General features: G+C 42.0%; 2 protein-coding genes across 2 annotated transcripts in view; one reads left to right on the top strand and one right to left on the bottom strand.

Moving 5' to 3' along the window:
• Positions 1-11,049, bottom strand: part of STMN3 (stathmin 3) — an 11,914-nt gene extending 865 nt beyond the window's left edge. The window contains exons 1-4 of the mRNA XM_074157028.1: positions 11,031-11,049; positions 1,607-1,702; positions 964-1,139; positions 70-261 (exon numbers count right to left, since the gene is read on the bottom strand). Coding sequence (XP_074013129.1) covers positions 70-261; positions 964-1,139; positions 1,607-1,702; positions 11,031-11,049 — 483 coding nt within the window. The remainder of the gene's footprint in view (positions 1-69; positions 262-963; positions 1,140-1,606; positions 1,703-11,030) is intronic.
• Positions 11,050-17,918: 6,869 nt separating this feature from the next.
• RTEL1 (regulator of telomere elongation helicase 1) lies at positions 17,919-69,056 on the top strand. Its single transcript, XM_074156810.1, has 35 exons — positions 17,919-18,020; positions 19,152-19,350; positions 19,727-19,820; positions 20,779-20,860; positions 22,171-22,231; positions 22,469-22,544; positions 23,257-23,341; positions 24,518-24,583; positions 26,432-26,585; positions 26,895-26,933; positions 27,598-27,676; positions 28,246-28,343; positions 30,227-30,282; positions 32,580-32,654; positions 33,518-33,599; positions 37,722-37,854; positions 38,014-38,127; positions 40,610-40,650; positions 41,768-41,853; positions 42,629-42,706; positions 43,445-43,522; positions 45,300-45,443; positions 46,269-46,384; positions 47,185-47,308; positions 48,408-48,561; positions 50,331-50,485; positions 52,954-53,049; positions 54,638-54,848; positions 56,141-56,278; positions 57,645-57,761; positions 59,612-59,854; positions 61,479-61,655; positions 62,093-62,278; positions 62,779-62,882; positions 68,225-69,056. Exons 1-35 carry the CDS (start codon positions 17,919-17,921, stop codon positions 68,297-68,299), a joined length of 3,918 nt encoding a protein of 1,305 aa, XP_074012911.1. The 3' UTR covers positions 68,300-69,056.
• The last annotated feature ends 2,139 nt before the right edge of the window (positions 69,057-71,195 follow it).

Raw genomic sequence — 71,195 nt, 5'->3', positions numbered from 1 at the left:
GCAGGGACCAGACCCCAAACCCCTCCATGGGCATCAGCACCCAGCCCTCTCCAGGGGCATCGCACTTGCCTTCTCACGGAGCCGCTCCCTCAAGGCAGCGAGATGTGCTTCGCGGATCTCCCTGCTCAGCTCCATCTTGTAGTTGAGCTTCTCCTCGGCCAGGCGGCTGAAGTTGTTGTTCTCCTCCAGCGCCTTGTGCAGCACCTCCCGCTCATGTTCCCGCTTCTCTGCCAGCTGCTTCAGCACCTGGGCCTCCTGGGTCTGCCGAGGCAAGGCGTCGGGAGAGGTGTAAGGCAACCAAAGAAGCTCTTCTAGCCTAAAGCTCCCCAGAGAGGCTTTCTGACCAACTCCTCTGCTCAAAACCACTATGCTACCCCCTCCATCCCATAACACTCTTGCTTGGAGGACACTTTGACACCTTTTTCCTGCTATGGGGCAATGTCTGCTGGGTCCGGCGCTCTGGGTGGGCCGGCGATGCAACATCCACTGGCTCAGCAAAACCAAGGTGACATTCATCTGGGTACAAAGTCGCCTCCCTGGGTGTCACCTCTTTCTTTGAATTATTTCAGCTTGCTTTCCTCTTACCCACGAACATTCATAACATTTATACCTTGTGTTACTCTGCCAATTTTCTCCTTTTCAATAGTTTTCACAGGAAGACATTTTATACAGCACTTACAATAAAACATGGCACAGACAGCTGTCAGAAACCCAAGTCCATGTTTAAGTTTGAAGTTTAAGTTGGGTTGTGACCAACTGCTACATCTCCTGCAGCATTAGCTGGCAAGAACCATCCCCCCAAGCCAGGTCACACACAGAGGACGGAGAGGACCCCATACCGTGTGGTTTTAAGTACAAGAGGATGATGATGATGGAGATTGCTCCTGCTAAACCAGTTTTAGCGTTTGGTGCAATTAGTACCCATGACAGAAAAGTCACTGCTTCTACAGGACATCTCATTACCTTCCTCCTCTCTTCTGCAGCCTCCAGCCTCCTCTGCAGCTCCTCCAGGGACAGGTCCTTCTTCTTGGGAGGGGAGGAAAGGATTGGGCTCTCGGGAGATAAATCTGAAGGGGACTTCAGGATCACTTCGAAGCTCTGGCCTGATGCTCTCTTATCCAGCTGCTTCACCTCCATATCTGTGGGGGGGAAAAAACAGGGACTCTGGGGACCTGTAACACTCGGAAGAGCATTCACCTGAGGGCATCGAACTCTTCACATAGGAGTTAACATGTTCCCCTGTCCTGATATGGGTGATTTTGTTCTGTTTCCAAAATTTCCCAATTAGTGATCAGCTTTACCCCACTGCAAGTCAATGCAATTCATTTAAATCCACAGCGTAATTACAGAAAGGCCATATTGCTGTTAACATCTTTGTGTCACTCCAGTACGAGGCAGACAGCATTTGCAAGCGCTTTCTTTCTGGGAAAATGTGGGTTACGTTAATAAAATAAACTGTGAACAGAGACTAAACAGAAAGACCCCAGGCTGAGACATGGATTGCTGCTCCGGGATGGGACAGCCCAGCGGGCTGACAAGCTCCCAGGTTGCCTGCAGGAGCATCATGAAAACGATGCTGTAGCTCCTGCAGGAGCAGGTTACGTACCTCCATACTGGTAGATGGTATTAGGATGGGGCTGGGTGTGGAAACAGGAGCAGATGAGGGAGAGCAGAGACAGCTCCTTCATTTTCTCCTTGTAGGCTGAAAAATACAAAATAGCAATGAGAAGAGAGTCTAATGGCAATGGCAGCTCTTTTTCACGGAGAAATTAAGCAAGCAGACACAAGGAAACCCATTTGCAGCTACTGGACTCTGTGGGGGCTTTTCCAGGCTGCCATAGCTTGCCAAAAGGTCCCCAGGGAGCGTCTGTTCTAGACCAGACTAAATTCTGTCACCACCTTGGCCCACACAGGCAGAGGTTGATACTGGTCTGCAATTACAGTGAATGCTGTCCCCTGCAAAGGACAGGGAAATACACAATCCCTTCGAGTTCTGCCGCTGTGAGCCCTCCAGTTTGCTCAACCTTCCTGCGACTGGAAGACACCCTGCAGCATCCTCTGCGATCACAAGTGCACAAGGTGCCGCCCTAATGGCAGCAGCACCTACAGCTTGCAGCGGGTCTGTTTCTGGGGCAATCCTCACCTGTATTTTTGTAGTTTAGCACATTTAAGACAGCGAACTGTTAGCACACACTTGACAAAGAACCTCAGAATAGAAGAAGGACTTGAAAACAGAGAGGTGCTCTGTCAGGCTGCCAAGTTCTTTATCACATCAGTGTAACCCGCAGAGCATCACTGCTATGTCACAGCTCAGCAGCTGACGGCTCAGCGGTGGGTGCTGCTGTCTCACAGATGCTGCGAGGCTCTGCCCTGGACTGGCTGCTCAGGGGACACCCAGGCATATGGGGACAAAGTCTTCATGGCTGTGTGTCCTGCCAAACCTGCCCTGACCCTCCACATGCCACCCTGCCTCCTGCCTCCAGCACAGGGCACAGGCATTCTGGTCTCCTGCCTTGGCTCTGCCTCTGGATTTCCCATATGTTCTTACGCTTCTGGTCTTGGTTTGTCCCTTCCTTGATGAGCTCCTGTCTTGGCTTTCAGCAAGAGGTGAATCTGCAAACTGGCTGCCAGTGCCACCTTCATAGCAAGAGCCTTCACCGGGCCAGGAAAGGGAAATCCCCAAAACTTTGTGATATGAAAAGGCACTAGGAGCAGAATAACTTGGAAAAAAAATATCAACCTGTGTACCATATGCCCTCAGGAACACCTCTGAGATCTTCTCCTCTGCCTTCCCACAGCTACTTGGGTAGGAAAACAGTGTTTTCATGTGCCCACTTCATACTTGCAGCTATTTTTCCTCCTAGGTACAGAACTTCATCCTGATTAACACCCTCCTTTTGCTAACTGACAGTCCCTGAAGCTCAGATCCTTATTGAACATTTTCCAGTTTGCTCCACATTCTGATTTTAATACCCTGCCCAGCCCCGCTGTTAAATGTAAACCAAATAGGAACAGTTTACAACAGCAGCGCCCGCCACAGAGCAGGATATCTTTGATTTTGTTCTTAATGAAAAAAGTCTTTGGAAGGCCTCTGAGAGTGCTGTATTGTGCTAGAAGTCATGGCAGCAGTAAGCTAATGTATCTCATAATGTGCTGCCAGGAGCCCAGAGGAATGTTCCCTGGACTAAATGAGAGACATTATAATTTAATAGAAGCCAACCACGCGCCGAGGTCGTTGCTCTACCATTATGTCCAGTCCTGAGTGAAACCAAGATATTAAGCAGATGTGCCACATCCCTGACCCACTAGTTTAACTGTCTCCTAGCACTAGTTACAGAGCACAATGCTTTCTATTTCATTACTTGAACTTCAGTAGATCTCCCCAGTACTGGTTTCACGGTCCTCTGTGTAGATGAGTGGATGCTGCAGTCCCTGCCTTTCAGGAGGTCTCTTGTAGTGATTTCACAGCTGCCTCCGTTCCATCGGGATCTTCCCTGTCCTGTTTTCCCTTCTGTAGAGCAAACTGACCGTCCCTCTCCATCAATTAAAATGAAAAGGAGCGAGAGGACAAAAGGACACCGCTTCACTGAGCTGCGGCAGTGTTTTAATGAGCTATGGAAGTGCTGTGAGCCCTTCTCCCGGCGCCGGAGCCTGCAGCTGCACCCCGGCGCCAGCCATCAGATGCAATTAGCAGCATGCGAGCACACGGGGCGGGGAAGCGGGGCTGGGTGCTGCCGGGGCCTCGGAGACCGGGGAGGAGGGCAGAAAGATCCCGAAGACCCCCGACCGGCCCTCACTGCCGGGCAAACCCGCTCCCGCCTCTCCCTGCTCGGGGCGGGACGGGGAAAGCAGCGGGAACGGCGGCAGCGAACCGAGACCCCCCGACCGGTACCGGGGAGGGTCCGCTCCCCCCCGGTCCCCTCCCCGCCCCGGGAGCTGTCCGTTCAGCACCATCGACCCCGGGACCCACCCCCGGGCCGAGAGCTGTCCGTTCAGCACCACGGCCGGTGTGCGTCGCCAAGGCCCAGGGGCTTCGGCGTGAAGAGGGGGGAGGACCGACCCCCGAAGGAGTCACCCCTGATCCACGCCCCGAGAAATAAACGGCCGCCTGAACCCAACCCCACTCTCTCCCCCGCCTCTGCTCCAGAGCCAGTGGTTACATCCGTGGGACACAGAAGGATCCACAGTGATGGCCCTGTCTTCACGCACTTTTGATCTATCACATTCAGTGATGAACAATAGGTGGTGTGTGTGTCCAACTGTCAAGAGGATAACATCATAGAATCACAGGATCATAGAATGGTTAGAGTTGGAAAGGACCTTAAAGATCATCTCGTTCCAACCTTCCTGCCTTGGGCAGGGACACTTTCCACCAGACCAGGTTGCTCAAAGCCCCATCCAGCCTGGCCTTGAACACCTCCAAGGATGGGACATGCACAGCTTCTCTGAGGAATCTGTTCCAGTGTCTCACCACCCTCAGAATAAATAATTTCTTCTTAATATCTAACCTAAATCTACCAGAAATGGCATCCTGTGAGGAGAGGTAGATCCTGTCATTCAGTAAATAAAAGTAGGAAACATAAGAAACATAACCTCTGGGTCACTATTTAGGAGACCGTGTCAATGAAGATCAAACCCAAGAGCTCCTGAAGCAAGACTACGTCTCAATCACAGCTGCATCAGAAAGGGCATGCTTAAAACTCTCAGGGGTAAAAGATCAGCATTGCAAACCTCAGCACTAAAATTTATTACAGAAGTATCTGCACTCACATTTGCTAATAGATATAAGGTTTTGAGGACATGTTTATGCCAGTGGACAAAATCCTTGAACCTAGATAAGATAGCCGGCTACCCAGAATATGACATGGCCAACAGGTCCCTTCCAGGAACAACCGTATGTCTTCCGGTGCACAAATGTACATATTTTAAGAACAATTAGACAGGAAAAGCCGAACTTTTAATTTAAGCATCTAATTACATTTTTTTACTTCTGCTAAATTACTAAAAATAAATTCAGCTTACAGTGAGCAAATATTGCGTGTGTGTATAAATTAGTAAGGCTGTCTGACTCGGTCCCTAAGGCACTTTATACCAAAGCATCGCTTTGGTCTCAGAGGTGCAACAAGAGCTTTGTTTCATTGACAGGCAGAGGATTAGGACAGGCTGCCTCACTCAAGTCTGAATTGCTGACATTTTACGTTTCTTTTTAGGCAAATACCGCGATAGAAGGATCAGCAGCAACTTGATTCACTCTGCTATAGTCATACCACCTCCCTGCTTTCGTATCAGAGCGGGGGTGAAACATCGCAAATAACTGAATTGTGTAAATTAGGAAGTGAATAAACTGTAGAATTTATAGGACATATATAAGAGTGCCACCCTGTAAAGCGGGGTAAACTTGTGTTTGGTTGGCTTCATAGGACCCTGGGTAGTGATTAAGCTACAATTCTATCTAAAAAGGTGCAGTAAGTTCCTCAACATTTCTGAATATTTATGCCCCGTAATCAGCACAGTCTGATCCTGCTCTCTTTATATTGTGTTGCACACCCCATGCAACAATTAACCTTTATTAAAACGTTTCATCTAACTTTTCTCTGCACTGTATATATCGCATAGGTAAAATTACTTTCTCCCTGTTGCAAGGAGAAGAAGGGAGATTACCCGGGCCTTCACCAAGCCACCGAGAGGGTGAGGGTGCTCTCAGCTTGCTTTCTCTCTAGCGACTCGTTTCCTCTGCTCCCTCTAGTGCTGCACAGCACAAACTGCATTTCCATATCCCTGCTGCTTCCCATCAGCGCTGTACACGGCATTTATCCTTCTGAAGTGTTTTGTCTCCAAGTTACCCCCCGGAGACACTACCCAGCTGCTCCCCAGCAGCTGCGGTGCAGGAGATGGAGGAATGGCTGGGGACGGGTGCTGTGCGTGAGCAACGGGAACCATCTTCCCACCGGTGATGTGCCTGGACAGTGGGGCTCACCATCTATTATTCATTTCAAAGTTTCGTTCTCTTCTTCCTAACCAAATAAAATTAAGCTGTCGACTGTTTGAGCAGCCTGTCTCTTTGTTCGTTGTTTAATGACATCCAGTGAAACGGTGAGGCCATTTAGGCACAACACCGACACAGTCATTTATAAAGAACCAGAGGCATAGGAAGATTATTTTATGTGAATTCAGGCAAATTAAATGGATGAGACTGGATGCGCTGCGTCTGATAGCAAGGTCAAAGGAAGGTTATTACAAAGAAATAATTTGGTTTGCAAAGATAACTTCGGAGAAATAAAAATTGCTTCCATAAGTAATATTATATCATGAAAAAAAGAGAATAGTCCAATTATAGGTGGGGCCAAAGCACAAACGGAAGGTAGAGAAGCTAGAGAGACAGGGAACCGAGTCCTTCAGCACAAAGACTGCAATACCACATACATAACAAAAGCAACCATAGTCCTCGATAAGCCTTGAGAGTACAACAGACTCTAAATATTCTCACCCGCTATGAATCCTATCATAAAAAAAATGGCCAGACCTTCACCTCAGTCTAACTCACTTCCATCTTATTGCTCCCCAACTTCCAAAAACAGCTCAGCAGGAGAGCTCACACAACCAGAAAATACTAGCATTTTTTTTTATATTTTTTTTTTTTCAGATCAGTGGTTGTACCCCACACTGATGCCACACACCATCTCAGCTGCTCACCATGAGATTTGAGGCCCAGGAGCTACCGTAGGCTCGTGTGGAATCATCCATGAGAACAGGCAGATGCAAAGATTACTCTGCCTTCTGTCAGACATCTGCTAAACTATCACCCAGGAATGGTTTCCAATCACCCAGCTCCTTCCCCACTAGGTTTCATTTGCAGTTCGTGAACACCACATCAACCCCTGTCACGCACAGCCAGTGGATTAGGAAATCACTCAAGCTGTAGCACTGGAACATGTGGACTGCCCTCAGAAAAATAACCAGGGAAATCTCCTCTTCTATGGGCTCAGCAAGAGAGAAGGGACCAGGCTGTGCAGCAGAGACCCGGCAGCCTGGGCGAGGTGGGTGATTGATTGCCAGAAAGGAGAGAAGCATGGCCTGGGTTGCTTGATAAAGCAGAGGAAGAAGCCAAATGGAGGCAGTTGTCCCAGAGTGTTTGTGGATTTGGGGCAAACACAGGTTTGGACAGTCAGGTTTGGATGAGACGAAGTGCTACAAGGAGCTGAGGACTGGATAAGACAGCAGTTCACGAGGCAAAGACAGGAGCCCAATGCCATGATGTGTCAGGTAGAGACATGCTGTGTGACCACAGACAGTCATTTGGTCCCTTTGGATCTTGGTTCCCTTTGCATTAACTGAGGATTATTGTACTTGCCCATTATACAGAGCCATTATTTGTATAAACACATTCAGAGAATGTAAGATTCGCTAGTACAGCCCTAAACATGTAGAGGTACCTTGAAAGAATAAACGGATTGTTTGGAAATATGCTGAGCAGCCCTTCAGCAGTTGGGATGTGCCAACGTGCTACAGCACATCCACGTGGTCTTTGGTTGCTCTCTAGCTCTTTTGCATTTCTAAATCACAGGCAAAGATGTGACCATTGATTTAACTCCCCTGTGGAAAGGAGACTTTTTTTCTTAAAATGTAAGTTTACATCCAGAAGAATAAAGCCCATAGAATCCTAGAATGGTTCAGGTTGGAAGGGACCATAAAGATCATCGAGTTCCAACCCCATGGAATGGTTTTTTCCAACCCCAGGCATGTTTTTTTCCAGCTAATTTAGAGATATAGAAGTTTTAGTGAACTTCAGGTCCTTCCAAGTATTATCATCAAGAATCATCAGCACCATCCACCCCAAGAAAGCTTGAAGTTGCAATCCATCCTGCTGCCCATGCTGCTGTCACAAAGGTCTTATCTGCAGCCTTCCAGTTGCCACATCAGACCACTAAATCTCAGCTCTTCCTTTGCAGAAGGAGAATGTGTTCATCTGATAAAACAATGCATTCACCAGATCTGAACCAACATTGAGAGGCTCCAAGACAGGACTCTTTTGAGATATCTAAGGGATCTTCACAGAGTCTATATGGTGCCATTAAAGATATGATTTATATTTTAGAAAGAACAAATATTTTCCAAGGATTTAGATCCTTTGTTTGGATACAGTGGTAAAAAATAATAATAATTAAACAATTGCCTACAATAGATTCTTTTAGCTTGTAAAACTGAAGTCCCAATAAAAGTACCATAAATTTCTAAGGCCGTATAGACTCCAATAGCACCTGAAGAAAAAGAAAATAATGATTTCTTGAGAACACAGAGAAATGGAGAGCTTGTTAGAAAGGACTCTGACCCTTCAGCATGGGCAGTAGAAGTGTCAGGACAGGGCAATACCATATGGTGTCCACCAATACCATCCAGGAAAGGAATTAAGGGGATAACCCACACATACAATAAAGCCACACAACTCTCACATTTCAGTGTAGGAGGGGAAAACCTCAGGATCTGTCAAGGCACATTTATCATGCCCAGTCGTGAGGCCAGGAGTGGCAAACTGGTGTTTCCTCTTGGCTCCACCTTCTCAGAGACGCTAATGTCAGAGAAAAGCCCATGAGGCTGTCACCCTACTGCATCATTTCATAATCTTGTGTCTCCTATTCAACCCACACACCTACAAATGGTGGAAAGAGTCATACGGTCCCGTAGAATCCAGCCAGACACTCCTTCTGTGGTGTACAAAAGCCCAAAGCATGGTGCAGATGCTGTGGGGAGGAGGATTGAGAGCTCTGCCCCTGCAAGGTCTGCCCGGTGGTGGCAGGGCCAGCACCGCAGCTGAGCCTGCACTGAGCATGTGCCACCGCGTCCTCTGCTCCAGCACCGAAAACAACCACCACGGCCAGGAGAAAACGCCTGAGGTGGCAGGGAGAAGAGACAGAAGACTGCTGGGCTGGGGGAAGCAAACCCCGTTTCTTTTCATCCCAGGGATTTATTTGTTTGTTTAAACAAACCCAAGAAAATTTTCCCAAGGGGGACCAGCCCCCAGGCATCAGCTGCAGACAATCACAGCTGCTCTCCCTTCAGCACGGGTTTGCTTTTACTGCGGATAAAGGAGAAAATAATGAAGAAAGCAAACAAGACTCTTTCCTTAATTTAAGGGTTTGCTTGCCCTTCTTTCCTGCCATTCCAGGCTATTCTTCATTCCTGCTATAAGTGCTACAGGCAATGGGGAGCTGCTCCCTGCACAGGCAGCTGGGCGAGGCTCAGCCCCACTCCCTTCTTTGGCGAACATTTCCCTATTCTCTTTCCTCCTGCCACAGCACTGGTTTCCCATGGCTTTCTGCTCCTTGAAATTGTTTCTCTACTTAATCTGAGCCACAGGGAAGCAGAGCTTCTCTGAAGCACACGCTTCTTCATGATCCTAAGTCTCCTTTGACAGCAAAACTGCATCTTTGGGAAGATGAAATGTGCCATTGGCATGTGGTGGATTGGGAGGGTGAGAATGTACCACACGGAAAATATACATGTTTCATCCGCCACCTCGTCCATCTCAAGTTCGATGCAACCTTGGTCTAGATGGCTGGAAAGCCGGAGCCGTCCCTCCCACCCCCACTCTGCAAAGGAGGCCCAATCCTGCTCTGTAGGAGAGGACGGCAGATGGGTGGGACCTGCCAAGCGTGCACTGCTGCACACGTTCATTGAGACAGGGATACTCACAGAAATATATACAATAGCTGGAGATTTTCGATCATAGAGACACATTTTTACAATGCTGCTTTACTGTCTTTAATTGCACACAAAGCCCGCTCGGGATCAGCTGCATCCTTACACTCCCTCCACACCCCCCACCTCTCTGTCCTTTCTCTCCCCTGCATCTAATGGTCTTTTAAAAGGAGAAAGGAACAGAAAACGCCCAGCAGGAGACAGGGAAAGGCCAGCAAAAGAAGCTAGAAGTGTTGTCTGGTCTCCTTCTGGCTGGTTCCCTGCCTGGGGCGGAGGCGGGGGGGCACAAAGCACTGCCTGCTTTTCCTTTTTGTCTGCTGTTCCTGCTCAGCCCCACATCCTCTAGGATTTACCTTCCCCCACCCAAGCCCCTCTTTAAGCACTGCAGAATTCAAAGCCATTGCAAGAGAAAACTTGGGGGTTTTATTAAAGAAAAAGACCCTCTAAACCCACCCACTGTTCATTGTACCATTTCAGGCTTTTCTTCTCCTTCAGCCACGTTCCCAGTTTCAGCCATTTGAATCCCTCCTCCCCAGTTAAAACAGGCAAGACACATCTTTAGGATGCTGGACCAAAGCAGCAGAGCATCCTCAGGGCAGGCTGCCATCCTGCAGCCAAACCGACCCCAGCAGCAGGCTCCTGGGCTGCCATTCCCGTTACTGCTGCAGGAGGGAGGAAGGGCTCCCCTTGCAGCATTTGCTTTCACCCAACGCCATCAGAGGACCGCTCCCCAGTAGCATCTTCTAATGAAGAAATATGAGCTGTGGAAGAAATCTAGGGATGGGAAGCCCTAAGAATACAGAGAAACGCATCCAGGTTACTCTGGTTGGGCGTGGGGGATTTTCTAGGGCATTACTGTCAGTCTCTCGCCTGTGTCTTTCTTTCCATTACCTGTCTGGCAATACATGATCTTCACAAATAAAAAAATGTTGTTGCTGATTTCTCTGCATCCAGCTACAAAGCATGCAAATTTTTCTTAGAAAAAAAAAAAAAAGCTGTATCATGTTACAAAAATCATAATTAGTTGGCATGCAGCAGCATCTTCTTATGGCACATCCTAACAGCAGCAATATTTTAAACTGGCAAGTTTATCACATGTGTATTCATATTAAAATAAAAAGCCCACCTGCTATCTTCCCTCAGAGGGGTGTGTGTGTATGGGGGAGGAAGGGGAACAATGCTGCCATACCGTCTGCCTCCTCAGCAGAGAACTCCCCCGAAAAGCAGAGGAAAAAAAAAACCCAAACCCTCAGAATAAAGATAAAAAAAATAAAATTTGCTAGTTCCGTAAGCGGGTTGATGCCAAGTCTCCCCCTAAAAGATGCCTGTCCTACCTGAGACGGTGCTGGCCATGCTGCTGCGGCGGAGGGAGCGGAGCGGGTGCTGCAGGAGCAGGAGCGGGTGCTGCGGAGGTGCTGCAATGCTGCGGGGAGGGAGGACTGACTCAGCTGGAGGGGGCTGCAGCCATCCACGACAGGGAGAGGCTGGGGAGCCCAGAGAAAGGGAAGGGCTGGAAAGAAAAAAGAAAGGGTCACTAGTTCAGAATATTAATTAGCGTATCAGGCCTCCTTTCCTGGGTGGCTTTGACGGCAGATCCCTCCCAGGCAAGACTGACTGCCAGAAACACAGAGCCACCGCGGGGGGGGGCGAGGAGACACACCCAGCCGGGCTCTGGCAAAAGATGGTTTTTCCTCCTCTTCCTCCCTTTCTTGTCTGCTCTAGATGGGCTAGACTCACTTTTTCCCTTGCTGAAAGCACAAATAAGCAAATTCATTGATTTTTATGTTTGTTGCTTTTTTTTAAACCAAGGCGGTGCCCACCCGCAGGGCCAGGGATGGGGTCTGGCTTAGCTTAGGTTGGGGTGTAAAACCCAAACCCCAAAACTTGCAGCAGCTTTAGGCAAACAGCGAAGGGAGGAGGGGTCCCAGAAAGGCTCAGCATTTTTAGGTGTGTTTTTTTGCACCAGCACTGGGGCACAAAAGGGGCTGCAGTTTGGGGGTGGGGGCAGAAACTGCTGTAAAAGTAGAGGAGGACGAGCAGAATGGAGCCTTCTGAATCCAGTGGGATATCTCTGGGTTTCTCCCCCACTCCCTGGGCAGCAGGACCTCTCTTATTTTCCTTTTCTGTTCCGTTTGCTGTCTTTTCTATCATTTCCATTTGTGGCTGTTACTAGGGGCCAATGCATCTCTGCTTTTAGACTATCACACAGACATGACGGACCAAGGAACCATCCCCGGTCCCCATTGCCAGCGGCACCCATCCGACCGTGGCTGCACAAACCCCACCTCGGCGCCTGCAGTTGCGATCCCATGGGATCCTCCCAGCCTCCGGCCCTCTCATGCCAGACGCTATCCTGCCGACTGCACATCCCCGCTGGCTGAAAACACCCCAAATCTCCCACCATGCTGCAATGCAGACACTCCCAAACAATTCCAGCAGCTGCAGGGAACCACAGGTTGCTCCAGGAGCTGTCGGTGCTCCGGCTTGGCCAGGGGCAGAGGCCACAGGCACTTAAAAAGACAGAGATTTCCCTTTTTTCCTAATTTTTTTAACCAATCTCCAAGAGTCCTATTCCTTCTACACCACATGTAAAAAGGAAAAAAAAAAAAAAAAGAAATAAGTCTAATTCAGAATAATGTTAACACTACCCACAAATTTTCAATGTGTGTTTGGAACAGGAGCCTTTTTTATTACCATTAACTGCTCCCTGCTCTGTCCGAGGCTTGTTGTATAGTTGCAACTCCTTCTACTTTCTCCTTGAGTTGAATCTCTAAGACTTTATAGGTTACCTTGAAAGCAGCAGGCTGAATTGTATCTGTTTCAAAAATACGCTCCCCATTAACAGATGAAAGCAGCTATCCCAGGCACCTGAAAACTGGAATGATTTCCCCCTTTTATTTAGGATAAGCTCTGGTTTTGACTTACCGACCAGACCTGAGAGGCTCTGTCTACCTCTTGCAAAATTCTGGAGCGTCATGGTATAAATCCGGTACGCGTCCTATTTGTTTTATTTAGAAAAAGGTGGAGAATGCTTCCAAGGTGTCACGGCACGTGTCCCAGTGGAATACACTGTATGAGAAATGGTGAGAAAACTGGATCATACACTGCAGCTCTGATATTGTTCACACTTTCCAGATAACCTGTCATATAGATAACATTAATACAATTAATTCTGGATCCATCTGTAACACTGGGAGATATTTCTTCCCTATTTTACATGTAACTATCTTTTCAAGTTCTCCCTGATTTTCACTAGGGAGCATCTGAAGGCACTAGGTGTTTCTTTCAAGATGGGGATTAGGGAAAACTGGTGAGTATTTGGCTCACGTGCTCTGTGCCTTCATCACACATGACATCTAACCAGGCAGACTATCAGGAAACAACATATTTTCATGGAGAATCGGCAAAGAAGATGGTTTTGTAGCATGCACTTCTTTCACTATCTAAATATTTTCAACATTTTTAACAATTAAATATTCTTAGATGTCTTTCAACATAGGAAAGGCTTCTTCCAAGGACTTGTGCTTTCAACAACGCTGAAAACAAAAGAAAAATTCCCAAACAGACAGAAAAGATTCTCTCTTCAACTCATGCCAAACCAGGGACCCGTAACAATCCTCATGTTTCATTCCAGGGAACGTTCGCCTGGGGCACTTCACAGAGAAAGAGTTGAAAGTTGTGGTTGTTACCAAAAGGGTCACAAGCCCCACACACTTTGTGTTGCTGTTTGTGGCTGCAGGGCTGGCAGAAGCACAGCTTGCAACAAGAAATATGTAGGGAACAGTTTTCTCTAGTGACTAATGAAATAACATTGAAAGGTGAAAATCATCCGGTCTAAAAGGAAGAGCACGGACTGCGATACGGGAGGCTCTAACTCCTGGTACCCGGGCAATAGCATTGGCGTGAGACCTCCCGGTATCATTTGCAGTCTCAAGCTGGGAGAAGCTGCCTTAGTTGGCATGAAATAATAAAAATAATAATTAAAAGTCCACATAGGGCAGCGATCAAGCCCCTGAAATTGTAAAATAATACAAAAGAAAGGAGAATCACAGAATGATATGGGGTTGGAAGGGACCTCTGGAGATCATCTCCTCCAACCCCCCTGCCAAAGGAGGTCCACCCAGAGCAGGTTGCACAGGAACATCTCCAGGCGGGTTTTGAATGTCTCCAGAGACGGACACTCCACCACCTCTCTGGGCAGCCTGTTCCAGGGCTCTGCCACCCTCAAAGGAAAGAAGTTCCTCCTCATGTTTAGATGGAACTTCTTCTGTTTAAGTTTGTGCCCATTTCCTCTTGTCCTGTCACAGGGCACCACTGAAAAAAGACTGGCCCCACCCTCTTGACATCCACCCTTTAAGTATTTAATCAGAATAATCACAGAAGGATACGGGGTTGGAAGGGACCACTGGAGATCATCTAATCCAACCGCCAATTTGTAAGCATTGGTCAGATCCCCCCTCAGCCTTCTCTTCTCCAGACTAAAAAGACCCAAGTCCCTCAGCCTTTCCTTGTAAGAGAGATGTTTTAGGTCCCTAATCATCTTTGTGGCCCTCTGCTCTACCCTCTCCAGCAGTTCCCTGTCTTTGAACTGCGGAGCCCAGAACTGCACCTCCCTCAAAAAAGAACTCTGGGAGAGAAACCAGTGACAGCAACATCAGCAGTAATTCAGGAAAACGTTTCCCTGAAGGCAAGAGAAACAAGAGGGTTATTCTGATGTTTGCTCTTCAGCATCTGCTGTGTGTACTTGAGAAACGAGGCCACGTTGTACAAAGGATCTGGAAGAAGAGGAAGAGTTGCACTCATTCAGTCACATAAAGGTGTGAATTCAGGTCACTCCAGGGTACATTCTGCTCAGGTACAACATGAGGCTGTGACCTCAACTCTAGTGATTCCCTTCTGCCTCCACCAAAGCACTAATCCCACCTGCCTCCGTTTCTTCATCTGTAAAATGGATGTTTAATCACCTTCCTAATAACAGGACAACTGTGATTAAAATCAGAGTGTCAAAGAGGAAAGCAGTTTTATTTCCCAACTGTAAAGAGACAGAAAGGCTCTGGATTATCTGGATTCAAAGGAATCAAATAATTTTGTAGTCAAACAAAAGTTTTAGGCTGTTGCTATGGGAACCATCACATCTCCTCAGAAAGACAACGAATGGCAACTTAATCTGCTCCCATCTGAAAGGAGAAAAATAACCTTCATGCGAACTGCGGGACCTTCACAGCTGGTCATTGTGGTTCTTCCAAATCTTTTGTCCCATTCCTCAAGATTCTTGCTTGTCTGGGAAGAGAATCCTGCCTGGGTGGCCTCGGAACAAAAATTACCATTACCCACTTTGCATTTCTGCACTGGGCAAGCATTCTCCTTGCTGGGTTCTCTGCAGTTCGGTTCAGCCACTCACACGCCCACTTCCTCACAGAGTTTAAAGATCATCTCTTCCAAGGTTTTGCTTCTGTACATTTTTTTTTTCAACTTGAAGGCACCATTTCCCATGAAAAACAGTTCATCCAAGATCTTCACCATCCACTAACAAGCGAGCAGTGGAGACGCCCTGGTTCCTGCTATCTGGGTAGCCTATAGAAGCCATTATGGCTGCAGGGACTGGCCTTTCATACAACCCTCTCTGCTGCTCTGATGAATTTTTTTAAATCTCTTCCCTTCTCCCTCATCCTCCCTCTCCAAACTCAGGGTTTATCCTGGACCCAAACACCAGAATGACAATCCAGGACAAACACTCTTATTTACCATGTCTGCATCCCAACATAAATGAAGTTCTAGCTTCAGTAAACCTTCACAATTCTTTCGCAGTCTTAGTAAGAAATAATTTTTTCTCTTCAAACTTAAAGAATTTTGGTTTGCCTGGTCTCAGTTTTTAGAAGAAACTGGCATAGCACTGCTGGAGACAGACTCACCAGTGCTGGAACTGCAGCCTTGGTCACGTAAGGTAAATGGCGCAGAGAAACAATCCTCCAGAAGGATAAGGAGCGCTCAGCCGGTGCTGACTCATGTCGGCCGCTGGACACCGGCACGTCTGCTGACTCACACTCCTTTTTGGGTTTGGTAACCTTCCAGCTCCTCTCTCTCAGGAGGTAACGCTGCTGCAACCAACATCACTTAAATAAGTTTAAATAATCTGATATGATACCCTATTTATTTACTCTTCAATGTAGGAAAGATGTATTTACAGGAAAGCATAATGATGACACAATATTCCACAATGAGTTTTAAACCTTTGTTCTCCATTATAAATACCTTAGCGCACACTCTTGTTTTACAATCTTTACAAAGTCATTGCTTTTGCAGCTTAATCTTGCATGACTGGTATCAAGTTAAAGAATTCAGTCAGGAACAGGAAAATCCACATTCTGCGTGAAACGCCATGAAGATCTGAAGGAATAACTCAATGCTCTCTAGCCCACTGGCTACAAGTAAAGACAATTTACAGTCCAGGCAAGTTCAGCTCAAGGAGTTTAAAGGCTGGCAACCAAATCAGCAACACCCGTAAGCTCACCTAACCGAAGAACATACCAGAAGTTTGAGAAGAGATTACATAATATACTCAAGATTTGTTCCTTTCAATAGTTATTTTTCTTTAAATATCAGAACACTTGCACATACAAACAAGCTGTGCAGTCTACTAGGAATAAAGGTTTTAAAGTTACAATAAAATAAACCACATCCTATCCTACACCTACGCAGTAACCACCTAACAGCCTGAGATGCAGCAATAAAGTACAGAGAGATGTGTGTAAAACATTTTCTTCCTACCTTCTTCCTCCTATAACTGCATCAAATACAGTTTTGCAGAATTTGGGGATCCAGGTAAACCATGCCTATCCGTGTATTAAAACACTTGAGTCTTATAAACCAAGTAATCCATCAATCCAGTGCAGTTCAGAATTCACTACAATCACACACGTGGAACCAACCCTCTGTCTGAGCAACTGAAGTGCCGACGCAGCCATTCCTGGCCACGTGCACAGATACAGAGAACTGAAGGCTTAAAGAATCATGCCAAAGCAGAGCAGGGAACAAAGGAGCTGCATGTTCACCCCTAACAAAAGACACCCGTCTTTTCATCAGTGTTCTCAGTGCAGAAGCCACAAGGCTCGACATAACAACACAGAAACCCTTATACCTTAAATACTGTTTCAACAAAGAATCCTGTAATATTCTGCCTTCTCCTATATGCAGTACCATTGAATAGTAGTAGATGTGCAGCACAAAGCAGAAGAGTGTGCTGGAGAGAAATTCTGGTCAAGGACATCACTTACTACACAGCTCCCCTGTGTCGTTAATGGAAGGGGAGAAATGCCAGTCTTGGGGGGCCCTCACCCTGGAGCACTCACACACTCCAGGGGAACCAAGTAGGGCTAAGAGGCTTTAGAAAAGCAGCTGCTTTGCCACTTTCAGCAACCAAACAGCTGAACTTCTGCTCCTTCGGGGCCAGACCTCAGCCTCTGACCCGGGCACAGTGGGGGAAACAGCTCGGGGGACTCTCCACCTAAACCACTCGGGCTCTGAGGCCTCTCCCCAGGCCCGAATCCCTCTTGCTCCAGGTCCGGCAGAGCCCAAACCCCACCGGACTTGGTCCCTCCTGCCCGCGGCCCCTCGGGCCTCCACAGGGGCACCAGCCCCCCAGCCCCGCTCGCCCCCCGCCACCCAGGCGGACAGAGTCCTCCAGGGCCAGGCCCCGCCGCCAAGTCCAGGCCCCGCCGCCAAGTCCAGGCCCACCGCCAGCCCGCGGTGCCCCCCCCCCCCCGTTTCCCCGGCAACGCCGCAACTCTCGCGAGAGCGTCCGACGGAAGTGACGCACGGCGCGTGAGTGGCGGGGAGGGGCACGTGATACAGGCGCGGGGATTCCGAACGGCAGGTGAGATGTTGTCGCCGCCGCGCCGCCCGCGTTCCCATGGCAACGGCCGCCATGGGCCGGGGGTGGCGGGAAGGCGGGCCGGAGCGGGCCAGGCCGCACGGGAGCGGGCGGGAGGTGCTGGGCCATGGAGTTGGGCCCTGAGTGCCCATGAACCTCCTGCCCAGGTTCCGTTACGCCCCGTCCCGAAACATGCGGCAAAACCCGGGCCTTTCGGTATTTCGCCGTGCAAACAAACCTGCCCCCGTTCCGGTTGGTGGCTCTCCCTGACGCCGGCGGTGCAGCCCCTTCCCGACGCGGCGGCAGGGTAAACCGCGGGCCTGCGCTTCCTTGCAGGTAGGTGAGGGGAAACATGCCCAGGATAACGCTGAACGGCATCACGGTGGATTTCCCCTTCCAGCCTTACGCGTGCCAGGAAGCCTACATGGCCAAGGTGCTCGAGTGCCTGCAGAAGGTAAGTTTGGGTTCATTTACTGCCTTTTATTTCCAACTGTAATAAGGGGCTTCTCTAAAAAGAGGTTGTCGCAGTTAAAGCTTACTTTTTGTTGTCCGTATGCTGCCTTTTCTAAATCTTCTCTGACCTTGTTCTCCTCGTACTTTCATTTACTATATAGTTATTAAAAACCCAGTAACGTGCCTGTGGCAGTCAGTAGAAATGTAGATACGACGTTTCTGCTGACCTTGAGAAAAGGAAGAAAAGCTGAACAATTGATCCTTGTGTTCTCCAGTTTGTCCTTAAACATCTGAAGTTTGGTTTTGTGTGGTTACTCCTTGGACTGTTACTGTAATTCAACGTTTTATCTATGATCAGATAATCCCATGGAATGAATGTCAAATAAGAAAATGTTTTTTACGGTAGCTATCTTTGTTCTGGAGTTGGGTAACAGATTTCCGTGGTCCCTGTTCTTTTAAGAGATCAAACAAGCTTAGTGTGGAAGCTTTGGCTTTCCACGTGGCTCAGCGTTCCTCCACATCACGGGCAATGGCTTGGTTCCTGCTTTGTACCTCCTCGTTTTAAAGTGTTGTTAGCCTATTATACTTAAAAATCCTTTTCATGCACTTGAATGCAAATTGTCACAGGAGTGCTAATTTTCCTGCAACTTTTAGTATTGTTATGTGTTTTAAAACTGTAATATTCAGCAGGACTAGGTGTTTAAAAGTGCTTGCAAAAGTTTCTGCCTAAACTGTGACGTGGGATATAGTCTTAATTCTAAAGGAAACTGGCAGTCTGTAATTTAAGGGTCACTTTCTGGGTTTTTTTGCAATAACTTCTAATATTTTCAGGTATTTTATACTGAAATGTGATGCATTCTAGTTGCTCCAAGAGTAGAGAATTCCTAATTAAAGGATAATCGCTGGCTCTGGGTTTTAGATTGAGCCTCGCTAAGTTGGTTAGAGGGTTCTACAGGTTGTGCATTTATAACAACTTTATGTGAGGGGGTGTGCGTTTCCGTTGTATGGTAGAGTTTACCAGGTAGTGATTGTTTTTTTACAGAGGAAATGCAGTACTGCACAAAGACCTGTTCTAACTGAATCTCCAAATTGCTCATTTTTTCCCTTTTTATTTAACTTCTCTTCAATAAAGAAGGTAAATGGCATTTTGGAGAGCCCTACGGGCACAGGAAAGACCCTCTGCCTGCTGTGTTCCACTCTGGCTTGGCGGGAACACTTTAAAGATACTATCTCAGCTCGCAAAATTGCACAGCGTATGAACGGAGTGGAACTCTTTCCTGAGAGACCCATATCATCCTGGGGCAATGCTGCCACAGACGCTGATATCCCCAGTAAGTACCGCCATCTTCACGCTTAGTAGGGGCGATAGAGGCTCTGTTAACCAACACTTGCTTTTATTTATCTTTGGTAATAAGTATGTAATGATAAAAGTCATAGAGCTGTTGTTTTGCAGCTGCAGCACAGTTTCACCATGTTATAGATTTTAAAGGTGTTTTAGATATTTTTAATTTTTCTTAGAACATTAGAAACTTGTCTAGCTCATTTTGTGTGTGTCAATGCTTAGATGACAACATTTCTTGCTGTCTCTACGAGACAAACTGTTGCCATAGTACCAGCTGGGAAAGGAGGCTAATAATATCTCTAGTTCTTCTTTCCATGCTAATAATATTTTTCTGCTTTTTTTTTTTTTCCTCCTCTGTTTGGCAGCTTATTACACTGACATTCCTAAGATAATTTATGCCTCCAGAACTCACTCACAACTTACCCAGGTCATTAACGAATTAAAGAACACAGTCTACAGGTAAATATGATTTAGGATAAACGTTCCTATTCAAACAAAAGGTGGAGAAACCTGTCTGATTTAGTTATTGTTTGAGTTTATGTGGATGAAAGTATAAAAAAAAAAAAGATTTCCAGTGAAAGGTAGTTCTCTTAAAGTGCATGTATGGAACTTGGATTTCTTTGTTGTTGGGTTTTGGGTTTTTTCATGCTTCACAGCTTGTCTTAGCTCTTTTGACCATAGAATTTCTTGAATTTGGTCTGGTTTTGGTTCTGTACTTAACACACTTCTTTCTAAAATGATGTTATTTCTGTTCGGTTCTGTTCTTCCCTGGGGCATTTCGTTAAGGCAGTGGGAAGCCATTACAAATTTGAATTCCTTGGGCTGATGTAAACCTATGAAGAACTTTGAGGTTTTGCTATACCAATGTCTGTCACAGTTTTTGGCTGTTGACTTGCCAGTGGACGGACTGAGCTCTTTGGACAGGCAGTAATTATTTATTTGTATGTTTCTCAGGAAGATACAGCCTTGTAATAAGCAAAAAAAAAAAAAAAAAAAATTATGAAGTTTGTAGTGCATTGGTTCTTGTCACAGCCTCGCTCTAAATATCACAGCCAGCTTGGAATAGCTTGTCATAGATGACAGGCCCCATCTTATTTGGCTGAACTGTCAGAACGCAGGTTTATAGTGGGTGATTTAAGTGGATTTATAGTGGGTGATACTTCCTGCTGTAAACTGCTGCTTATTACCACCCACTGCTACCTGGAGAAATACAGTACCATAAAGTCAAATAACATATACAGCTGTTACAAACAGAATAAATTACTTACTCTTTCTGATGTTGACCCTTATTTTGTGGTCATCTGTTTCTCCTGAACCTTTTGCTTTTGATATATTATACCCAACCCAGGCATATACAACTGTGTACTTCTTTCTTGCCTTGTTTTTAACATTGGTTTTGTTTATTCTGTTTGAACAGGCCGAAGATATGTGTTTTGGGTTCCAGAGAGCAGCTTTGCATCAATCCTGAAGTGAAGCGACAGGAGAGCAACCACATGCAGGTGAGAACAAAGCCTTGAAAGCACAGGGAGAACATGGAAGTTTCTTGCTTTGGTGCATTGGTGTGTAATGCTTAACTCTGATATTTAACTGCTGGAGGCTGTAGGGAAAGGTAGTAGTTCTAAATAAGTTTCGAGGAACTTTAACGTTCTAGTTTTAAGAGTGCAAAATTTAATTCTGAGTCTCTGGTAGCATTTTCCATCCGGAGAAGGATGTCATTGTGTAGAACGTGAGGGTTAATAGTTTGTGATTTGCTTTCTGATCTCCCACTGAAATGTTTTTCAAGAGCAGCAATAATTTCAAATTAGCGCTTCAGTGATTGATTTATCTGTTATTATCACAAATAATATCAAATATTAGCGTTTTGAGAAGTATTAGTGACAAAATGTAACAAAAATTTCCTCAGAGCATCTGAGTGTTCTGTGCTGCGTGAAAGAAAGTTTAACTTTTCAGGTGGACAGAAGGACACGTGATTTTAAAACTGAAGAACTGTGGTTAGCGTTTATTCATTAGCTGGTGTTACAGAAAACTAATAGCTCTTCACCACTTAACAGGCTTTTCAGTGCTTGACAAGCTATGTGACTCTTGGCTAAAATCACAGAATCACAGAATCACAGAGGTTGGAAGGGACCTTTTAAGATCATCTAGTCCAACCAATGAAAAAAAAAAAACCACAACACAAAAAACCAAAAACAAAACCACCACACACGCAACCCACACACACACCACCACACCACCCAACACTAATCCATATTCCCAAGCACTATGTCAACTCCTCTCTTGAATACCTCCAGGGATGGTGCCTCAACCACCTCCCTGGGCAGCCCATTCCAATGCCTGACAACCCTTTCAGTAAAGAAATATTTCCTAATATCTAACCTGAACTTCCCCTGGCGTAACTTGAGGCCATTGCCTCTTGTCTATCATCTGTAACTTGGGAGAAGAGACCGACCCCCGCCTCTCTACAGCCTCCTTTCAGGTAGTTGTAGAGAGCAATAAGGTCTCCCCTCAGCCTCCTCTTCCCCAGGCTGAACAGCCCCAGCTCCCTCAGCCTCTCTTCGTAAGACTTGTGCTCCAGACCCCTCACCAGCTTCGTTGCCCTTCTCTGGACCTGCTCCAGCACCTCAATGTCTTTCCTGTGGTAGGGGGCCCAAAACTGGACGCAGTACTCGAGGTGGGGTCTCACCAGTGCCGAGTACAGGGGGACGATCACCTCTCGGGTCCTACTCACTACACTGTTCTTAAATATACCATATTCTGTTCTTAAAATATACCATATACAACTGTTCTTAAAATATACCATATTTTGCAGATTTACATGTGCCGAATGAAAGTGATGGCTCGTGCTTGTCATTTCTATAACAACGTGGAAGGTGAGTTTGGCTGTGGAAGTAAAGCCCTGTCTTTTGGAGAAGGAGATAGTTGCGGGGCAGGTTAGAGAAGTTTGGAAGAGTTGGCAGGATCTGCCTGTGCATGAGTGTTTTGCTCTGTGTTAGAGTCTTTCAAGAATGCGATGTTAGGGAGCGGAGGAGCGCGATGATCGGGGTAACGACAGATCTTTGTGTGATACCCTTTACCTAAGCTTGTGGTTGTAATGTAATTTTTCACAGAAAAGAGTACAGAGAAAGAACTGATTGAATCGATCATGGATATCGAAGACTTGGTGAAAAATGGAAACAAGCACAGGTAAACGGTCCCCTCTGACCTTCCTCCCCCCTATTTGTGAAAATAGTGAAACTATTTCTCTGCTCATTTTTATCAATACCTTGGTAGAAACTTGAAATGCACTAAAGTAGCAGAACAGTGATGGGAGCAAAGTGGAGTGGCTAAATATGTTGCAAAGACAGCTTCCAACAAAATCACGTGTGAGCTAAAGCCTTAGCTTCTGTTACTGCAGTTTTCGTCATACAGCAATTTATTCCAATCCTTGTTTGGGTAAAGACTGAATCTGATCAGAGTCAGGTTCACCAATATTTTATTTCTCGCTTGAGCAGAGGCTGCCGATGTCATCTGACATGACAAATGATATTGCCGTTTTGTTACACATCTAAGAGGATGAGGTGTCTGATCTGTTCAGATAAAATAGTCTAGTGCAGCATTTACTTCTAGCCTGAAGGGGTGAAATGATAATGCAGTAATGAATGCCGCTATTTTTTCTTTAATTTCCTTTTTTGTTATGTTGTTGAGCTGCACAGCTAGGTATTATTTTCTACACTTCTTTTTTACTTGTGTTGTGTGAGTAGAGCTAACCATCTGCCCTAAAATTAAACATGCCAGTTTCGACTCCTTAAGGAGTTGATTAGAAACCCTTGAGAGTATGAAACAGAGTACATGAATCCGCTCTTGATATTTCTGCAAGTGGTACTTCATGGTTTGTACTGCTTTTCTTTTTAAACAGAGCTTGTCCTTATTATCTCTCTCGAAGCCTGAAGCAGCAAGCAGATATTATTTTTATGCCTTACAACTATTTACTAGACTCAAAGGTAACATGTATCTTCGCTGTTAAATGCAATTGTTCTTTTATTTGTCTTACATTGGCTTTTAGTGGATAAGCTGTGAAGAGCTGATGCGTAGCAAGTGAATGCGTTATGTGATATACATCAAAACCTAGTTCAAGCCTAGAACCCCTTTCCTGTTTTTCTCTGTGAAGTTCTTCTTTCCCACAGTTAAGAAATATTTTCTTTTTTCTTTTTTTTTTTTTGTTTGAGGTCTTGCTATTTTTATAGAATTAGCTTTGCAGAAAGTGATGCCCTTGTTGTTTGGTGATATTCACCTCCTGAATACAAATCTTCAGCCTCATACTACGCAGTGTCTTTGTGTGCATTCTGAGACTTTCTTGGTTTTGCAGCCAACTATGTGATTTCCAGAACAGGGAAACTTTTTCAGTAGATCTTGGACATCTGTCTTGGAAATAATTGCTGGCTTTGTAAAAAAAAAAAAAAAAAAAGCGATTGCAATAGATTTTCCACATTTCATGGATAGAAAATGAAACCTTTGAAAACTGTTGAGGAAAGAAATCTGCTGACGTCTTCATGGAACTCGGAGTTGTTCATGAATTGTAGTAAAATCTGGATTATGTTCCACTGCTACAAATGGCAAAAAGACCAAATGTTTATAAATTGAAAAACAAAATAATATTAAATCTCTGACCACTTAAAACAAATAAGCATTGTGAAATGAAGTTATATGATCTCGTACTCTTGGGGGTGTTTTCAGAGCATCCATTTCTTGCAAAGATGACGCAAGCTTAAACTTGTAAAAACGGGGCAAATCCACCTGCTTCGCACCCCACTCCTCCCAGATCCCTATCTGCAAAATAGTGACTGTAATTAATTCTGATTAAGCTTGTGTGTCCTAGTGTGGTACAACTGTTTTTTGTGGTTTTTTTTTTCTTTGTTACAATGTAAATTTTAACCTCCATAAACTTCTGCATGATGCGTTTTATTACCTTCATTTTCAGAGAAAACAATTCTGTGGTTTATATATTAGGTAATCACAGCGACTACTTGCTGTTTTCTTAAAAAAAAAAAAAAAAGAAAAAAATATTCAAAATACATGAAAACCCAAATCTGTCTCATGAGCCACTTTCTCAGTCAATCAAACCTACATTTATCTGTAACCATTTTGTCCATTCCCTCATTCTCTTTTTCATCTTTTAGAGCCGGAAAGCACACAACTTAGACCTGAAGGGGACTGTAGTGATACTTGATGAAGCTCACAACGTGGTAAGTTGTTTCTGGTCTGTTGCCGTTCTTCAAACTTCACCCAAATTGAAAAACAGACCTGTGCTCTGTTACAAACAGCCTGTAAAACCTGTAGTTGGCTATTTCAGTTGTTAACGTTCATTATCATGAATATTTCCTGTTTCTGTGACATTTAAAGCTTTGTAGTTTAATTAACAGTCCTTTGATGCCACTGTGATTTTCTATAAGGCGATAGTTCCTTCCTGAAGTGTGGTTCCCCACGTTTATGAGGGGGCTCGTTTTCTTGTTTGGAGAGTTCTGTTCCAGGATGTAAGAAATCATGAAAGATCCATTCTTGAAGCTCCGCGGCATTGGCTCTCCAAATGCAGTAGACGGCATATGTGACTCTTGTAATATTTTCAAGTCTTCATCCATAAAAAACAAACAAACAAAAAAAAAAAACCCAACCCCAAAAACCACCAAACAAAAAAACCCACCACAAACAAAAAGTGTTGTGTTATGAAATCTTCCTCTTGGTTGGCTCAAAACTGCAGCCCTTCTGCCTAAATAATGAAATGCGAAGGAACATCTGAAATATGTCCCCTTTCTTCTGCCACAGTGGGATTTCTGCTAAACAGCTGCAACGTTTAATTTGGGATTGCGTGTTGTTCTTCAGTAAACAGGCCACCGGAGGGTGTGCCGTGTTTCACTGCAGATAGTTGTAGAGTTGCATCCAATATGTGCTCCTTTCATCGGAACATCTTTTTTTTTTTTTTTCTGTTGAAAAATGGGTGGAAATCCGGTCATAGTTGTTTGGATTTTTGGTGGATTTTTTTTTTCCCATTTATAATGTTTTAATACTAATTGATGCTTGCATGCAGATGTTAACCAGAACTATTGTACACCTACTCATTTTGCAATAGTTCTCGCATGGTACTCTTTTTCCAGGTTAATATGTGGAAACATAGTAATTACCCTGAAGTAAAACTGAATTCTTTCTGATTAGATTCTTTACACGTGCAGTTCAACATATTTTTCCTTTATAACTTATTTCTTCATAGCTATCGCAGTCAAATTTTTGTGTAGGTTAGTTCTTGCTATTTCTCTTCATTCTTCTGGGAAGATGATTCTTCTCATGAATGAAAAATTTGTGACAAAACAATCTGACTTATTTTTCAAGTCATAGAGAGTTTTGTCAGACATCAGTTTGAGTGTTGAAACCATGACTTTTTTTAATAGAAAATTAGTATGTTTCCTCCTTCTCTATAATAATATTTGTTCTGCCATACATTTTGGCCCAAATTTATATATGAATTATATACATTTTACTGCTTTTTTTGCATGCCCCTTTCTCTGAATGCAAGATCCTGAGGGGCAAGGACCGTGTCTTCATATGAGCAAATGTAGGGATACGAGTATCTCCTACAAGCACGAGAGGGGCTGGGAAATAGCTCTTTCGAAGGACAAACTGCTTCTCCAACTAAAAACTTGCAATTTGAACAATTTGTTGTCAGACAGCAGGCTATTAGGCAACTGCGTGGGAGAAATAAAAGGGTGTCAGGAAAAATCTGTCAGCAGCAACACTAAGAACACAGAGAAGGTGACGCCTATTAAAAACAGAAGGGATCTTAATGGTGACAGTGATTTGCTACTAGGTGGGAATGGGTGAATGTTGATAATGTGGAAGAGGCAAAATCTGTTCTACATTTTGGAAACAAGGATGCCTAGTGATCATCAAAGTCTTAAGGTGTTTATAAAATGTCCTCTGGCCTGAGCTGGGGATCAGAAATGACATCAAGGCTGGTCATCTGGACTTTATCATCTATGAAATTAGCTGAGCAAATAGCACCCTGAGAAGTCCAAGTAATGCTTCCATTCCTCATATTCTAGGAGAAGTTGTGCGAGGAGTCATCTTCTTTTGACTTGACGCCCTACGATTTGGCTTCTGCGATGGATGCTCTCAATGTCGTACTGGAAGAACAAGCCAAAGTAGTTCAACAGAATGAAATAAACGCTGAATTCAATATGGAGTTGACCAGTTCAGGTGTGTTGACAACTACAATCCTCTGTTTCACTGGGATTATAGGGTGTCGCTACCAAGAACTGGAAAGTTTCTGGAAAATTTACTCTCATTAGTAGGTAAGTTATTGTTAATTAGTAATCAGTGTCCGACAAACATGAGAAGACTTGGCCAAATCAATGTGGCATGAGGGGTCACGAAACAGTGGAATACAGATGTTTTTCCATATACACAGTTCTAGCCTTTGTATCCATAATTTCTGAAAAGCCATAAATAAACTAGGGATGAAACAGACACAAAACATCCTCTTGAAATCTTTCCTTTCTTCAACAGGACTGAACATGGAACTTGAAGATATAGCAAAGATAAAGAGTAAGGTGGTTTTTTTTTTGTTTTGTTTTGTTGAAAATTGTTCTTGAAACAGTTTTAAAAGGTCAACAACTATATATCGGGTTCATGTAGCGTGTCTGTAGAAACTGCTTATAACTGAAAAATTCACGGAGGTTTAAGTTGTCTCTTTCTTTCAGAGAATTTTGTGGAATATTTACTTAGTTTTTTTCCAAAAAAGATGAGAGATTAGACAGATGAATGCATTGCTTCCTTTTTTGCTAGAAGTTCCCTTGTTTTCTAATCTTATCAGTGTGCTGGAATTGTATTAGTTGCATCGTTTTGCTGCAAAAGCATGATGTTACATAAAGTTAATAGCAAGAGCTTGAGATGTCTCATGTTTACAAAGTGTTTCCAAGAACAGCTTTCCCTGTCTGTAGAGAATAGTTTAACATTTAGCTGACAACTTAAGCTTCATCTAAGAATTGAGGTCACAGAAGTTCTTAAAGTTGAATATGAATATTTAGGTGGTATCTAGGAAATCGGTTTTGATCATTTTGATTTGTTTACAGAATCAAGAAAAGAGCGAGGTTGCTGCCTTTGGTAACAGCCTTTGTAATAAAGCACATTTGAAATGGAGGCTTAGATGTGTCCCAGAAGCGAGTTTCTGTGAACCCTAACTTTTTTCCCCCTCTTGATTCTCTTAAAGAAATTCTTCTTCAGCTAGAAAGTGCTATTGATGCAGTGGAGCTGCCACCGAATGGTAGTGGAGTCACCAAAGAGGGAAGGTAAATTTCTTCTTGTTAATATATTTGTGTGTTAAAAGTAGAGCAGATTCTAGACCCAGGGGGAACTGGATCAGCTGTCAGGAGTGGTGGTACCGTTCTAGTTTCTGGGAATAGTGTTTATTCATTCAAGGTTTTGGGGTTCCTTTGATCCCCTTTCTGTACAAATCATTATTTCTGGTGGAACTCCCTATTAAAGCATTTCAAGAGTGGAAAATCCTATGCCGTGTGTTTGCCTATGGGATATTCTTTTTTTTTTTTTTTTTTTTTTTTTTTTTACAATATAATGAAAATTGCATGCAAATCTGCTTCTAAATTAATACATATTGTTTGTTGTAGAGAAGTCATGGAAAATGTGAAGGGTGTGGTCAGTATGCTTTGTCACGTCAATATTGTCTGCTGTCTTTACAACCAAATACTTATTCCTGTAATTTTTTCTTTCTTGTGGAGACAAAAACATGTTTTGCTACTACATGCTGAAATTGTTGTTGTTGTAAAAGAGTTATAGCAATTGTGCCCATGTGATTATTTACAGTGTTTACCCATTTGTGCTTTTTCTTTGTAAATTGCAGCTACATCTTTGATCTGTTTGCAGAGGCGCAAATAACATTCCAGACCAAATCCTCACTCTTGGAATCACTAGAGCAGATTTTACAGTTTCTTTCAGGCCGTAAGTTTAAATTTGTTAGTTGTTTCACTCAGAGTTTTCCCTATAATGTAAGTAATTGGAAGTTCGCATTGTTCGGGCAGAGGAGGAAAAAGGCTTCTTTGCTTAGATTTGAATTATAAAGCTTTTAAAAGATAATATCTGACCCTGAGGACCTGTGTGTCTTTTTCTTAGGACTTGCTGCGAGGCCCTCTGCTGGGAAACATGTTTTATGTCTGTTCATGCAATAGAACTAGTTTTAGGAACTGCTTTGTGTCAAAACCTGAGCGTGTACCAACGTATGTGTGCACATACATGTACACGCGTAGAGGACTTTTGCAAACAATGCTGGTTTTTTCCAAACCCAGAGGAACTATGGGGTGGAGCTTGTTGACATCTTGCCAGTGGCACTTCTTGTGTCTTGAGTCGTTCCCTGGTCATGGAGTTACGAAACCGGAATATTGGGAATCACATAATGTGTTTGCGGTTTTTTTTTATTGAATTGATTTAACAAGCTTCTTTTGTACCGCCTATCAGCATTTTGTTCTTAACTTGCCCTTCTGCAAAGAAAAATCTCCAACTTCTACATGTGCTAAGAAAATGATGTAGTTACTTACTAGCAGAGTCTTCAGTGAAAGCATTGAAGCGGGCAAGCCCACTCCACGGGGACTAGAATAAAGCCAGTCAGTTCTGCAGGTGCATCTCTTGAACACATCTACCTTTTTTTTTTCCCCCAGCATCTTTCTACTTTTCACAGAATCACAGAATGATATGGGGTTGGAAGGGACCTCTAGAGATCATCTCCTCCAACCCCCCTGCCAAAGCAGGTCCACCCAGAGCAGGTTGCACAGGAACATGTCCAAGCAGGTTTTGAATGTCTCCGGAGACGGAGACTCCACCACCTCTCTGGGCAGCCTCTTCCAGGGCTCTGCCACCCTCAAAGGAAAGAAGTTCCTCCTCATGTTTAGATGGAACTTCTTCTGTTTAAGTCTGTGCCCATTTCCTCTTGTCCTGTCACGGGGCACCACTGAAAAAAGACTGGCCCCACCCTCTTGACACCCACCCTTTGAATATTTGTAGGTGTTGATCAGATCCCCTCTTGGTCTTCTCTTCTCCAGACTCAAAAGACCCAAGTCCCTCAGCCTTTCCTCATCAGAGAGATGTTCTAGGTCCCTCATCATCTTTGTAGCCCTCTGCTGTACCCTCTCCAGCAGTTCCCTGTCCTTCTTGAACTGGGGAGCCCAGAACTGGACACAGTGCTCCAGATGGGGCCTTACGAGGGCAAAGTAGAGGGAGAGGATAACCTCCCTGGACCTGGTTGCACTCTGGCTTAACAGGTGCATCTATTTCTTATTTCCATGGTCAAATTCTCATCATCGGTGTAATTCATATGTTCTTTTAACTGCTTCTCTGTAGTCACTCTTTTAAGCATACTTGAGGCTCAGCTGTGGTTGTAAAGGGCTAGTTATAGCTATAGCAAAGGTTAGTTTTTTGTCTCTCTTTGCATAACAGGGTAATCAGTTTTCTATTCCTTTTTTCATAAGACTAATATTAGTTGTATGAGTTTTTGAAGAAGTAACCAAACAGTTTAAGCATGCTTATCTTTGTCTAAATTATCTCCTTTCCCATTTTTTTTTAATGTAGAGGAGCCTTGAGAATTTTATGTAATTATCTCAGATGACAGCTTCCCAATGCATCGGAGACGTGAAACTTCATTTGGGATGCCAGTTTTACATTTTTCCTTGCATTCTGAATAATGGTGAAAAACTTGAAATAATCTATTTGTTTCAGAAAATATTTTCAAGCCATTGTATTCAGAGTGTTGTACTGTTCAAATGGCACATGGGTATATATAAAAATGGATGTGTATTTGTGTTGTAAAAGAAATCGTGTGTTATTCTCTCTAGGTACTGGGATATTTGTCAATACATCTGGATTGCATAAGCTCTCAGATATTATCCAGGTAAATAATTAATGCTGCTTCTATATATGTCTGAAAGATAGAGGAACTGGTTTAAAAAATGTGGAAAGACATTGGATCGATTTTATTCTTGATCGTATGCACACTTGTGCATTGATGGAAGTCGACAGGTTTTTGAGGAGAAAACCAGTGTCTAATGGGGTGTTCTCCTTTGATTTTTTTACCCAGATTGTTCTTTCATAGTTTTGATATCACTTTTTGGACAAGCTCAACTTAAATTTGTCTGGTTTTAGCCTCCACCAGGTGGAGCTTGGTTATTGAGCTGTTTCTAGCAGTAATGTTTGGGCTTATGAGACATTCTCATGAAATAACAGGACAAGCTAAGGAAGAAAGCAAGCAAAGGATCATTTTCTTCTCATCTAATTATTAAATTAAGGGATCTGTGAAATAAAAATCTTTATTGCCACAGGAACTGAATGTGACACTTGTGGGTATCCATGTGGTGCTGTCACTCCTCTCCCTGTTGTGCACTTATGAAATACTCATTATGAAAAAACTGGGCGCCATAAAAATAGAAGGTACAGTGGGCCAGTGGCCTGAAATTCAATCTCTAGCTTCCCTCTGAAGTTGACCCAAGCTCTAATATTCTTGAGCGATCTCTAGAAGAGGGTGAAGCTTGCACGGTTCAGAGTTCAGACAAAATAGCACCTTAGCCGTAGTGTTACATATTGGAAAATCTGCTGATGCTTGGGATTAAGTTCACTATATTCCCAGAATTTGGTGATTTCAGAGCGTTGTTTTGGCCTGAGTTACTGGGCATTACGTGGAATTAGACCTTTTCCTGACGGTGAAATAAGACCTTTTCTTCCCAAATACTTGTGGGGTTTTTGGATCAAAAAGATCTCCTTCCCCCCATCTTTAGTAGGTAGGTGATAATAATGATGACATTTTAATGTCTGTTAATCATTGCTTTTCTGTCTTGGTTCAATGATTTTAATTAATTTTTTTTTCTGTTAAGAATTATACTTCAGCTACTGATATAAGAAATTCCTTTACGTTAAAGTCTGTTGTGGCTGGCAACGTTCAGTCTCTTCGTAGTTGTCTGGTTTTGTTCTCCTCGCTGGTAGCCTGCCTACTAGATCAGCTGCCAGACTTTTTCAGAAATCGTTGATGTCATAGATCTTTCTTCTGGAAAGAAAGTCCACAGATCAGTGTGTGCTGCAGGACTGGGGATAGCTGCGTGTGCCCTTTAAACCTGTGGACAGATGAAAGGTGATTAGACTTGGAAGAGCAGTCTTTAGCTGAAAGCTAAGATCCCTTTGCTGCTGCTGAGAACATGCACGTGGACGGTTATTGCAAATTATCTGCCGCGTGATAGTTTGTTCTCTTGACATATTTATAAGTAGGTCTAGGTCACAGAGTTGTCACTGATTGAACACAGTGCTTTCTTTTTATACAGCCTTGTCTTCAAGACTGACTTTATAACCAGCTTGTTTTTATTAATAAATTTTTTTTTTCTTCCTTTTGGAAGAACACTTACTAAAATCTTTCTCATACACCATACCTCTGGCTATTATTCAAAGTTAATATTTCCAGGAACTGTGCTTTTTTTTTTTTTTGACTGATAGAGAACATCTTTCTTGCTGCAATTAGCTGATATTCTTATGAGCTTGGATAATTCCTTTTAAATGTCTGAAGAAATTTTGTTTAGAAAAATTAACAGAAATTATAAATATTTGAGAACCACAGCTGTTTTCTCTGAAGTTGCACTGAAATGCCATGTGTTTGAAAGAGCATCGCCCTTAGTCATAAGACAACATGGGAAAGGGCAAGAAGGATAACTCCATAAGTTATAGAAGCTTTTAATTTAATATATGAACAACTAGATATGATTACAACTTGGAGGTTTTTTTTTTCTAAGCAGAGGATTAGTAATGCAGGGTACCTTAAGGGAATTCAAAAAGTTCTTTTGCACTCAGTTGTGACTCTATGATCTCATGAATGTGTAGTGTATTTATGTTTATCCACAGCCAGAAGTCTGAATAATAGTCTGAGTAATAGTCTGAATAATAATACTATCATTTGTATGGTTTGAATATATTTAGATACTAGCTTGCATTTTTTGAATAAATGAGAAAACCATGTGGTTAGCAGGAATTGCTTGTAAAAATTTATTTATTCAAGGTTCTCTATCTTTATTAAATAACAGGAGCAAGGAGATATATTTAGGTTATCACAGCAGTAACTATTGTGGAGATACTCCTCAGTGCAAAGATACATTAGGCATTTTTCTGGAAACAGTTATTAAATCTTTCCATTTGTTTACATCCATTTTCCAGACAGTATTCAACATCGATCCTCCAGAAGGCACAGCAGGTTTCATGCCACATCGGTCAATATCTAAATATTATAAGGTATGGGGTGCTTTGTGTTTTCCTTGCTGGCAGTTAATTTCTGTCCTTGGTGTATCCAATACTTAAAAGGATGTGGATAGAATAGCAAATGATGGTGTTGATTACAGGGACGACATGTAAGTTCTTTAAAAACAAACAAACAAACACTAAAGGAACTGTGGTTAGTTGTTTAGGTGCAAGGAAATAGAGGAGCTACACAGTAATTTTTAAAGAAGCTCTAAAATTAAATTAGGGAAGTGCAGCAAGTGTGAATTATTGATAACTTTGGTACTGCATATTATGCAAGAATCAATGTGTTCTTCCAGTAATCTGTTCTCTTGACTTTAGTTTAGCCTATTACCAAGCAAAGGCAGTTGAGCCACTGAACCTTCCCCCCAAATTCCTTTTAATTTATTTTGTGTTTGGGACTGATGGGCTGTGATGCTGTAAGGGATTTTAGGAGCAGATCTTTTCTTAGATAAAAGATAACTTTGGTATTAAGTTTAAGACTTTGATACTATTTTTGTTGCCAAATGAAGCAAGTCTTTCTACAACAGTATTTTTTTTTCTAGTCTGCGTGTTTTATTCTAATGCATGATACTCAAATAATGGGGTTCTTTGTCTCTGCTCAGGGCAGCCCATGAAAAGCTGCTCCCGTAAACCGACTCAAAATGGCTGGTTAAATGGTGATAGACTTCTTTGCTCCTTGGATACATTATGAAACAAAATGGGAAAGGCAGGAAATAATACAACCTTACTAACACTATAAAAGTGACACTAATTATGTTAACTTGCCTTAATTTGGGCTAGGTTTTTTTGAGGGATGAAGTCCAAATTCATTTTTGTAGCTATCTCGAGAAATGTTTCTGTTTTTTTTCCTTCAGGTACACATTCATCTGGATAACGGTAATCAGAAGAAGAAACAAAGGACAGATTTCTGGAATTCATCATCTGCAAAAAAACAAGGTACAGGACTTGGTCTTGGGGAGGCTCATGCAAAAGTTCAGCTTCTCCTTTCTGATTCAAATAAGAGAAAAAATTGAAGACATCCCAATTTTCATTACGTCACATTTGCGAACAGAGAATCCTCTGGCAAATTTTGGAATGTCATTGTAGGATTTTGAGTGAAACACTGCCGGTTATCTTAAATGTTAAAAATGACTCTGAGGAATAAAGGGCTGAACAGAATAAATCAATGAGGGCACCCTCCAGATCTGTCTATATGCAAAAAGATTTTAAAAACCAAACAGCTTGGTACTACTTTTGATAGAGCTGAAAAGTCTTCAGTGTGTGATTAGTCTGCCTTTTTGCTATGGGCCAAGTTAAAACCTTCAGTAGATGTGGGATTGGGAAAGATATTTTTTTCCCTCTGCTAAGTGTCCTGATTGAGGTAACCTCAAACCAGGACACTAAGTTAGCAGAGAACCAATGGGTGATTTGGTTGTCGGGGTTTTTTTTTGGGTCATCTTCTGTAAGATGAAGAGACTTGGAGCATTTGTGTTGCCCCAGAGCTCTCTTTCTCTAGAACAGGGTAGGTTTTTAAGGTTTTGGGACTTCAAGTTTGAAGAATTCTAGGATTGTTTGAGGGTGTTCCTTTGCAGTTTAATGTTTCTAAGTACAGCTCCATTGTGGATACAATGAGTTGAGGAGGTGCTTTTCACTTTTGTAGTTACTTTTAAAGGGGGGACAACACAAACAATACGAATATAAAACATTCTTGTACCAGTGCTACCTTGTGTACTGCTGGAATAGTTGTAGTGCAATTACTCCGGTGAAAGAAAATCATCTCCATTATGGAATGGTTGCTTGTATCGGTGTAGAAAACATCTTCGGACCAGCACAAGAATGGAAAACTTTCCTTCAGGATTGATGTTGAGATTTATGAAATGATCTGTTATCCTCATATCAGCTATATTTCTCTGTATAACTGCGTTGTGTTAACCAGAAAATTAGTGTTTCTTACGCTACGCTGTAACTACCTTTTACAAGAAGGAGAATCATGTATAGATATTGGTACTGAAAATGTGTGCCAAAGGTATTATAATAGTAGATTCCATGAAAGTTCTTAATCACTGTTGAGATTACTCATATGTAGTGGAGGAGTTATAATTGGTTTGCTCATTCTGAAGTTCCTTAGTGAAGATTCATGTGATGAGCCGGAGAAAATAATGCTTGAGAATTCACATTCTTACCCAGAAAATGCCTGCCAGGTAACAGCCTCAGGGCACTGTTACCTTCTCTGAGATGACCTTTTTTTGAGCAACTTCTTAACTTCTTCAGGGCGCGTTGTCACTTCTTGATAGTTTCAGCCTCAACTATACTTTTCAGTCCTTCTTGTTCAACTGAGATTTCTCCCTCTCCTTGTCTCTCTCCTCCCACCTGTTTTGTTCCTTGTGCTCTGCAGAACTTCATATCTGGAACTACCTCAGTATAACTATGCTTCAAAATGACATATTTAGAAGAAAAGAACTTGGCTTCTGAATCAGAGGCTTTTCCTAAGGCTCCTGTCAGGCAGCACTGAGCTTGGCTTTGTTGGACTTCAACATTCTTTCTAAAATTTTTATTTATTTAATTATTTAAAAATGCAGTTAGGTGGAAAACAAAACATTTTCTGATAAGAGAAGACAGATGCATATCCCTTTATCTAAGCCTTCTTAATAGAATACTCTCCAAGGATCTTTTTAAATACCTTGCCTCATAACTATCTACTTAATTGCTCTGTTAAACACTCTTGAGAATCTAAGTAACTGTTTCACAGAAGTCCTTTTCTTAAGGACAAAAGTATCATTTTTTTCAAAGGATGAGTTTCCACGAATTTAGTGGGTTTGCATATAACAATCCCTTAAGTGTTTCCACGAAGAAAGCTCTGCTGTGTTTCTGAACAGAGGCAGGCTGTTTGGTAATCTGCAGATATTGTTTTCCTGAGATATTGCTCAATTGGAGTTTGAAGTTACAGGAATAATTCTAAGTAGATTTTGTTACATATATGTGCAGGAAAAGGCTAATAGAAACACTTTAGGTTTGTTGCATAAATTGGAGGATTTATACACAAAATCAGTACAAAGCAATCACAGAATTCTTCTGTGGCTTAGTATACTGATATATTTGCTTTACAAATAAAACCAGCATTTGCAAGTGCCCATACAACAGAGTAGCAATTTGTTGAGAATTGCATTATGTGCAAACCTCCCAGGGGCTGGACAAGACCGATCAAGTCTCCAGTTTCCTGTAATGCTATAGCAGATTGTATACAAATAATGCAAAACTTTTAAGAATAGCTCCTTTCAAAGGATTTTGTGGAAACTATTCACTCGAGTGTAATTGTCTACAAACTGTAATTGGTGAGAAGCGGCACAGCCTGGGACAGCTGATGAGATTACTGCCCTGGCTATCCATTCTGTGCACAGATGCCACTAATGAATGCAATATTGAACTCTTGCAGTTTTACATTAAGATAAAATGCTCTTACTCTTGGTTTGCTCTAAATCACCATGTTGTGAACTGTCAGCAAACCATTTCTCCGTGGATTAGCTGTCCTTATACCAGGAATGGAAAAAGCAGCTGCAGAGATCTACTTTGTGTGATATCCAACACTTCCTGCTGGTGAATGGGACCTTTAAGACGGATTAAATACTGTTAAGATTTAAAGATGTAGTTGCAAAAAATGAGGCTAAAAATGCATTACAGTTCCAGCTTCTCCCAGAACTGGGCAACTGGTGCCTGGCAGTCATGCTGCAGGGTTACAGACTTTTTTATTGTATTTCAAACTGAGCATTGGTGAGGCAAATGTGAGTGGTTGGTGGTATTCTCATCTTGGCCATCCCATACCAGCACAGTTCGCTTTTATGCTGGAATTTCTTAGGCTCCTGACATAAGTGACTTTGCTCTTGTCTGTAGATACTTACTGGCCTGTCCATATATCAGATCCTGACTGTAATTTGCAGCAATTCTTTGTGTGAATTAAAGAGATACAGAATTTGCTAAATTTTGGAATGTCTGGATGGATTTGCCCAAGTGAGATGGAAGGATAAAACTTTAGCTTAAAAGAAATGTTCTCTTGTAATTCTAAGCAGTAAGTGACTCACTGGGCACATATTACTGGGGATTTCCTGAAACCGTCACCTCCTTTTTGGAAATATACTCTTTGAATGAAGCATGAACATTTAAAAGACATGCACATGATAAGTGGATGCTAGGTGTTTGTTGTTTTTTTTTAACTGAAACTAATAATACAAAAGAGAATCAGAAACAGAAACAAAAGCTAATGTTTTGTTTGGCTGCTCTTGCTCTTGATGTAGGTGCTTGTTTCATTCCCTTGTTCTTTTGACTGTCTCTGACAAGCTGTTGCTAAGTTTTCAGTAAGACCAACAATGGTACAACTACAAACTGAGCAATGGAAGAAATGAGGAGTGTGATTTATCCATTTTTCTTTATATCCTTTCTGTTGATAATTTATTGCATGCCAGGCTTTCAGTGTCACGCACATTGTATATCCACCGCCCACACAAGATTTGAGCAGAGGTTGAAAGGTTTGACAGTTGACTGTGGGGAAAATGGAAAGTTTAGGTGAAAGGTTTATAGCCATTGGAAATTCCTGATGGAGAAGGCTTTCTTCTCTTTTCAAGCAAGAGCAGGGGTGGAGATACATGTTTGTTTGTGGTTTGTGTTTTTTTTTTTTTTAGTAACTTCAATCGTTTGTCCTTTATCCCAGCATCCTGCCTTTCTGCCATGCTTCCCCTTCCAGTTGTCCTTGACAGCAGGAAGTGAATCAGTGGATGGAGGACTGAGTAGTTTTATCTGCCGACAGAAAGACCTGATGCTCTGTCTTTTCTATAACCTCTTTTGATTAAAAGTATAATCTACTTAAAGTCATTGCTCCCTCGCACCTTTCGAATTATATTGTGAACTGGCAAAGTAATTAAATCTGGGAAGGGCCAAAGCAGAACATGCCGTACAGCTGAAATTTTAGCTTCAGATGCTGGTTGTTTTATTTTCAGAAGTTCAGATGCAATGTGCTGTATGCTAGTCATACTCTAATTTTTCCACTTATATACTTGCTTCTTAACATCTTCTCTTTATTTGGCTCAGGAAAGACCTTAAGCTACTGGTGTTTCAGCCCTGGATACAGCATGCATGAGCTTGTTCGACAGGGAGTCAGGACGATTATCCTTACCAGTGGGACTCTCTCCCCCCTCTCATCATTTACAATGGAAATGCAGATGTAAGTACCTAGATATGTGACCAGTACCACTACTGAAAATGCACGATCTGCTCTCGTGATTTTAGGTTTTATCTCAAAAGTCTTGAGTGTTCTGGACTGGTAGCCAGTAGGGAATCATGGAATGAATATGACTGGAATCTTACTTTTGTGTTTCTTTAGCCCTTTTCCTGTTTGCTTGGAGAATCCTCATGTTATTGAGAAACACCAGCTCTGGGTTGGGATTATTCCTAAGGGACCTGATGGAGCTGCACTTACTTCTACCTATGAGAGAAGGTAATGAACTCCCATGTGGAATTCTGCTTTGAAATCTTGGGTTTCGACATTTTGAGTTCTGCTTAGAGGAGGGTGCTAGTGAAATAAGTGGTCTCTCTAGTTCTTTTCTTGAATACTCTGCTGAATAAAACACCCTTTACCCGCTGTTGAAAATTTAGAACTGGAAGTGATCAAATGTCAGGGCACTGAGTGCACTAATAGTCTTTAATGGCCCTGACCAGCCTCAGCTGGGACCTCCACCCACAACCATCACCCAGGAGCTCCTCTTAAGGTCTGGCAAAGGCCTTCGGTCACTGCCCAAGCTGTAGGACTATCTGTCTCCAGCTCCATCATAACCACAGCTGGTCGTGGATCCTGTTAATCTGACCCTGACCTACTGATTGACTTCCGGTTTGACCTTGGACCTGCCTGTCACTATGGCCCTGCCTCACCATCCCGGGACTGTGACGCTCCTTACTGTCACCGGACCTGCTCCGGTTTACTGACTTGCATTTCTGGCTTGACCTTGGACCTTCCACATCACCATGACTTTGCCTGATGATCCGGACTTGTGACTGAGCCTGGCTACTGCATCTGAGTCTTTCCTGCTTGCGTTGCTCTGTTAATGTGGGTCTGGGCCAAGACCCCTGCCCTCCCTGCCTTCAGAGTGTGCCCAGGTACCACCTCCCTGACATGGAGCCCCATCTTAAATTTCTTTGCTCAAGGCTTAATTGTTTTGAAACATGACTGGCCTTTGCAACAGCCACTTTATATTTAAAGCTTGTCACCATGGCCAGCCTCTCTCATACTTCTGCAATGCCTTTTTAAGGAAAATACATCCAAATATTTCACTGAATTTTTAGAGTTGGAAGGGACCATAGATTTGTCAAGCTTTTCATCATAATTTTTCTTGCTTTTCTCTGGTCTTTCATCATTTTGCCTGTGTCTTTCTGTTTTTCAGAGTAGACAGGGCTTCTGCTGCCAGCAGAGTATATTGCCAGCAAGGAAGGCCAAAACTTGATTTCATTGTATATTGACTTACGTTGTGCAATATAATTATAGAATGGTTAGAGTTGGAAGGGACCTTAAAGATCATCAAGTTCCAACCCCCTGCCCTGGGCAGGAACACCTCCACTAGAGCAGGTTGCTCAAAGCCCCATCCAGCCTGGATGAGAGTCTCGTTGGCGTCTCTGTGTATAATTTTAAAAGGCAGTTTTATGCTTGGGTGCACATGGCAGAGGGTTCTGTGCCTGCCAGCTCTCTGAAGTTACTAGAGTGACATCACACTGCTGCTAGTCCTGTGCTCAGGGATGTCATCCTTCTGTAGTGTTTTGAAATGAGGATCAGTTCCTTGTGTATGATATGTGCGTTCTTCCATTTAACTTTCTTCCTGGAGTATGCACATTTTTGTGTTGGCACATTCTTAAATCTATTTCAATTTTAACATTACAGAATTCTCAGCTAGGGGTTTGTCTATAATTTAGGCTGCTGCAGGCCTGACTTACTCTTTTTCAGCAATACAGAAAAATAAAAAAATAGATCTTGACGAGCTTTCTCTGAATAAGAGGGAAAAATGCTGGATGTTCCACAGAACTGGAAAGGGACTCAGCAATTGTAATTGATTTTTACAGAGAAGACGTCTGGAAAACCCTTAGGCTGTATTTTTCATTTTCAGCAGCTTAGCGTGCTGTTCCAGTGCATTTTGTTGAAGGTACTGTCTTTCAAAGGAGGAAGGGTGGGGATTCTACCCCCCTAAGGCCTAGAACACCTCTTTTTTTTTTTTTTTTATTTTTATTTTTTTTGGGGGGGAAGGGAATTCACAGTGTTTTCTGTATTTTAACAACATCTATGTGGTGATACAGGTATTTATAGGTCTTATATAAATAAATATGTTTCTTTTTTGCCCCTGCTTATATAAGTTTCCTGGGAAAACAGTATGCAAAACTAGAGGGTACTGAAAACAAAGAAACAGAAAGGCCTGAGGGAACTGGTGACTTCAGTCAGGGCTGGAAGAAACAGATAAATCCTGCTCATTGTAGAGCAGTACTTTTTCAGTCAAAGCAAAAGCAATTTCCTCGGCTTATACCATGAATAAATAATAACCATAGTAACCAAATTCACCCTTCTTGCTGTGCATTCTCACCACACCTAACTCATCAATAATTTTTTTTTAAGTAGTTATGACATTAGTCAGGCTTGGCAGCACCTGCGGACTGGTTTTTGGCAGAACTTTCACCCTATAATTGTTAGTATTAGTCATGAAACTCGTGTGGCTGCCCATTTCCATTTGTTACATTTTGATAATCTTGAAGCTTAGATCAACTTCAGTTCTAACAGTAAAAGTATTTATTAGTAATAGTTATGTGTAATCAAGGTATTACTAATTTTGCATCCTTGGTACGGGTTCTTGCCACAGGAAGGAGAGCAACTGGGAGTATGAGTCAGTATGTATGAAAAACAAGGAAAAGGAAATAGAATGATGTTGCTCAATTTTTCTTTGTAGGTTTTCAGAGGATTATTTATCTTCTCTGGGGAAGACAATTGGTAAGTGACATGTGCGGATTTCAGAAATGGGTTGTTGCACAGGGTCTTTAGAAACCTCCAAGAAGGAGAAATACTGAAGAAGATATAATAAGGTAGAGAAAGGCAAAGGATTGCATTGCGTATCTAAATGCTGTCTTGTTTTGTATGCTTCTGTTTGCTCAGGCAACTGGCTACTGTAATTGCATACAAAAATGAGTTTGAGACCTTGGTTTAATATTTCCAAGTTAGGAGTTCATTTTTGTTGTCAAGTGTTTGTGTTTGGGTCAAAAATGTGGTTCCTAAACACAGTCAGAAAGTGGGGTGAGCTAGAAAAATCAATGCACAGCGGTGATGCAGCCAAGCGTCATTTGCAGAGCCATTAAGGATCACAAGAAGTCAATGCAATTTCTTGTGATGTTTTTAAAGGCGCTGTATCAAGCATGCCTTAAGTCAGCATTTATTGCTTTGGTAATGTTTTGCAAATATAATAGAACTACAAAATTTTAACACATGAAGACAGAATAAAAGAAGGACATCTGTGTAGCTTGACTGAGATATGATTGAAAGGGATCTGTTAAATCTAGAAGAGTTTGAAGGAAATAGAGGAGAGTGCTCTGAGGTGTTCAGCTTGGCCTAAAAGATGGAGCTAAGAAAATGCTTTCACAAAATATCGGATTAATGTATTTTCAGTAAAGTGTATACTATTTGACTAGAAAACTCTCAAAAGCAATCTTGTGGTATCTCATCCATTGCTTTGTCCACTGTAGTCTAAACATTCAGAGGGTGGAGAAGAAGATGTAAAAATAGATCCTACTGTTGTATGGGAAAATACAGCAGATGATGATGTTTCTCTTCCATCTGTAGTGCTTGGTGTAGCTTATAATATCTTTTATGCCATTCACAAACTAGCTTTATAAAGCTAGTTAGGCATCTGTATTAAAGCTTATACCTTGACGACAAGATTGTTGAAATTATTTTAAAAAACGAAACAACTTCTAGTACATGAACATTTGTGTCAAGAAAGCAGAAAAACTTTTGGAAGGAACCCATGGTGTTAGTTGATGTTTCTTCTGCAGTCTGTGTACTCCGCCCCAGGATGAAGACGCCCTCGGCTGTACACTGGCCAATCTCGTTGCAGGTAACCTCGTGCGAGTCATACCACACGGACTGTTGGTGTTCTTCCCATCGTATCCCGTCATGGATAAGAGCCTGGAATATTGGAGGGTATGTTAATTGCTCTGTCTTGATTAGGTGGTTGGGTTACATGTCAGACAGTTTGTATTTACGATATCTAACCATGCTCATTTAAAAATTCTTTGTTAATAAGTAAATTATAAAATCTGGAAAGTAAAAACCCAGGTCAGGTTTTTATTTTGATCACAATACACTGAAATGCAGTGTTGTAGGAACCAAACCCAAAAGAATCTTAATACATTATCTCATCTGATCTGATTTCAGAGTTCATTGAATTTTGCCAGACTTCTCTTTATTCAACTTCCAAATTATAGTTGGTCTAAGCATTTCAACTCTTAGGGAAAAAAAATCCTGATATGAGCATTTCTCTTTTGTTCTTAATTTGTAACTGTTCCAACTGTAACTTTTGTAACTGCTCTGCTGTGTCTTGAGTGTCCCTGGTGAGACTTGGTAGAACAGTTCTGTTTTAAATGCTCCTCCTCCTTAAAAGCTGAGACAGAGGTGTCATCCTGTGGAGCGGGGCTCTGGGAGGTGGGTGTCGGGAACTTGCAAGTTGGAAGGAAAAGAAACAGTTTTCCCATCTGCGTAATGCCCGAGTTGCACCAGCTGCAAGGAATCACCGTCAGTGGTGTTAGGATTCCATGTTTCTTCTTCCGTCTCCTCCTGTGTTTGGCAAGAGAGGAACAGACTGTGTTGGGGAAGTCTGTTGGTGACCACTCCTGAGCATTTCCTTTCTTGTGGGCACTTCTGGCATGTGCTCACTTTCACACGGCCGTTTCTGATACGTTCGTTATCTGTTTAACAGGAGCATGATTTTGCTAAAAGAATAGAAGAAGTCAAGCCAATGTTTGTGGAACCCAGGAACAAAGGAAGCTTTGCAGAGGTTGGTTATTTGCATTGTATACCTGTAACATTTTCAGAAACTGGTTTTATGTTTAAATACCTTCTCTGAGATGTGTTTGGGTGTGGAACACCTAAACTTTAACCTAGGATAAAATTAAAACTCTCTGAGAGCTTCTTTGAATTATAGTTCTTCTATGCATCCTTCCTTTACTCTTTTGGCCAGTTGTGCAGGGTACAGGCTTCATTTGAAATCCAGTGATGACAGCGGCTAACGTACATATGTACTGAGTAATCAAGATGGTAGAAATCTGTCACTTCAGTAGTCAGCACCTTTTAATATTCTGTGGGACATTTCCTCCCAGCTTGTCATGCTTTGGGTGTTAAGGAATTGTGCAGTGTCATCTTGTTTATTTGTAGCCAATCTGTGGCTACGCTTCTTTGACTAAATAATATCCTTGAATTGCTTTCCTGGTTTGCCAGTTTTCCTCAAGGATCTGCAGAAACACAGGACAGACCGTGTTTTACCTTCTCATCAGAAGTATCTGATATTAATCTTTTATGCTTACCCAGATGTATTCTAGATTTCACAGTAATGTAAGGATTTTGATGAGCTTCTGACATTTGCAATTAGTAAAAGTAAAGAAAGCTATACTAAGCCAAATTAATAACATTTTAGATCTTAGTATACAAGTCAAATTTAGCAAGTACTGGTTTCTATTTATGCGTATGCAAAAGATAATACTGTTCTTTCTTTTGCTTAAACTAGTTTATCTTTTAGGTAATGGATGCGTACTATGATAAAGTTGCCTGCCCTAAGTCCAACGGAGCTGCTTTCTTGGCCGTGTGTCGGGGGAAGGTAACGTACCTGAGAATTTGTTTCATCCGAGACCAGATTATGTAGTTGTATCTTTGGTCAGAGGCTGGCCAAGCCCTCAAGAGGGCTTTAAACTAGAGTTGCCAGGGGGTGAGAACTTCAATCCATACCACTAATCCATCCCACTCATCCCAATGCCAGCAATAGGTGCCCAGAGCTTGGAGAAGGGTCGTGGGTCAACAGGAGAGCACCTGGAGTTCAGCACAAAGGAATTCCAGCCACTCCAGCCAGTAATTCATCTTAATTGGAGGCCCAGTTTAAATGCCTCTATTGCAAATGCATGTAGAGTGGGGAATAAGCAGGAGGAGCCAGAGATGTGCACACGCCTGAAGGGCTATGATTTTTTTGCCATCACGGAGACATGGTGTGATGGCTTTTATGACTGGAGTGTTGGAATGGAAGGACACCAGCTCTTCAGGAAGGACAGGCAGGGGAGATGAGGAGGGGGTGTCACCCTCTATGTCAGTGACCAGCTGGAGTGCGTGAAGCTGAGAGGAACAGAGTCCGTGGAGAGATCGTGCTTTCCAGTAACACACAGTTGGAGGATAAATTATTGTAGTCACAGGATTAATAGTATGACTGCAAGATTGGAAATATTTGAGAAGATAAACCAGAAGACCCATGCTGTCAGAAGCTGTAAAACTAGCTCCATTCTCAGCCATCACTTCAAAATTCCCTCCCAGGTTGTTGCTCAGCTTTTACATTATTGGTAGTAGATTCTAGCAAGCTTTTTGTGTTCTTTGTTCCCTGAAAGGAAACTAAAAACCAGTCCTTTTTATAAAGAGGAGATTCTTTCTCAGTTGCTCTAGTTCTTTTTCTAACTGTGTCTAGGCCTGGAGTGTCTTTTTTTTTATTATTATTAGGTTTTCGTTTGTGTTTTTTTTTTTTTGTCTAAGGTTGGTCTTCTTACACTCTTATTGGCGTGAAGGATTTTCTTTGTGCCCAAGAGAAAATGTCCATAAATACCAGTTATGCGATTGCTAGTTCCAGATGGATTATAGTGCCTGCTCTGACTGCTCTTCTTGGTGGAGGTGCTGGCTTAAGCTGAGTAGAGTTGGTCATTCCACCCGCCCATCTATCCCTGATGTTATATTCCATCACAGCTGCTTGTGTGGCGTGGTAAATGAGATTAGAGAATGGATTCAGTTGAAAAACAAGCCAACTTTTTAAAAATTTATTTTCCTTGAATTATTTTTCAGTCTGTTCAACTCTGATTTTGTTCATTTCACAAAGTCATTTGCCAGCACAGGATGGAACGTGTGATGTATTGGGGGGGATGAGCGACAAATACTTGAGCAGCGCAGCTGGTGGATATGACACTGATTCTGAGCAGATTTCTGGGAGCTTTCCGTTATTGCTTTGAAATGATTCTGTTAATTTTCAATGTCAGAGAAGGTTTGTTATGTTCTTATCATGTCCTGTTAACAATTCAGGGTATGGAAGCGGTTTTTTTCAGAGGTATTGACTAACATTTAAGACATCTTCTGAATGCAACTGTTCTGCTTATCCAGGAATAAGACACATGTATCAATGGTGTAGGCTGAGGTGATGCTTTGTCCAGGGCCTCCTAGAGGAAAAAGCGAGGTATAAAGTCCTGGTAATAAAAGCAAAAAATCCAGTTGAAACTATTTATAATGTATTCATAAAATACACTTGGCTAGGGATTTAATTTAATGGAGGAAAAAAGGCCAATAACTGCTCAATTGCTCTGAAATGTCACTTCAAATCTTGTTGATAATGGACAACGCTGTCTCTTCAGGCCAGTGAAGGCTTGGACTTTGCAGACATAAACGGGCGAGGAGTCATCATTACTGGGCTTCCGTTTCCTCCTCGTATGGAGCCCAGAGTAGTTTTAAAGATGCAGTTCCTGGATGAAATGAGACGAAGCGGCGCGGGTGCACAGGTAATACTGGGCAACTTCTCACTGTTGGCGCTTTGCAGGTTCAGGCTGTTGTTTCTCCCTCCTCTTGTCTCGGTGGATTTTGGCTTTTGTTGTCCTCCTGGCCTCACGGGACCTTGAATATCAAAAAGTCAAACATCCTTGGGAGTTTATCACAAATAGTCACCCTTTTTTTTTTTTTTTTTTTTTTTTTAATAATGTTAAGGATTCCAAATTCTGTCTCCATTGACATGGTCTCAATCAAATATAGACCCAAAAAATGGTATATTTAAAGTTTCGGTCAAAATCTTTTTATGCATGTTATCCTGATATCTTTCTGAGGAAATTATTTCACCCAGAGAGTGGGTGAGCAGGAGGAATTGCCTGTGCTGGCTGGCTTGGGGATTTTTGTTTTGGTGGTTTGGGGATGTGATGTGTGTGTCTGATTTTGGGTTTTTGTGGGTTTTTTTGTTGTTTTGTTTTTTTTTTTTTAATTCCCTCAGGCATGAGAGTGAATGGCATTATAAATTTAGTTTACAATGTTTTAGTTTGCAGGATAGCTATTAGGTCTTAAATAATATGGTGAGTCTGTTGTACTACCGAGGCTGTCAGTGCATCATATGCTAGATAGTCCCTCAAGTTGGATGTTACTGCTTGAGTTTTCTGTGCACTGTAAGTCAGGTGAGGTATTCAAATCAACCTGTATTTGCTTTTCCAAGGCTTTTAGAGACTTGCAAATAGATCTTGTTGGATATACTTTATTTCCTTATAAGGAAATAATGACTGTACAGGACAGAGAATAAATGTTACCTGGTAACTAATATTAATTCTTTCTCCCACCTCTTGTAGTATTTGTCTGGGCGTGAGTGGTACAGTCAGCAAGCTTCCCGGGCTGTGAATCAGGCTATCGGCAGGGTCATCAGACATCGCCAAGACTATGGTGCCATCTTCCTCTGTGACCACAGGTGAAACCTTGGCTCTAGAACATAACATACATCAACATCTTTATATCCCAACACGGGTATTGGTATTTTCTATATAAACGTGCTGATGTTACTTTTGGAGAAGGCTACAGTTCATAAGTAATGAAATTATTTTATGTAACAGGCTATATGAATAAGGTACTACTTCAAAAAGTAACTGCATTGTTATCATCTGCTCCCAAAATATACTGTGTTGGAGCTGTAGTAAGAGATTAATGGTATTAATGCAAAATAAGCCAAGTTGTTGAATTCATGTTTGTAGTGCTACTGGAAATAACAGGATAATAACTTATGGTTTTGCATTTTCTCCATCTCTTGTTTGAGAAGGCAGCCACCAGCACTGCAGCTTTTTGAGAGAGGGACAAAAATGAGGAAAGATTATATTGGTGAAACAATATAATCTATACTAATATATTTAAAACTGATCAATATAATATTAATATAATATGTATATAATAGACAACAAGAGTTTAATTGATAGCCTTCAATGCTGGGGCTCAGCTGGGGACAGTGAGCACATCACAGGTCAGTGCTACTGTTACTGGTGCACAGTTAAAGATTTTGTGGATGAAAGATAGGAATTGGCTGGTTGCATGATATGTGGTATCAACAAAGCCCTTTTCTCCTGAGTGAAGACATCACCTCGTTATATTTACTGCACTGTCTCAATCTTTTGTTGTCTTGCTGTTCCTCCTTTGTCCTTTTGGACCCTGATCTAGCATTTGTTTAATTCATTTAGGCAAACCTGGCAAATAATTCTCTCCTTTTCCAATCCTACACAGGTTCACTGCTGGTGACGTGAGAGGAAAGCTGCCTTCATGGGTCCGCCCTTACGTGAATGTTTATGACAACTTTGGGCATGCAGTGAGAAGTGTCTCCCTTTTCTTCCGTGTTGCTCAAGAAACTGTAAGTGTCTTTAAATAAAATAAAATCAACAAATAACAACTTTTCTTGATATTGTTGGGAACTGGGAATACTAATCCAGGTGAGAGATGTGACAGTCACTTGTCTTGTCATTTCTAAACATTGGGAGCTTTATGGGAAAGGAGATACGCCTCATCTTTCTCCACAAGTGAACTGGGACAGGATGTGTTGTCATGCTGTGCAGCTCATTGGGTTAGATCACAAAAATAACTTCCTTTTCCAGTCCCTCCTAAATAAACAAAGCTTTTGTTGGATGGTATGCAAATGCTGGAGCTGGTGTTAGCATCAAAAAGCTCCCTGTTAGAGAGAGGGTGTTTGTGTGGGAGAATCAGTCAAACCCTTAAATTTAAATCTAGGGCGACTGGTATAAAGAGTGAGACAAACCCATCTGTTGTTATTACAGTTCATCGTTGGGTCATCTTTACTAATATGGCTTCTCTCTTAGCATTAAGAAACTCTTTCTCTCGGTCATAGTTCCTTGATTTAAAAAGTCATATTGTAAGAAGGCTTTCTAATTGCCTGGAGAAAGTCATAGCAAGAAATGGACTGCAAGCCAGAATGGGGAATTCCTTGTCCCCGAAATGGAGATTAAGATTAAAATAAAAGCTTCAAATGTCACATACGGACTTGGATAACTTCATGGAAGATGCTTTAGCCAAATACAAGTTGTCCAGTAAGTTACAGATGGGTGGTACTGGATGACTTGGTGATCTTTTCTTATGATAAATGGGAGTTCTGTGGTAAATAAGAACCACAACCCACTGTGCTTTGCTAGAAGGAGCTTTGTTGCAGGGACTGTGTTAGGAAGCAATTGTTCTTCAGCATGGTCATGACCCTTTTTCTGTTACACAGGTCACTTGGCGCTAAGCCTGTTCCTACACTACGGCTATCTGTAGTACTTCCTGGTTATTTGATCCTGTCATCAAAAGCACATAAATCCAGAATGATTAACAATCTTGCTGACAAGGGTTATTTGGGAAAAAGGAGATGTCTTTGGGTCATTGCTGGGATTTTTTGGTTGCGAAGGGAGAGGACCAGAACGGTAACTTTTGCCTGTAACATTTTTGTAAACTGCTTGCAGATGCCCCCACCCCTGCCACGACGTCTTTCTGGCTCTGCTGGTTCCTTAAGTGAAAGTGATACGGGACCATCTACTTCATCTGAGCAGATCCTCTCCCTGAAAAAAGCCAAAAACTTGGATGACCATGTTCCCAGTCTGAAAAGGAAGAGAAAAGGTACGACTGGGTCCTCACGGATATACTTCTTTATTTTAAGCTGAACAAAGAAGGAGCAAGAGACTGGAAGGGGAGAGAAAGCAAGGAGAGTCCAAAGACTAAAGTAAAAGTCTGATCAGAAGGGACACAGCTCAGCATTGGGGGAACCAGCTGCAGCTGTAGAGCAAAGAGGCAGATGGGGCCTCCTGACAAGGTGTTCTGTGGAACAGGAGCTTGATGGAATATCACAGATAGTTTTAAAACTAAGAACTGGAAGTCTGTATCTGACTAGCAGTGACTTGCATATGCCCTTCCTCCATCATGTTGTAGAAATGACTTTTACACAGTAATCTGTCTAAGAAAACAGAAAGAGGGCAGTGACCTTGGAAGAAAATAGTATTTTAAAATGTGTGGTTAGCTAACGCCAAAGAACAAAATATTTCTCATGTCAGATATTCTTTCAGAACATTCCACTCTAGATTGCCTGCTGTTTTGGAACAGAACAATGAAGTTGTTTTTAAAACTGTGGTTCCAAACCAATTATGACTGAATCTGAGGGTGATACCACATTGCGTCTAAGCCAGTGCTACTGCAGGTTGTCGTTGAAAGAGACTACTTTGGCTGCCACTTTTTTCCTTCCTCGATTTCCCATGTGCTTATACTCCTTCCCTTGATTTGAATCCATCTATTGTGCAACTGCAGAGCAAGTCCGATGAGCTTGCTGAACCGATGTACCTTTCACATACATGACTGGTAGATCTGTCTCAGAGGATGGGCTGGAATGTATGGCTGGAGGTAAAGGGAAGAAGCTGCATTGCCTTTTGATACAGGTTTTCAGTTGTGTTGCAGTAGAATCATAGAACTGTCTAGGTTGGAAGGGACCTTTTAAGATCATCTAATCCAACCATCAACCTAACTCTGATAAAAAAAGGTCCATCACTAAACCATGTCACTAAGCACTATGTCAACTCATCTTTTAAATACCTCCAGGGATGGTACCTCAACCACTTCCCTGGGCAGCCCGTCCCAATGTTTAATTCCAATTAGCTCTAACATCAAACTGCACCTGTAATCATAGTTTTGGCTAAAGAGTTTATCATACTACCTTTTTAATTGATAGCTTAATACACTTCTATTCTTCTCAAAATAGTGACTTTTCTTAGAACCTGACTCTGTTGAAGTCATTTCACAAAATAGTGGAAACATATTTTGAAGACAATGCCTTTTAGAAGTAGCAAACTGATACTAATTTAACACTACCTGCAGCTCTAAATTCTTATATTTAAAATCAAATATATCTGGATCCAGAAGAGTGAGAATATGTATTCTTGGGACCTGAGGGTGACTGTGAGAATTGTAGGCTTTAAAAAAACTTGTTCTGTTTAAAAATAATGAATCCTTTTTCATGCCAGGATTTCTTAAAAACAGGAGCACAGTTTTGGGGAAATCCATAAAGCTAAAGTAAACACAGACAACTATTGCAGTAAGACTTTTTTTAATTCCATTTATCCTAAGCTATTTTGATGTTAAATATGACCACCACTTAAGGAAAAGTTTGAGAGAAGTTCACCAGATTGTGGTAACAAACGCTTGAGCAATTTTGGGAGTGATTAATCAAAGCACTTTTCTTACTAAGTCATATAATGCAATTTTGCAAGATGTGAAAGATTAAATAGCAATCCACAAAGATGTGTTGGTTATGTAAGATTTTGAGGTATTAGTAAATCAAAGAAAATGCAAGAGAGAATGTGAAATGTTAATTTGTAATCTGTGTTATGCTGTGATGCCAGTAAATGCAGATGGAGCATCCACCCTGTGCATGGAATATGAACAAGACCTGGTCTCGCCTAGAAGACAGTGCATTGGGCTCTTGGACGCCTTGGAGCGCAATGAAAAGAGCAGTGAAGATGCAGAGGAGGGAAGTGACTTGTCAGGAGAGGAAAAGGTAATGGCCATGGTGTAGCAAAACGCTGGCTTGTAAGTAAAGCATGTAGGCTCTAAGGCAAAATGAGTTTGGCATTGATGTAGGAGTAGCAGTTCAACCCTCTTTCAAGAAAAACTTACTGTAATCAGCACATCAGTGATTAGTCTGTGGTGTTCTTCCTTTCCTAAAATCCCTGTTTGCACTTGGTAGTGGGGTAGCTCCCTTGCTGGGCTACCATCAGCAGGAATTACAGTGCTGGCTTGCAGACCGGTTTGGCTGATGCCTCGTGTGTGGACTCCAGGAGTGCCTGTTGCAACACTGTGCAGTTTGCTTAGGGGAAGAGTGCATGAGGGGTACTTTGGAGGTGTAAGGAGTATCTGGGGAATATCTGAGGAGTCCTAAGAGAGACGGGGACCTGTACAAAACAGAGGGAATGTACAAACTTGAAGAAACAAACAAGGGTAGAGAAGAACTCGCATGCAGCTGCTTGAGAAATCGGCTCCATCACCATGGGCCACCATGGCATAGACACCAGAACTTATTCTTTGGAAAGCCTGGCACGTCTCCAGGGTCTCAGTAACTCAGCTACGGTATCTTGTGAACACAGCTGCACTGCTTTTGGCATGTTTCAGCATTGCCTTAAGTCGGGTAAGTTGATGGTCCTAACGGCTTGGCAGTGAGTCAGCTCATGTCCGCTTTTTATATTGGGCATTACTACTCATCTCTGGCGTGCAGGGAACCGCGGGGTTATCCTGTGCTGCACCTAAATTGATGGCCTCTGGCACCAGAGATCTGGGGAGTGTCATCCTGAGACACGCAGTGCCTCTGAGGTAGCTAGCTTTCGCTCCAAGTCTAGTATTGAGCTGATTTTCATAAGCACTGGGTTTGGACTGATGATGGGGTTGATATGCTTTCATATCTATCTTCATCATCCATCAGAGTATCTGTGTTACCATTGTTCCCTTTATCAAGGTTATACTGTTTCCTAAATAAAGGAAATTTAGCTGCTGTCATTCTGAAACAATTTGCTTGGGGTGAAAAAGAAGAAAGGAAGCCTTTGTCATCTCAAAAAAAAAAAACCAACCCAAAATACAAGAAACATTCTCTCAATCCATTTAAAAGCTGATTTCACAGTTCCCCTTAATGTGTTTTCCGTGTGAGATATGCCTTATGGAAACTGGTCTTTCAGAAGCCTTATTTCTTCTGAATCATGCTATTCAAGGTGGTGCCTTTACATCGTTCAGGATTAAGATGATCTTTTTGATCATTTTTCTGACTCATTGCATGTATCATAAACGTTTGACTCGCTGCTTGTATTCCAAGTCTTCATTCTGTTAATAGGATGCTTAAATAAAATATATTTAAATGTGCACTTAAATCATGGCCAGGCTTGTCTGGAATTCAGGATCCTTGCGGTGTTGTGAGTGCACTGAAGGTTGTATTTCTGAGTATCAGCAACTAAGTCTACAAACTGGCAAATCTGAGGTTATTGGCTTAGGGTTTTGTTTATTTTTAGTGTTGTTGTTTTAGTTGTAGTTAGTTTAATTTGACTCTGAAGCTTTGTGATCTGAATAGGCATATTTAGAAGTCACAGTGGAATATGGGGTACTGTTCTATTTCACTGGTTCCTCTCACAAACACTATTCTGTAAATGCACTGAAAGTCACATACATGCTATGAAGTTATTTTATTGGGCAAGAGCAAGGAAATAAATCACTTCACATACCTGCTTTCACAACAGGTATGTAGAAATCAACTGTGACAATATGGGGCTATCCCAGTTTCTTCTGTTACTTAGGTGGTTGGTTTTAATGTGGTTGATACTGGCTTGATCCAATATTGGAGACTCTGCTATTAAGAAATTCCACCCCTCTTATGCCCACTTATTTCTCTTTTGGAGCTTTGTGTATACCAGTATCCCCAGTCACTGCGGTACAAGTGCAATTCTTTGTTACTGGGAACGGAAGATGCTAAAGAGCTTGTCAAGCCACCAGTGGTTTTGCTGTTGTCTCATCCTCTCTGCCCTGGTGTTTTCTACAAGGCTGCGCAGGCATCTTCCCTTCTCAGTACCCCAAGAAAAGCCTGTTACAGGTTTTCTTCAGAAGAGAAGTACTTCCAGGCAGGAAAGAGAAGGGGACATGTGAGGCATCAGTTACACGTGGGCATGTGTACACTCCTGGGACTGCCCTGAAACAATTAGCTCTAAGTCCAGGTTTGCTTAATTGGGAACCTGCACCCTCAAGACTAGCTGTGTCTTTATTTTCCTCTGTTTTGGTCTCTCTTTCTGAATTGTCCAGGAAGTGATTACTTTCTAGAAACACGTGTCCCAGGCTCTGTCGCAATAATTTAGGTTGACTTGTTTCACTGTCTTGAATGGTGTCACAAACTGGATTAACGAGCTGTACTACTGGAAATGGCTAAATTAAATGGACAGTAACTTTGACAAAGGATTTTTATGGACCTTTCTTCTTTTCTTCTAATATTTACAGGCACAACGACTGTCAACACTTTCCCTTCAGTATGAGAAGAGGTTAACGGATGAACAGAAAGGAGGAAGGAAGAAAATAAAGCTAGTCAGCAATACAGTATGTGTTTCCATGTGGCTGTGCCATCCCTTGGATCTGCAGAGTGCTTTAATTTGAATTGGAAATTTCCAGGCAGACAGACGATTGATGCCAGAACAGTTATGGTTTTTTCTCCAAATTGTAAATATTCATTGATGCACATCTGAAATCTATTTCTGTCATGCTGCTGTTTCTCAAATCTAGACATCGCAGACCCAATCAAGGGCTAGGTAGGGCTAGTAGGTGAAAAGAATTGTTTCCTAGCATTGATTACCTTGTGAACGTCTTCTCCCATTGACCAGGTATGGTGGGTCGTTTCATTATTTTTTTATTAGAATAGAATATTTTGGTTAGAAGAGGCCTACAACAACCATCTAGTCCAACTGCTGGTAGAACCCCAAATGGTATCACTGACCAGTTAGGTTTGGGTAAGCGATCACATCCTTACCCCACCTGTGGTGGGTCGTTACCGTGTGTTATGCGTGCAGGTGTGCATTATTGTTTCACACTGTCTCCAAATTCAGTTAACTCATTATGCAGTCACGATAAACTCATGAGAATCCCCTGGATGACTGTGTGCGCCAGTAGTTGTCCCAAGGCACTGTCCTAACTGGGTGCTGTCTGTCTGCCAGACTCTCCGTCACCTCCACACGAAACCGATAAAAGTAGTCGCAGATCCTGAACGTGATAATATCCAAGGTGTGAGGAAGGGTGCAGGTTCATTGCAGAAGGTTGTGTTTGTAGTCTGTTGATGCCTGATGTCATGATGAGTCAGCCTTGCCCTCAAGGTTTGTTGTAAATGCCATTTCTCTTATTAAGCCTTCTCCCGAGTATAGAATTGTGCAACAAGACTTGGCTGCCTTCTCTAGGAATATTCCTCTGAAGCAGTCTGTTTTGTCAGCAGAGAAGGTGAATAGCATCACTCTTCTTCTGTGAGGGAATGAACATTCACAGATGTTAGAGGGACTAATATTTTAGATATAATAATAATATGGGGAAATTAACAATATACTTGTGCCTCGAGATTGCCCTAGTGACACTGGGTTTTGTCATGAACACATCTGACAAGGGTCCAACAGCTTCTATGTTCAAAGTGTGTGAGCACATTGTAATGCACAGTCACTTTCATAAGGGAGAGGTTGTCCTGAATCCATATCAAGTCCCTGCTGCTTGTGACTGTAGAAGAACGTTTCCCAGGAGGGAGTAATCTAGCTTGCTCATGTGTATAGTGTCTTCAATAAATGTTTTAGAGGAACAAAAATGCTTGAAAACCTTCTGTTCTTTGTATCTCCTGCTTCAGAGATTTATGGTTTTTAGTTAATTTGACATTTCCTGGAGGTGAGCCAGTTAGATTTGTGTTTATTCTGTGGCACTGAAAGCGCTTTTTTTGGGTGGTTGTTTTTTTTTTTGTTTGGATTTCGTTTTTGTGGAAAAAACACACGGATACGGGAGTGACTACCATAATTGCAAAGGACAGTAACTCGTTAGTTGAAAGCATTCATTGTTCTATGTGCTGGCGGAATTATAAATATATAGCTTCTGTCTGAATTCGTATGAGAGTAATTTCTCAAGTCTTACTGTTTACTGAAAAGTCTTCTTGTCTTTGCAGCAAGCTGATAAGAAAGCAAACCTGACAGAGCCCAAGAAGGCCCGAGCTACGTTGTACATCGCAACAGTGAAGGAGACCCTAAGCCAACAAAACTATGATCTCTTCTCCAAGGCTCTTCAGCATTACAAGAAGACAGATGACTTCCCTGCTATGTTATCCCAAATGAGCTCCCTCTTTATAGAGGATGAAAAAAAGCATATCCTGTTACGAGGTATAAGAACCTCCCTACTATATTTATGTGCCCTGACCTTTGTCTTTTAACTAAACTTGGATGTTTCAGAGATGGTTTAGATTTGAAGTACAGGTTAATCAGGATGATAATCATTACCATTCATCGCTTTATATCCCCGGATCACACAGAAAATCTTACCATGTGTAAGTTTGCATCTTGACAGGCCTGAAAAAAAAATCGTGTTCCATGGAAACTTGTGTTATTTTAAACTTTGCCTGAAAGTATTTTAGCTTATTCCCTGTGATTCAGGAGGTAAGATCAAGAATGTGGTTGTGTAAGTTGGATAGATGAATTTGTAACTGTTAAAGCAGTAAATAAGTAGACAGAATATCTAGAGAAATTTTCTATTTAAATATTGGTGGGTATAAAGGAAGTAATCTGGGCAAGCATGGATAATTTACTGGTTTATCTGGTATTTTCTTGGCTTTTAGCAATTGCCTTGACAGGAACTGGACTCCCACCAACATTTCTTTTTAACAGAGTGTTTTCTCTGTGAATTTTCATTTTCCTCTCAACTTGTAGCAAATGGACAGATTTTTCTTTGACCTTTTTCATCTACTAAAAGAAAAAAACCCCATAGTTATGCATCTTGTAGATTGTTTAAGGTTAATTAAAACTAGGTAAATAAAAGGTGAAAGTGGAAAAAAAGGTAAAGGAACGGGAAGCTCGGTATGAGCACTTACTACTAATAATAGCCATAGTCTGTTTCCCAATTTGCTGATCTTACTATATAGATAAGAAAATATTTGATTGCCAAATTAAGGCCTAAGTCTAGTTTTGAAAAGTGACAGTCACCTGAAATCTAAAGTTCATTTGACGTTTAGGCTATTGGTTGGCAAGCGTTTTATGGTAAGTAAGATGAGGTGTAAAATTAGCAGTATATCAGTTATGCAAAGTTTCAGCCAGGCAGATACTTTGCCCCCACGGTTTATGAGATAATTCATGACCTTCTGCTCTAAATACCTGTTTCACCAAGAGGTAGATTACTTCATATTTACAGTGAAAAAAATTACAGTTATTGCCTACTGGTAATAATATTGCTGGAACTTTGCATGATAGCTGACGTTTGTGTAACTTGTAAGTGTGCTTATTGTATAAATACTAGATAACGACATTTAGTTTTTAAGTTATTTAGCTGCACTCTTTTATCTTCATGTTACCTAACCTAGAAATCCTGTCGCTGTAGGTTTCTATGGCATTTATTGCATTTATTACCTGTTCTGGACTGATTTTTTTCTTCCTCTCACCCCCTTCCCTCTCTCTAATGAAAGAATTTTACCAGTTTGTTCGACCTCAACATAAAAAGCAGTTTGATGAAGCCTGTTGCAATCTGACTGGAGTGGGCTGTGGCTACAAACCTGAGCACAGCCTCCTGCGGGAAGAGAGAGAGATACTGGCCAAGAAAATAGGTGAGGAGCTTGTTTGAGCGCTGTATTTGATGGACGTTGTCCAATTGTAGAGCAAGATGCGCCTAATATATAGAAATCACAGAATCTTCTTGGTTGGAAGGGACCTTTGAGATCATCGAGTCCAACCAATTAAAAAAAAAAAAAAAAAAAAATCCCAAAACAAAACAAACACCCACAACCATGCACCACCCCACCCAAAACAGACGTAAACCAGCAGTCTCGGGCACTAGAGCATGCCCTGAAGTGCCATGCCTACACGTTTCTTAAATACCTCCAGGGATGACGACTCCACCACCTCCCTGGGCAGGCTGTTCCAGTGCCTGACCACTCTCTCAGTAAAGTAATTCTTCCTAATATCTAATCTAAACCTTCCCTGCCGCAACTTTACACCATTTCCTCTGGTCCTGTCATTATTCACTTGGGAGAAGAGGCCAACACCCACCTCTCTACACCCTCCTTTCAGGTGGTTGCAGAGGGCAATGAGGTCTCCCCTCAGCCATCCTCTTCTCCAAACTAAACATGCCCAGTTCCCTCAGTCTCTCTTCGTATGACTTGTTCTCTAGACCCCTCACCAGCTTGGTGGCTCTCCTCTGGACACGCTCCAGCAGCTCCATGTCCTTCCTGTAGTGAGGGGCCCAGAACTGAACACAGCACTCGAGGTGAGGCCTCACCAGTGCCCAGTCCAGAGGCACCATCCCTGCCCTACTCCTGCTGGCCACGCTATTCCTGATACAGGCCAGGATGCCGTTGGCCTTCTTGGCCACCTGGGCACGCTGCTGGCTCATGTTAAGCTGGCTGTCCACCAACACCCCCAGATCCTTTTCTGCTGGGCAACTTTCCAGCCACTCTTCCCCAAGCCTGTAGCGTTGCCTGGGGTTGTTGTGACCGAAATGCAGGACCGAAATGTATGGATGGAAAGCAATTTAGTTCAATCAATACTGAATCTCCGCTCTGCATGATCCTCTTGCCTGCCTTCCCATAAGCACGTGCAGATGCCTGAGCATTAGTTATTGCGTAGTTAGTAATGATGCCATTTTATTTCAAAAGGGGATTTTACAGATCTATTTAAATATTGATTCTGATCTAAAAACTTTGTGTTTATTCCTCTGTCTTCTCTGCTGCCCCCATAGTGGCACCAGAACAGTGTATAGAGGGTAATCGTGTCCTCACGTTGCACGTCAAATCTTTGAAACTCTGGAACAATACAGTCCTAGAAAGAGGAGGGTGTTAGCTCATCCCCTCTATCAGAGATATATATATCCATATCTTCAGGTGTTTTCAGCATAGAATGGCATACTTCAAAATGCACCATTCTATGTTCATTCTTTCCTAAATTCACTGTTAATGTTCTGGTTTGATTTAACAGAAGAAAAACAGAATCAGCAGAAAACATCGTTCTCAAAGGACTCCTGCGCTCAGCTTAATCCTGGGCTCCACTTGAACCAGGGAGGATTCCACTTGACGACAGGACTGAATAGTGCAGGTACCCTTCATGTTAAATAAAAACACAGTCCAAGGTAGTACATGTCATGTTTTATTTTGTCACTGTAAATTTCTTCTGGTGGGAAGCAGTATTTTTTGTGTTCGCCTGGCAGAGTGGTTCACTATCGGTAGGTAGGAGTGATGGTAATTTTCAGCAAGGATTGTACAAAAGGAAACACAAAAGCCAATACGTTAGATCAAGGCGGATGTGAAAGAAACCAACTAAAGCCAGAAGTTTGCACTAGAGACTGACCTGGCCTATGTCAATGAGGGAAAGACAAACTTGAGCACACGCTGCTGGGCTTCTGCTTGTCCAGGGTTCATGAAAGAGAGCCGTGTAAGGAGTGTTATTTAAGATTGGGTCAGTTTGAATCCAGGTATGAAGAATAAAGCAGTTCCTGTTTTGTTATTGCTAATGTGCACCCTCCTAATGTGGACAGTCTGTTTTTTCTGCAGAATCGGACTAGTAAATGTATTCTCAGGATTGCACGTAATCTGTGTGCATCCCTCTAATCTCGTACTGCCCAGTATTTGTCTTTGAAGCCAAAGGCTCAGTTATGATTTGATTACAGATCTTCCTGAGAACAGCTGGGAATTTTTTGTATTTCTCACAAGGAAATGAGTAGGGTAGTTGGACAGCTTAGAAGTCTTTCTTTAAAGAGTAAAGAACAGTCAAAGGCTAATCCTTTTTTTCTTAAAAATATAAATAAAAAGCTGATGTTTCCTGGAAGGCTTTAAAAGCGTTTCACATATGAAGCCATGTTGTTTCTTTTGATTTCTTTTTCTGATTTGTTTTGTATTTTAAGAACATTTGCACAAACCAGAATATTTGGTAATTATTTTGTACTGAGGTCTGTGAGGTTGATTTGCACAGAAACTTGTTTCCACTAAAAGTAATTGAGAAAATAATAGAAATAAATGCGTTATTTCTGTGGCTCACTCCCCCAGTAGGGTATGCTCCCATGAAAGTGTCAGAAAGCTGTGTGATATTTAGTAGAAGATACTGATTATAAAATTCACCCCCATGTTTTTCCCCTTTCAGGAAATGGAACTAAGGCCGTCTTTTAAAAGTTCATTGTTTTCTTTAATTTTTTTAAAAGTTCTTTAGTGAAGAATAAAAATCTAAATACCAAAAGATGTGACTGGTTAATTTAAATCCCTTTTTCATAATACATTTCATCCTTATTTGCATTCCTTTTAATATGCAAAACAATTTTTTCCTCTAAAACATGTCAGAAGCCAAAGACTGGCATTTTTGAACAGACATCGACTTGGAGTTTAGCAGGATGTTCACAGCTGCTCCCACCTTCCCGTGTATTTCTGCATTGCTCTTGTTCTCTCTTGTGTATTATTTGAGGTCAGTTATTCCCTTTGAACATTACGCTTCCCTGTTGGCGGGGGGAGCGCTTCTCTCAACAATTTTCTTGCCCCTGTGTCAGGCCAGCGTTGTTGACTAAGCCATCTGTTTCAAATGCTTCTACTCCTTCAAAGAGTAGGACAAAACCTGATTTATTGCTGACCTCGAAGGTGTAGCATCTTCTGTGTCACCTTTTTCTCATTCCCCAGTGACCGTCTGACGTACTGCTCCATTTAAAAGCTGGAAAAAATCTCCAGAAGGTGCTACAAGCGATCCCCAGAATTAATTTACTCAGTTACTGTTTACAGGAGGAGGTCTTGGCTCTGCCCAAGGCCGTGGCGAAGGGAGGTGTGTGACGGTGCAGGTGGTGTTGGCTTCACCCCTTTGTAGTACTCCAGGAAGCCCCTTCTGAATGAAGAAGGAAGTTGATAAGGAGTGACTTGTTGATCTCTGTTCCTTCCCAAGCCCTGCTCACTGTGTTCTGTGTCTCTCAGGGCAGGATGCCAGCAGGGCTCCAGTGAAGGACATTGAAAAAGCTTCAAGCTCTAGGAGAGATCACCACCAGGTCCTCAGGACCACCTACCTCAGTGACGTGAAAAAGGCTTTAAACAAAAGCACTTACAGCCGTTTCTATGAAGCGTTACTAGCTTACAAGAAGACAGATAACTACGATGCGATGATATCAGTGATAGCAGCCCTCACCACTGAGAGGCCAGAAGACTTTCATCTCCTACAAAGTAAGGGATTTTTTAAAAAAGTAATTTATATTTAGTTGAAAAGAAAACGTAGGTGCTGTGATCTCATGTGAGCAATAACCTTTCACTGGTCATTAGTTTGCAAATTCTCCACGTTTAGGATAAACGTATAGCATTGGTAAAGTTCACCTTTCCCATCTTTTAGTTTAGGAAACCAGATAAACGGGGCTGCAGGAACGATGGGTTAAACGAGTGTCCGTCAGAGAACAAAGAAATGTCAAGGTCATAAAGTATTATCTCTGTTTTTCAGTTAGAAATTTTCCATTGAAAATATTCAATAAGACCTCAGTAATTCCACTCCTAACCTTGAGTCAAGCTAACTATAGTCAAATTATTTCATTAGCTTTTTATTTCCTCAATTACTACAAGTGATTGCTCTTTAGAAAAGGCAGCGCTGACTATTGCACTGACTCGGTTTTGTTCTCATGGCCATTGATTGCTCTGCTGGTCCTGAGCTCCTACGACACTTCCAGGTTTAGGGATAAGCAATTACACTTTTGATTTTCTATTCTTCTACAGAACTTTATGTGGGAATAGTTATGGAACTGTGTCATAATTCAGCATCCTTATTGTTTATAATAAATCTAGAAATTTCAAGCTCATATTTGTTTTCTCGGAAGTGGTTTGTTTTGGATTTTTTCTCTTTCGTTAGTTTAATGATAAAAGGATTTAGGAAGCTACAAGTTTTCAAAATTTAAATTAGGCTTTATTGTTAAAAAGAAAAGAATAAAGGAAAAAAGAAAAGAATAAAGGGGGTATGTGCTGGTCTTGATTGCCTTGCTGGAGACCTCTTGTCTTGTGCTACGTTAAACCTCAGTTTGACCTTCTCCCATGTCTCTGGTGTGAAGTCCTCCGCTGGAAATGATGGATACAGTGTATGCTGGGAAGGGCTGATGTAGTTTCGTTTGTTGTCTTCAGGAAATAACAAGAAGTAATCCATTGACCTTGAATAGATGTCATAATCTCTAAATTTATAGAAAATACTTTTATGTGTTAACAAGTCAGATTAGTCTTGACACAGTGGAGAGTGGGAGGGGAATGAACTGTGTGGCACCGTGACTCATAATCTCCCCCTGAGCTTGCTTTCTCACAGAGAGTCAGTCAGTATCTTCAGTGAGCAAACGTTTTGACCTCAGAGGTAGAATTATCTGTGCTTGGCAGTAAGTCGTAATTGGGATTTTTTTAGAATTTCTGTGTGTTGTGAATCCTTGTCAACCAAACAGTAACAAGAAATTTCCTTTTTTGAGAAAGTCTTTTTTTTTTTTTTTTTTTTTTTTTTTTTTTTTTTGAAATAACGTGTATATACCTGATTTCCTCAGATCAATTGTCAGGTGAAGGGCTGGATCAGGTATTTATGCTTAGCTGTAGAAAATGGAAGCATTTTGAGGTAAATTGACATTATTTTCAATACTAAATACTCATCTGTCTTCTGGCAAGGAAAACTCCATAATTATAAAATCAACAAAAGCATCAAGTGTTCCACCAGCCTGAAAGAATGTCTGATATTTTTCAGCTTCCCGAGAATTTCTTGCCTCCAAAGCAAGGAGTCTTCCATGGTCAGGCAATTATTTTTCCTGTGCATTTGACTGTATTTTCTTTTGGACAGGGTTTTACATGTTTGTGCGCCCTCATCACAAAGAGCAGTTCAAACAGACGTGTAAAGATTTGACTGGGATGGTCTGTGGCGAGGGAGAGAAGCAATTGCAACAGCAGGGGCAAGGTGAGGGGAACCCTCTGAGTCTGGAGAGCTGGTGCACTGAAGGAGATAACAGCCACGTACAAGGTGGGGAACAGACATTTGTCTGAAGTTTAGAATCTTATTTATTATTATGATGGTGTCCAACAGCCTTAACTGCGGGCTAGGGCCTCCCTGCGCTAGATGTGTAGAGGAAGATCAAAGCAATTGGGTGAAGACAGAATTTATGCATCTAAGTGGGAGCAGGAGTGGATTGAGATGTCTGTCTAGGAAGAATTTCCACAGAACTATTTCAATATAAAGGGTCCCTTTTGGTCATAAGGCGTGTGATAGTATCAGAAACATCTGTTACCAACCAGTATGGCGTTAAAAAAAATCGTTATTCAAATTGTGGTTTTCTTCTTGTACAATGAGAACTTACTGAACTTACTGCTAATTGTGTTCTGTGGAGTCTGTGTATTATGTTCTGCGTTACACTGGTTTTATGCTGGGGTTGGTGTTTTTTTTTTTTTTTTTATAACCAGATGCGGCCACTTCTAAGGGCGAGGTGCCGGAAAAAATTCAGAGAAAGATTTCCTCCTTCTGCTTGAACCAGAAAAGCAAACTTGAGTTGCCAAAGACCAAAGTATCAAAAGAAACCAGTAATGTGAGAGCACCCACAGGCTCTGGAGCTGTGCCTATCTTCCCCCTAGAGATGGAGCCAGAGTGTGGTAGGTATAGTGAGATTTTGCATGCAATTCTCTAACACTTGGGAATACGGAGAAGTTATAGAAGTGAGAATTTTGCTCACGATTCATTAAATGATGACTTGTTCATGATGGTATTTGCTCAAATGCAATAATGGTTAGGGTGGTTTGCTAAGTAGAAATTGTACTTTCTGCCACTTGTACACGTTTTCTCAAAGTACTTCATTGTCTTTATCACAATGATGTAAGTTTCCTGAGAACTTACAGATCTTTCTCGACAATTTCCTTGTAAAGCGAGGATGTAACCTCAGTTTCTAAGTACAGATCTGAAGCACCAAAAGACTGAGTGAGGTCATGTGAAAGAAATAATATAGTAGGGCAGGTATTGCACTGTGAAGGTAGTTTGTAAAGTTCATGGTCATTGTTTCTGCACTGGAAATGTATGCACAAGAACTGAGTTGGTTACTGGAATTTAGTCATTTCCTCCCTCTCTCGCTCTCTCCCCACCCCTCCCTCTGTTCTAGGAAGATTCCAGTGCTCTAACTGCAAATCTGAGGACGATGTGCCTTTTAAATGTCCATTATGTGACTTCACTTGCTGCAAAACATGCTGGGAGCAGTTCTTAAAGGTTATCTTGTCTACTGGTTTCAGTTTTCCCTGAAACTACTGGTGAATTTTCTGCTTTTCAGGAGAACTATGTGGACAGCCCTGGAAACAGAATTCCTCTGTTTACACCTAAATCCTGATGGAAGTTTACCACTTGTTTCATTAATTTCCATGTTCTGCAATGTCACTGGAGGCAGACCTCTGCTTTGTGCTGTCTTTATTACACCTTTGCAGCTCCTTCTGAGCTTCCTTCAAATGTTTCCCATCTAGAGCTATGCAGGCAACAAGCTGTGGAGTCAACTTGAAAAAAAAAAAAAAACCAAACATTTTTTTCTACATCTGAACCTTCATTTTTCTTTTTTTTTCTTGCTTAGTTTCATAGTTTTCCCCCTCTAAAAACCTACTTTAAAGCACTAACGTGAGATGAGGAAAACTCATGCTGGGGAGGGACTCTTTTTCAAGGAGTATAGTGACAGGACGAGGGATAATGGTTTTAAATTGAAAGAGGGGAGATTTAGATTAGATACTAGAAAGAAATTCTTTGCTGTGAGGGTGGTGAGACCCTGGCCCAGGTTGCCCAGAGAAGCTGTGGCTGCCCCATCCCTGGAGAGGTTCAAGACCAGGTTGGATGGGGCTTTGAGTGACCTGGTCTGGTGGGAGGTGTCCCTGCCCATGGCAGGGGGGTTGGGGCTAGATGATCTTTAAGGTCCCTTCCAACTCTAACCATTCTGTGATTCTATGCTCAAATATCTCCTGTGTTATCCTGTCCTTTGGTTTTTCTGGTTGAGTAAATTATTGGTTGAAATTCTTTAGGTGAGAAGATGTAACTGATCCCACAGTGCGTGTGTTTGGTAGCATCTTACTCAATGTTTGATTTGGCAGCCAGGTATGAATAACCTGTGACCCTGCATATGGAAATCTAATACAAGAATTGAGTGCTTCAATGGAGCTCAGGAACTTAGAAAAACAGGACAGAAGGAACAGAAATTTCTTCAACCTGTGAATCTATGGGCAAGTAGAAAATAATCGGTTATTCCAGGTTCCAGAGAAAAGTCTTTTTCTCAGGAAGAAGACACTGAAGTAGGTCAGCTAAGTGTAGAAAATAAACACTATACTAACATCCAAATAAAATATAACGACCAAGGCAGACTTGGTCCAAGAAGAATATAGAATACTGTCCAGACTGATGTTCTCAGACGTGTATCTCCTAGAGGGAATTCAGAATAGCTGTTCAACTGAATTTTGTCCTCAGTCTGCTATGCCATATTTCTTTAAAAACGTTAAAATCCAAAACTATTGGATTATAAGAAATACAGGTAAGAAAGTACAAGAAACCCAAAAGAAGGCATCTCGTGTTTGCTTCAGCTCAGGCAGTCAAACCAATTGCCTTGAACAGACATCACCACTGACTACCCGGTTGTTCTTTTCGTGTTAAAGTATAACCGGGATCAACATCTGACAGTCGGCATACTCCAGAGAAGACTGCAGGAAAGTCATGACAAGGATTTTACTAGCATGTGTTTGTAATTGCTGCTGCTGCTTAAGACTGGAGTTGATTAAGGAACAGGATGAGCTCCCTAGGGAGTTTTTTTTGGTTAGGCAAGCATTTATTGTCTGACGGGGAGATTATATTATCTCAGTCCACAAATTTTTATCTTATAAATGTCTGGGGAAAAACTCTCTCCTTTTGCCAGTAAGATGTAGCTTGTAATTGTTGTTTCATCAGCTTAAGAATCCACAAAATTAGAACTGCTGTATATTGAGCAACTGCACTGCCCTGTTCTGTGGGGTTTTTTTGTCTTGAAACTGGTAATTCTGAGGTTTGGGTTTCTCCTGAATTCCCAAGTTAATGTGTATTTTCATAGTTCATAGATAAATCACAGAACCTGCTCAGCCTAAATTTTTTTTAATTGTTTTTATCTGACTGCACATCTCTCAGACTGGGAATTAAAACAGTCTGGTCTGATAGGTCAGACTGTATTTTGGATTTGGATACTTGAATGCACAAGGGGCCACAAAGCTGGTGGAAGGCCTGGAATCCATGTCCTGTGAGGAGTGGCTGAGGACTTTGGGTTTGTCTGGTTTGGAGAAAGGAGGCTGAGGAGCCGACCTCATTTCTCCCCACGGCTTCCCAGGGAGGGGATGTGGAGAGGGAGGTGCTGAGCTCTTCTCCCTGGTATCCGGTGGCAGGACATGTGGGAGCCGTTCAAAGCTGCCAGGGGAGGTTCAGACTACAAATTAGGAAACCTTCCTTTACCGAGAGGGTCAAACAATGGAACAGCCTTCCTGGAGAGGTGGTTGATGCCTCAAGACCCTTGATAATACACATTAACTTTTGTTCAGCCCTGAAGTGGTGAGGCAGTTGGACTAGGTGATCGTTGTAGGTCCCTTCCAACTGGAAGTATTCTTTCTGTTCCATTCAGGTTTCCAGTACAAAGCCACGATTGAGGAAATGACCCATTCCCCATCGGGTCATTTGTTATTAATGACTTCTATATTTGCCACTTACCTGAATCATCTTGGTTAGTTGCAGTGAAACTTCATCCCACGTTGTACCAGGTGGTGGCAGGGAAACAAAATATCTTTGTTTTTCTTAGCAAAGTGAATCAGAGCTTTGCTTTGTGGTAGCATACCACTGCCCTGCGAGGGAAATGCAGTCTTGTCATTTGTAAAGATCAGGAAAGACAGACACAGTTTGAAACGAATAATCGGAACATAGCAGACATACTAGGTCAGAGCAAAGGTCCATCCAACCCAACATTCTGTCTCTGGCCCAAAAAGGATGGCTAGGAAAGGCTAAAAGAACATCAGTGATGATTCTTGTAGGTGATCTCTCAGCCTTGAAGCTATTTGCAGCACAAGAAGTCCCTGAACCAAAGGTTGTGTCTGTGTATTAAAGAGACCTCTGATGCATTTCCATCACATGGTTCAATTCCCTTTGAACACAAATGAACTTGTCACCCCTGTCCCACGGCAGGCAATTCACAGCTTGGCCAAACATTACGTGAAGAACCATCTCATTTATTTTGGTTGTCATTTTGAACCTGCTTCTTGCTAGTTCAGTTTAACGCCCCACTTGTTTAAAAAGGACAAACAAAATATTCTAACAGTTCTCAAGAAAACCCATCGTGGATACCCTGTCCTTCGCCAGTGCACTTGTGGAGTCTTTCTACATACATCAACAGCGTGAGCCATTTGCTGCCTCCATAGACAACGTACATCAAAGTCCTTTTTTCTAAGAATGTTTTATTTTCCTTTGCTCTGACCAACAAACTATTGGGTGTGGGGGATATAAGCATCTTCTCACCAGCTGAGACCTTTTGCTCTACTGTTCAAGCATCCCTCAAGGTTCAGCATGATTGACATTCTAGTCTTTGTTATGGAGAACGTGAAGCTACATGGTCTTGTCACGTTTTCTTACCTTTACTTGTGGCATACCTTTCTACTGACGAATGGTTCTCAGTATACAGCGTTGTTAGCTTGCTTATCATCCGATTCAAGTGTAGTTTGGTTAATGAAAAGTCAAATATCTTGTAGTTTGGGATATTACTTGTGGACTGATGGAGGGAGACGCTTCTCCCAGTGACGAGGCAAAACTGCTCTCTGCTAGTCCTGCAGATGAGAAGGAAGAACCACTTGGTTGAGAGCAGAGGGTTGCAAACAGGAAGAAGCTTATTCCATGTTTCTCTGAAACCAGTCCCAGAGGGACCATCTCCTACCACTTCCATCCGCATTCCTGCCCACATGCTGGTCGGTGGTAGAACAGTTGACTCCATTCATGGCAAGGGCTGTGGTACCTTCACCAGCAGGAAATGAGCAACCATGTTTGTTGCGTCTGAGCTCTGAAGTCTCATCAGATGGCACTGGGCTTTGTCACCGCTGGCTGGGCTGGGTTTGAAAACTCATCTTTTTTTTCTTTGCTAACAAGTTACTCACTATGTTTCTTCAGCTCAAAAACACTTTAGTGTATATTGTCCTCCAAGGAAGTGACTAACAGCCTCTCATTCAAAATGCAGTGACTTGGTTTTTGCAAATTGTGATGTCTCTTCCAATTTATTATTTTACTGAAATAGCTTGGTGGAGGTGAGAAGCAGTGAATAATTTTGGAACATCTGGGAAGCTTTTGGAGGCGCATACGGAATTTGCTGCAGCTGGAGGGGTATTAGAGGGATTAGTGCCGGTGCGTGTCGGGTGTTTTTCAGTGCATTAGGAGAGGCGTTGCAGAAACTGTGCCAAAACACACTGCTTTTGGGTTTAGTTTTCTGTGCAGAGGTCTGTTGCAGCTTTTCAGTGTTTAAATGCATCATATATTCATGCTCTTTTTGGAAGTATTCTAGAGAAACTCATTTATTCTCGTTTGGACTATCTGTAATGCGGGCAAATAATACAAGATTTCACAATTACATATTTGACTTAAAATTTTCAGAGCTCTTTGGCAAATCACTGTCTACTGGGAGGTAAAGTGAGTTTTCCTCTCCCCCTCCATTTATGGTATTTCAATTAATGTTTCTAGAGTCAAAATACCGGTGCTCGAACCTACTTTGCAGTCTACATCTTTCATTACAGTGATTAACTTCAGTACTGCAGGGAAACCTGCACAGTGCTACTGATGTAGGTAACCAGCTGGTGATTTTCTCACAAAGATTATTTTTTTTTTTTAAAAAAATATATATTTTACTATCTCACTTTTGAAATAAGCAGAGCATTTTAGTTTTGCTAGTCATTTTCAAGATATAAAAAGAACAGCTGGGGTTCATCTGCAGGTCAGATGGCTAAAGACTGAACTTTAAAATTTAAGATGAGTGAAGAAGCAAACTGAAACCTGGGTGGAGAAGTGGTTGCTTCGTGCACCCGGTCTTCTGCTGTTAACCGAGAAAGGTGTGTAGTGGTATGAAGAAATAAGTGTACTTGGTTCCCCTACAAAACTCTTGGTCATGACCGCATGTATCACCTGTGTTCTGGTATGCCCAGGAAAACACTTCCTCCTTCTCTGTGCAAGAGGAAGCAGGATTTCAGGGAACTCATCAGTTATCTTATGGAATTTTACTAATAGCAAGTACATTTGTACTTCACAACAGCTCTTGCAGGCTCTGTATTTCCTTGTTCCTGTATTTCAGTCTTCCAGGTATGTCATAGCTGTAACCGAACTAAGACAACTGCTGTAAAGTTTGTTGGAGACTTTCTTTTTCCTCCTTTTATTACTAGCAGTTAAAGAACTGTCTGTACGGTAACACTGCATTTAAAAATAGTAGAGACGATATCTTGGGGACTGTCAAATGACTAGTGTGGCTTATAGTTCGTATTGGACAACAACAAACTTGATAGAGAAATTTAATATATTCTCTATGTATTTTGTTCATTTAGATGGTGAAGAAGTGCCCAGAGTGCCACAATGATGTGAAGAAGCAGCGGTTAATCCAAGTTTTCTTCTGGTCATAATCTCACCGACAGAAAGAGCAAGTACTTCGTATCAGCAGAAGGAAAACGCTGCACTCGCTCTCAACCTGAACAGAAGCAGGCTCTTTTAAAATATCTCTGCTCCTTGGCTCTGGGTTACGTGCTGTGCACCAACATGTATCGTTCCTTCCTACAAAGGTGATCAAGTCTGAAAGGTCTCCCTCCTTCACTGTCGGCAGGAGACACAGTAGAGCATTGTCCTCTGTTGGAACTAAGAAGGTTAATTTCTTAATTCTATTAGCCTGTAAATTCTACTGTGGCCACTCTTAGGCCCTAATTTTATATCCTGGAGGTGGCTGTAATTCATGGGCCCTTCAGGTAATACCAGATCCTGGAAAAACCCTGGGAATAGTACTGCAGTGGAACTGAGCTGGCTAAATAAGGAGGCCAGACTACCCATCCTTACCACACTGGTGTTCCTGGAAGAAGTGATTCACATTCACTGTTCAGTGTTTGGCAGCAGCTGCTGTCTCCAATACCAGAAGATACTGAAAGGATGGCTTTTTAAAAGCAAACTCCAGTGGTTGGATAGTGAGCAGAACCGCTCCCTTGCATCTGCTGTGCACCTCAAAGCTGGATTCCTTCCATTGTGCTGGGAGTTTTTGGAAACGTGCTACTAACGAGGCTTTATTTTCTCCTCAGTGCTGATATTTCCTTTGTGCCTGTGTTATCTATGTTTACTTTCCAAGAATAAAAAGGAACTAATTGATTTAAAACTTTAAATCATGTTAGATGGGTTAAAAAAAAAAAAATTCCTTAATACTTCCACTCTCTGTGAGTAGTGGATATAAGTGATTAACCTGAAAAGCTGTATCAATTTTAAATCTTCAGTAGCTGCTATAAATAAAACCGTTTTTTACTTAATTGGGTTTTCTTTGATTTAAAAAAAAAATAATAATAAATTACCAGATATCAAAACATTGGGTATTGAGTCCTAGTGGCCCCGATAGGAATAAGTGGAGAGGTTTATACTGTGGGATTTTTGACACTTGAATATTTTTGTTTGACAAAAATGAGCAAAGGATTGTATTCTCACTTGCTAATAAGTTTTGGGGTTCCTGTGATGACAGAGACACTTCATATAGCGTATGTTTTCGGGATTTTTTGGGAGAACGTGTTCTTTAATAATTTTAGGAATGTTTTTTTCCTCAGCCTGTAGGTGGATTTCATATCAATGAAATTTTGGAAAGTTTTCTGTTAATGATTGATAACTCAAAATTGAAAAGTGAGCTGAATTTTAACAAAAATTTCAAAGATTCTTATTTCCCTCGGTTATAGAATTCAAAAAAGATGTCACTTCAAATCTCATAGTTGCTGGGGTGTTGGTCCTCATTGAGAAATGTCTTTTTTTCAGGTTGGAATCCACTTTACATAGAAACAACCAGGTAGCGTGTGTGATACTGTGACTCATGCTTTAAAATGTCAAATAACATGCGTGTATTCAAAGCAGAGTTCACTGCGGTCGGACTATCAGAAGAACAAGAAAAGCGGTCTTCATAAATAGCAGCGAGACAGGAGCTTTCCATACTTCATTAACTAATGATTGGAAATAACAAAGATTTAGACAGGTAATTTAGAAGGTAATTTGGGGCTTGCATATATTCTGACTTTTAAATCAGTGAATGAATTTTACTTTCTATCCACGTATTTATTCAGTGCACTACCAATAGGGGATTAGATTCTGCAAACAAGAATAAATAATGCAGAGAAAGCCCTAGATGTTGGAAATGTAAGTGGGAAAAGTTACAGAAAAATGTATGTATGTATATATGTGGTGTGAAAATGAACAGAAAAAAATTTGGAGCAGTTGTCCAGAAGGCCGTAGTGTTAAACTCCCGTCCTTCAAAAGGACTCTGACTTTTGTAGCCTGGTGACTGTGTTGTGTTTAATGATGGAAAAGCTACATTTTGCCAGACTGAAATCATCCCAGAAACAAGAAAGACAGCTTTGTTTCCCCAGGAAAGAAAAAAAGCAACTCTGTACCTGAAACGTGCTGAATTTTATTTGTTGGTCAAGCGATTTTGTTGAGGTTGCTCCTTCACAAGTCGTGCCCTGAGCGTTCCTTTTCAATTTTGAATTATTGATCTTTATCACTAATCTTTATCATTCATTATACTTTTTTTTTAACAAGTATAGCAATGATGATTACATTACGGAAGTTTGAGAAAAAATAATAAAGAGGATGCTCTTGGAGGAAGCAGATCAGGCCAACGTTTTGCAGTTGGCAGCTTTGGGGTGATCTGATTTCTTTACATGGGGTAAAACCTCGTGGCTGCTTCCGAGCAGGTCTCTGCCACTTCTTTCAGACACTCGTTTTGAGTTCTCGGTGCATTTTCTCAGCCTGGGCAAGCAGTGGAAGGGGAGGTCTAAGAGCTGAGTGAACAGTAAAATGTTATTTAGTGGTAAGATAGGGAAGAGCTCTCCCTGGGAGAGCTGCAGCATTCTGCTTATGCCACTGGAGGGAAACCACAGCACAGGACATAAGCTTCGAACATCTTCAGAGAGGTGGTGAAATGATGGCTTTGTTTCGGTTTGTCTGATGGAAATTATCTCCTGTAGACCGTAAAAACGTTGTAAGATCCAGCAAGACTAAATGAAATACTTAAAAGGTATGTGTGATTTGCTGGGACAAACATTATTACACTTTTTTTTTTTTTTTTCTTTTTCCCCCAACCAGAATAGTTTTCAGTTTTCTAGCTGTGCTTTGTCCTTGCTGCTGGACTTGGTTTAGTTCTGGAGACCGTTCCTACCTGGGAATTCTCTGTTATTAGTGAGACGGGGCAGAGGAATTATGTCAAAAATATCTCCGTGCCTTCCACGGATTCACACATTCCTTCTTTTCCGCAGTTAGATCATCTTGCTGAAGAGCTTTACTGTT

The sequence above is a fragment of the Numenius arquata genome, chromosome 12 (assembly GCF_964106895.1).
Source record: "Numenius arquata chromosome 12, bNumArq3.hap1.1, whole genome shotgun sequence".
Lineage (NCBI taxonomy): Eukaryota > Metazoa > Chordata > Aves > Charadriiformes > Scolopacidae > Numenius > Numenius arquata.
Note: the sequence above shows the minus strand (reverse complement) of the source record. Positions and strands in the feature narration are given on the sequence as shown.

Excerpts from the sequence above, each read along its gene's own strand:
- RTEL1 (XM_074156810.1), top strand. The coding sequence starts at position 17,919 with ATGCCCAGGATAACGCTGAACGGCATCACGGTGGATTTCCCCTTCCAG. Across the intron at positions 20,861-22,170 it reads AGGAGAGCAACCACATGCAG|ATTTACATGTGCCGAATGAA; the intron begins GTGAGAACAAAG and ends CATATTTTGCAG. Across the intron at positions 47,309-48,407 it reads TCCGTGTTGCTCAAGAAACT|ATGCCCCCACCCCTGCCACG; the intron begins GTAAGTGTCTTT and ends AACTGCTTGCAG.